General features: G+C 51.1%; 3 protein-coding genes and 2 pseudogenes across 5 annotated transcripts; 2 read left to right on the top strand and 3 right to left on the bottom strand.

Moving 5' to 3' along the window:
- Window positions 1-38,186: 38,186 nt before the first annotated feature.
- On the bottom strand, window positions 38,187-38,729 carry LOC308511630 (ferritin heavy chain-like; the record flags this gene model as incomplete). Its single annotated transcript, XM_081081615.1, has 1 exon — window positions 38,187-38,729. The coding sequence occupies one exon, from the start codon at window positions 38,727-38,729 to the stop codon at window positions 38,187-38,189; it is 543 nt and encodes a 180-aa protein (XP_080937741.1).
- A 5,837-nt stretch (window positions 38,730-44,566) lies between these two features.
- On the top strand, window positions 44,567-46,701 carry LOC308511629 (tryptophan--tRNA ligase, cytoplasmic-like; annotated as a pseudogene). Its single transcript has 2 exons — window positions 44,567-44,602; window positions 45,460-46,701. The product of its transcript is annotated as a tryptophan--tRNA ligase, cytoplasmic-like (transcript).
- Window positions 46,702-48,843: 2,142 nt separating this feature from the next.
- LOC308511628 (protein FAM47E-like) lies at window positions 48,844-50,421 on the bottom strand (the record flags this gene model as incomplete). The annotated part of the gene is made up of 2 exons (XM_081081614.1): window positions 48,844-49,634; window positions 49,770-50,421. The coding sequence occupies 2 exons, from the start codon at window positions 50,419-50,421 to the stop codon at window positions 48,844-48,846; spliced, it is 1,443 nt and encodes a 480-aa protein (XP_080937740.1).
- Window positions 50,422-59,025: 8,604 nt separating this feature from the next.
- Window positions 59,026-59,574, bottom strand: LOC308511627 (ferritin heavy chain-like; the record flags this gene model as incomplete). Its single annotated transcript, XM_081081613.1, has 1 exon — window positions 59,026-59,574. One exon carries the CDS (start codon window positions 59,572-59,574, stop codon window positions 59,026-59,028), a length of 549 nt encoding a protein of 182 aa, XP_080937739.1.
- A 2,825-nt stretch (window positions 59,575-62,399) lies between these two features.
- LOC308511626 (tryptophan--tRNA ligase, cytoplasmic-like) lies at window positions 62,400-64,051 on the top strand (annotated as a pseudogene). Its single transcript has 2 exons — window positions 62,400-62,406; window positions 62,650-64,051. The product of its transcript is annotated as a tryptophan--tRNA ligase, cytoplasmic-like (transcript).
- Window positions 64,052-71,437: the final 7,386 nt, after the last annotated feature.

The raw sequence follows: 71,437 nt of genomic DNA, 5'->3' as shown, positions 1-71,437 counted from the left end.
TCCTGTGGAACCCCTCCTGCCTCCATCTATGGTCCTATGGAATCCCTCCTTCATCCACCAGGGTTCTATGGAATTCCTCCTCTCTCCTTCATCATGGTTCTACGGATCACTTCTCCCACCTCCATCTGGGTCCGATGGAATCCCTCCTCACTCTATCAGAGCCCGATGGAATCCCTCCTCGCTCCATCAGCGTCCTGTGGAACCCCTCTTGCCTCCATCTATGGTCCTATGGAATCCCTCCTTCATCCATCAGGGTCCTATGGAATCCCTCTACACTCCTCCATCAGGGTCCTATGGAATCCCACTACCCCTCCATCAGGGTCCTATGGAATCCCTCCGTCCTCCAATAGGGTCCTATGGAATCCCTCCTCTCTCCTCCATCACATTCCTTTGGAATCCCTCAACCCTCCATCAGGGTTCTGTGGAACCCCTCCTGCCTCCATCTATGGTCCTATGGAATCCCTCCTTCATCCACCAGGGTTCTATGGAATTCCTCCTCTCTCCTTCATCATGGTCCTACGGAATCACTTCTCCCACCTCCATCTGGGTCCGGTGGAATCCCTCCTCCCTCTATCAGAGCCCCATGGAATCCCAATTCCCTCCATCAGGGTCCTGTGGAATCCATTCTCCCTCCATCATGGTCCTATGGAATCCCTCTTCCCTCCTCCATCAGGGTCCTATGGAATCCCTCTTTCCTCCAATAGGATCCTATGGAATCCCTTCTCCCACGTCCATCTGAGTCCGATGGAATCCCTCTTTCATACAATAGGGTCCTATGGAATCCCTAGTCTCTCCTCCATCAGGGTCCTATGGAATCCCCCCTACCCGCTCCATCAGGGTCGTATGGAATCCCTCCTTCATTCAATAGGGTCCTATGGAATTACTCCTCCCTCCATCAGGGTCCTATGGAATCCCCCTACCCCCTCCATCAGGGTCCTATGGAATCCCTCCGTCCTCCAATAGGGTCCTATGGAATCCCTCCTCTCTCCTCCATCAGGGTCTTTGGAATCCCTCCACCCTCCATCAGGGTCCTGTGGAAACCCTCCTGCCTCCATCTATGGTCCCATAAAATCCCTCCTTCATCCACCAGGTTTCTATGGAATTCCTCCTCCTTCCTCCATCATGGTCCTATGGAATCCCTACTCCCACCTCCATCTGGGTCCGATGGAATCCCACCTCCCTCTATCAGGGTCCTGTGGAATCCAATCTCCCTCCATCAGGGTCCTATGGAATCCCTCTTCCCTCTCCATCAGGGTCCTATGGAATCCCTTCTTCCTCCAATAGGGTCCTATGGAATCCCTCCTTCCGACAATAGGGTCCTATGGAATCCCTCCTCTCTCCTCCATCAGGGTCCTATGGAATCCTCCCTACCCCCTCCACCAAGGTCTTATGGAATTCCTCCTCCTTCCATCCACGGTCCTATGGAATCCCTTCTCCCACCTCCATCAGGGTCCTATGGAATCCCCCTCCCCCCTCCATCAGGGTCCTATGGAATCCCTCCTTCATCCAATCGGGTCCTATGGAATCCATCGTCTCTCCTGCATCAGGGTCCTATGGAATCCCGCCTACGCCCTCCATCAGGGTCCTTTGGAATCCCTCCGTCCTCCAATAGGGTCCTATGGATTCCCTCCTCTCTCCTCCATCAGGGTCCTGTGGAATCCCTTCTCCCACCTCCATGTGGGTCCGATGGAATCCCTCCTCCGTCTATCAGGGCCGGATGGAATCCCACCTACCTCCATCAGGGTCCTGTGGAATCCTTTCTCCCTCCATCAGGGCCCTATGTAATCCCTCTTCCCTCCTCCATCAGGGTTCTATGGAATCCCTCCTTCCTCCAATAGGGTCCTATGGAATCCCTCCTTCCTCCAATAGGATCCTATGGAATCCCTCCTCCCTCCTCCATCAGGGTCCTATGGAATCCCTCCTCGCTCCATCAGGGTCCTGTGGAACCCCTCCTGCCTCCATCTATGGTCCTATGGAATCCCTCCTTCATCCATCAGGGTTCTATGGAATTCCTACTCCCTCCTCCATCATGGTCTTATGGAATCCCTTCTCCCACCTCCATCTGAGTCCGATGGAATCCCTCCTCCCTCTATCAGGGCCCGATGGAATCCCTCCTCCCTCCATCAGGGAACTATGGAATCCCTCATCTCTCCTCCAACAGGATCTTATGGAATCCCTCCTCACTCCATCCATTGGGTCCTATAGAATCACTCCTCCTTCACTCCAGGGTCCTATGGAATTCCTCCTCTCTCCATCTAGGGTCCTATGGAATTCCTCCTCCTTCCATCCAGGGTCCTGTGGTATCCCTCATCCTCCATTAGGGTCCCATGATATTCCTCCTTCCTCCATCCATGGTCCCATGGAATCGCTGATTCCTCATCTATCAAGAGTCCTATGGAATCCTTCCTCACTCCCTCCAGAATCCTAACAAATCCCTCCTCCCTCCCTCCACTGTATCCTATGGAATCCTTTTTCTGTCTCTCCATCTGGGTCCTTTGGACTCCATCCTACCTCCTCCATCCAGGGTCCTATGGAATCCCTCCTCCCTGCATCAGGGTCCTATGGAATCCCTCCTACCTCCATCAGGGTCCAATGGAATCACTCCTCCCTCCTCCATCAGGATGCTATGAAATCCCTCCTCTCTCCATCAGGGTCCTGTGGAACCCCTCCTGCCTCCATCTATGGTCCTATGGAATCCCTCCTTCATCCATCATGGTTCTATGGAATTCCTCCTCCCTCCTCCATCATGGTCCTATGGAATCCCTACTCCCACCTCAATCTGGGTCCGTTGGAATCCCTCCTCCCTCTATCAGGACTCGATGGAATCCCTTCTCCCTCCATCAGGGTCATGTGGAATCCCTCTTCCCTCCTCCATCAGGGTCCTATGGAATCCCTCCTTCATCCGTCAGGGTCTTGTGGAATCACTCCTCCATCCATCAGGGTTCTATGGAATTCCTCCTTCCTCCTTCATCACGGTCCTATGGAATCCCTTCCCCCACCTCCATCAGGGTCCTATGGAATCCCCCTCCCCCCGTCCATCAGGGTCCTATGGAATCCCTCGTCTCTCCTCCGTCACGGTCCTATGGAATACCCCCTACCTCCTCCATCAGGGTCCTATGGAATCCCTGCGTCCTCCAATAGGGTCCTATGGAATCACTCCTTTCTTCTGCATCAGGGTCCTTTGGAATCCCTCCTCCCTCCATCAGGGTCCTGTGGAACACCTCCTGCCTCCATCTATGGTCCTATGGAATCCCTTCTCCCACCTCCATCAGGGTCCTATGGAATCCCCCTCCCCCCTCCATCAGGGTCCTATGGAATCCCTCCTTCATCCAATAGGGTCCTATGGAATCCCTCGTCTCTCCTCCGTCACGGTCCTATGGAATACCCCCTACCTCCTCCATCAGGGTCCTATGGAATCCCTCCGTCCTCCAATAGGTTCCTATGGAATCCCTCCTCTGTTCCCCATCAGGGTCCTTTGGAATCACTCCTCCTTCTATCAGGGCCCGATGGAATCCCACCTCCCTCCATCAGGGTCCTGTGGAATCCCTTCTCCCTCCATCAGGGTCCTATGGAATCCCTCTTCCCTCCTCCTTCAGGGTTCTATGGAATCCCTCCTTCCTCCAATAGGGTCCTATGGAATCCCTCCTTCCTCCAATAGGGTCCTATGGAATCCCTCCTCTCTCCTCCATCAGGGTCCTATGGAATCCCTCCTCCCTCCATCAGGGTCCTGTGGAACCCCTCCTGCCTCCATCTATGGTCCAATGGAATCCCTCCTTCATCCATCAGAGTTCTATGGAATTCCTCCTCCCTCCACCATCATGGTCCTATGGAATCCCTTCTCCCACCTCCATCTGAGTCCGATGGAATCCCTCCTCCCTCCATCAGGGTCCTGTGGAATACCTCGTCCCTCAATTCAGGGTCCTATGGAATCCCATCTTTCCTCCTCCATCAGGATCCTATGGAATCCCTCCTTCATCCATCAGGGTACTGTGGAATCCCTCCGCCATCCATCTGGGCCCGATGGAATCCCTTCTCCCTCCATCAGGGTCCTATGGAATCCCTCTTCCCTCCTCCATCAGGGTCCTATGGAATCCCTCTTTCCTCCAATAGGGTCCAATGGAATCCCTTCTCCCACCTCCATCGGAGTCCGATGGAATCCCTCCTTCATACAATAGGGTCCTATGGAATCCCCCTACCCCCTCCATCAGGGTCCTATGGAATCCCTCCGTCCTCCAATAGGGTCCTATGGAATCCCTCCTCTCTCCTCCATCAGGGTCCTTTGGAATCCCTCCACCCTCCATCAGGGTCCTGTGGAAACCCTCCTGCCTCCATCTATGGTCCTATAAAATCCCTCCTTCATCCACCAGGGATCTATGGAATTCCTCCTCCTTCCTCCAAAATGGTCCTATGGAATCCCTTCTCCCACCTCCATCTGGGTCCGAAGGAATCCCACCTCCCTCTATCAGGGTCCTGTGGAATCCAATCTCCCTCCATCAGGGTCCTATGGAATCCCTCTTCCCTCCTCCATCAGGGTCCTATCGAAACCCTTCTTCCTCCAATAGGGTCCTATGGAATCCCTACTTCCGACAATATGGTCCTATGGAATCCCTCCTCTCTCCTCCATCAGGGTCCTATGGAATCCCTCCTCGCTCCATCAGGGTCCTGTGGAACCCCTCCTGCCTACATCTATGGTCCTATGGAATCCCTCCTTAATCCATCAGGGTTCGATGGAATTCCTCCTCCCTCCTCCATCATGGTCCCATGGAATCCCTTCTCCCACCTCCATTTGAGTCCGATGGAATCCCTCCCTCATCCAATAAGGTCCTATGGAATCCCTAGTCTCTCCTACATCAGGGTCCTATGGAATCTTCCCTACCCCCTCCACCAAGGTCTTATGGAATTCCTCCTCCTTCCATCCACGGTCCTATGGAATCCCTTCTCCCACCTCCATCAGGGTCCTATGGAATCCCCCTCCCCCCTCCATCAGGGTCCTATGGAATCCCTTCTTCATCCAATCGGGTCCTATGGAATCCATCGTCTCTCCTCCATCAGGGTCCTATGGAATCTCCCCTACGCCCTCCATCAGGGTCCTATGGAATCCCTCCGTCCTCCAATAGGGTCCTATGGATTCCCTCCTCTCTCCTCCATCAGGGTCCTGTGGAATCCCTTCTCCCACCTCCATGGGGGTCCGATGGAATCCCTCCTCCCTCTATCAGGGCCGGATGGAATCCCACCTACCTCCATCAGGGTCCTGTGGAATCCTTTCTCCCTCCATCAGGGCCCTATGTAATCCCTCTTCCCTCCTCCATCAGGGTTCTATGGAATCCCTCCTTCCTCCAATAGGGTCCTATGGAATCCCTCCTTCCTCCAATAGGGTCCTATGGAATCCCTCCTCTCTCCTCCATCAGGGTCCTATGGAATCCCTCCTCGCTCCATCAGGGTCCTGTGGAACCCCTCCTGCCTCCATCTATGGTCCTATGGAATCCCTCCTTCATCCATCAGGGTTCTATGGAATTCCCCCCTCCCTCCTCCATCATGGTCTTATGGAATCCCTTCTCCCACCTCCATCTGAGTCCGATGGAATCCCTCCTCCCTCTATCAGGGCCCGATGGAATCCCTCTTCCCTCCATCAGGTAACTATGGAATCCCTCATCTCTCCTCCAACAGGATCTTATGGAATCCCTCCTCACTCCATCCATTGGGTCCTATAGAATCACTCCTCCTTCACTCCAGGGTCCTATGGAATTCCTCCTCTCTCCATCTAGGGTCCTATGGAATTCCTCCTCCTTCCATCCAGGATCCTGTGGTATTTCTCATCCTCCATTAGGGTCCCATGATATTCCTCCTTCCTCCATCCATGGTCCCATGGAATCGCTGATTCCTCATCTATCAAGAGTCCTATGGAATCCTTCCTCACTCCGTCCAGAATCCTAACAAATCCCTCCTCCCTCCCTCCACTGTATCCTATGGAATCCTTTTTCTGTCTCTCCATCTGGGTCCTTTGGACTCCATCCTACCTCCTCCATCCAGGGTCCTATGGAATCCCTCCTCCCTGCATCAGGGTCGTATGGAATCCCTCCTACCTCCATCAGGGTCCAATGGAATCACTCCTCCCTCCTCCATCAGGATGCTATGGAATCCCTCCTCGCTCCATCAGGGTCCTGTGGAACCCCTCCTGCCTCCATCTATGGTTCTATGGAATCCCTCCTTCATCCATCATTGTTCTATGGAATTCCTCCTCCCTCCTCCATCATGGTCCTATGGAATCCCTTCTCCCACCTCAATCTGGGTGCGATGGAATCCCTCCCCCCTCTATCAGGACCCGATGGAATCCCTTCTCCCTCCATCAGGGTCCTGTGGAATCCCTCTTCCTTCCTCCATCAGGGTCCTATGGAATCCCTCCTTCATCCTTCAGGGTCCTGTGGAATCCCTCTTCCATCCATCAGGGTTCTATGGAATTCCTCCTTCCTCCTTCATCACGGTCCTATGGAATCCCTTCTCCCACCTCCATCAGGGTCCTATGGAATCCCCCTCCCCCCTCCATCAGGGTCCTATGGAATCCCTCCTTCTTCCAATAGGGTCCTGTGGAATCCCTTGTCTCTCCTCCATCACGGTCCTATGGAATACCCCCTACCTCCTCCATCAGGGTCCTATGGAATCCCTCCGTCCTCCAATAGGTTCCTATGGAATCCCTCCTCTCTTCTCCATCAGGGTCCTTTGGAATCCCTCCTCCCTCCATCAGGGTCCTGTGGAACCCCTCCTGCCTCCATCTATGGTCCTATCGAATCCCTTCTCCCACCTCCATCAGGGTCCTATGGAATCCCTCTCCCACCTCCATCAGGGTCCTATGGAATCCCTCCTTCATCCAATAGGGTCCTATGGAATCCCTCGTCTCTCCTCCATCACGGTCCTATGGAATACCCCCTACCTCCTCCATCAGGGTCTTATGGAATCCCTCCGTCCTCCAATAGGGTCCTATGGAATCCCTCCTCTGTTCCCCATCAGGGTCCTTTGGAATCACTCCTCCCTCTATCAGGGCCCGATGGAATCCCACCTCCCTCCATCAGGGTCCTGTGGAATCCCTTCTCCCTCCATCAGGGTCCTATGGAATCCCTCTTCCCTCCTCCTTCAGGGTTCTATGGAATCCCTCCTTCCTCCATCAGGGTCCTATGGAATCCTCCCTACCCCCTCCACCAAGGTCTTATGGAATTCCTCCTCCTTCCATCCACGGTCCTATGGAATCCCTTCTCCCACCTCCATCAGGGTCCTATGGAATCCCCCTCCCCCCTCCATCAGGGTCCTATGGAATCCCTCCTTCATCCAATCGGGTCCTATGGAATCCATCGTCTCTCCTGCATCAGGGTCCTATGGAATCCCGCCTACGCCCTCCATCAGGGTCCTTTGGAATCCCTCCGTCCTCCAATAGGGTCCTATGGATTCCCTCCTCGCTCCTCCATCAGGGTCCTGTGGAATCCCTTCTCCCACCTCCATGTGGGTCCGATGGAATCCCTCCTCCGTCTATCAGGGCCGGATGGAATCCCACCTACCTCCATCAGGGTCCTGTGGAATCCTTTCTCCCTCCATCAGGGCCCTATGTAATCCCTCTTCCCTCCTCCATCAGGGTTCTATGGAATCCCTCCTTCCTCCAATAGGGTCCTATGGAATCCCTCCTTCCTCCAATAGGATCCTATGGAATCCCTCCTCCCTCCTCCATCAGGGTCCGATGGAATCCCTCCTCGCTCCATCAGGGTCCTGTGGAACCCCTCCTGCCTCCATCTATGGTCCTATGGAATCCCTCCTTCATCCATCAGGGTTCTATGGAATTCCTACTCCCTCCTCCATCATGGTCTTATGGAATCCCTTCTCCCACCTCCATCTGAGTCCGATGGAATCCCTCCTCCCTCTATCAGGGCCCGATGGAATCCCTCCTCCCTCCATCAGGGAACTATGGAATCCCTCATCTCTCCTCCAACAGGATCTTATGGAATCCCTCCTCACTCCATCCATTGGGTCCTATAGAATCACTCCTCCTTCACTCCAGGGTCCTATGGAATTCCTCCTCTCTCCATCTAGGGTCCTATGGAATTCCTCCTCCTTCCATCCAGGGTCCTGTGGTATCCCTCATCCTCCATTAGGGTCCCATGATATTCCTCCTTCCTCCATCCATGGTCCCATGGAATCGCTGATTCCTCATCTATCAAGAGTCCTATGGAATCCTTCCTCACTCCCTCCAGAATCCTAACAAATCCCTCCTCCCTCCCTCCACTGTATCCTATGGAATCCTTTTTCTGTCTCTCCATCTGGGTCCTTTGGACTCCATCCTACCTCCTCCATCCAGGGTCCTATGGAATCCCTCCTCCCTGCATCAGGGTCGTATGGAATCCCTCCTACCTCCATCAGGGTCCAATGGAATCACTCCTCCCTCCTCCATCAGGATGCTATGGAATCCCTCCTCGCTCCATCAGGGTCCTGTGGAACCCCTCCTGCCTCCATCTATGGTTCTATGGAATCCCTCCTTCATCCATCATTGTTCTATGGAATTCCTCCTCCCTCCTCCATCATGGTCCTATGGAATCCCTTCTCCCACCTCAATCTGGGTGCGATGGAATCCCTCCCCCCTCTATCAGGACCCGATGGAATCCCTTCTCCCTCCATCAGGGTCCTGTGGAATCCCTCTTCCTTCCTCCATCAGGGTCCTATGGAATCCCTCCTTCATCCTTCAGGGTCCTGTGGAATCCCTCTTCCATCCATCAGGGTTCTATGGAATTCCTCCTTCCTCCTTCATCACGGTCCTATGGAATCCCTTCTCCCACCTCCATCAGGGTCCTATGGAATCCCCCTCCCCCCTCCATCAGGGTCCTATGGAATCCCTCCTTCTTCCAATAGGGTCCTGTGGAATCCCTTGTCTCTCCTCCATCACGGTCCTATGGAATACCCCCTACCTCCTCCATCAGGGTCCTATGGAATCCCTCCGTCCTCCAATAGGTTCCTATGGAATCCCTCCTCTCTTCTCCATCAGGGTCCTTTGGAATCCCTCCTCCCTCCATCAGGGTCCTGTGGAACCCCTCCTGCCTCCATCTATGGTCCTATCGAATCCCTTCTCCCACCTCCATCAGGGTCCTATGGAATCCCTCTCCCACCTCCATCAGGGTCCTATGGAATCCCTCCTTCATCCAATAGGGTCCTATGGAATCCCTCGTCTCTCCTCTATCACGGTCCTATGGAATACCCCCTACCTCCTCCATCAGGGTCTTATGGAATCCCTCCGTCCTCCAATAGGGTCCTATGGAATCCCTCCTCTGTTCCCCATCAGGGTCCTTTGGAATCACTCCTCCCTCTATCAGGGCCCGATGGAATCCCACCTCCCTCCATCAGGGTCCTGTGGAATCCCTTCTCCCTCCATCAGGGTCCTATGGAATCCCTCTTCCCTCCTCCTTCAGGGTTCTATGGAATCCCTCCTTCCTCCATCAGGGTCCTATGGAATCCTCCCTACCCCCTCCACCAAGGTCTTATGGAATTCCTCCTCCTTCCATCCACGGTCCTATGGAATCCCTTCTCCCACCTCCATCAGGGTCCTATGGAATCCCCCTCCCCCCTCCATCAGGGTCCTATGGAATCCCTCCTTCATCCAATCGGGTCCTATGGAATCCATCGTCTCTCCTGCATCAGGGTCCTATGGAATCCCGCCTACGCCCTCCATCAGGGTCCTTTGGAATCCCTCCGTCCTCCAATAGGGTCCTATGGATTCCCTCCTCTCTCCTCCATCAGGGTCCTGTGGAATCCCTTCTCCCACCTCCATGTGGGTCCGATGGAATCCCTCCTCCGTCTATCAGGGCCGGATGGAATCCCACCTACCTCCATCAGGGTCCTGTGGAATCCTTTCTCCCTCCATCAGGGCCCTATGTAATCCCTCTTCCCTCCTCCATCAGGGTTCTATGGAATCCCTCCTTCCTCCAATAGGGTCCTATGGAATCCCTCCTTCCTCCAATAGGATCCTATGTAATCCCTCCTCCCTCCTCCATCAGGGTCCTATGGAATCCCTCCTCGCTCCATCAGGGTCCTGTGGAACCCCTCCTGCCTCCATCTATGGTCCTATGGAATCCCTCCTTCATCCATCAGGGTTCTATGGAATTCCTACTCCCTCCTCCATCATGGTCTTATGGAATCCCTTCTCCCACCTCCATCTGAGTCCGATGGAATCCCTCCTCCCTCTATCAGGGCCCGATGGAATCCCTCCTCCCTCCATCAGGGAACTATGGAATCCCTCATCTCTCCTCCAACAGGATCTTATGGAATCCCTCCTCACTCCATCCATTGGGTCCTATAGAATCACTCCTCCTTCACTCCAGGGTCCTATGGAATTCCTCCTCTCTCCATCTAGGGTCCTATGGAATTCCTCCTCCTTCCATCCAGGGTCCTGTGGTATCCCTCATCCTCCATTAGGGTCCCATGATATTCCTCCTTCCCCCATCCATGGTCCCATGGAATCGCTGATTCCTCATCTATCAAGAGTCCTATGGAATCCTTCCTCACTCCCTCCAGAATCCTAACAAATCCCTCCTCCCTCCCTCCACTGTATCCTATGGAATCCTTTTTCTGTCTCTCCATCTGGGTCCTTTGGACTCCATCCTACCTCCTCCATCCAGGGTCCTATGGAATCCCTCCTCCCTGCATCAGGGTCCTATGGAATCCCTCCTACCTCCATCAGGGTCCAATGGAATCACTCCTCCCTCCTCCATCAGGATGCTATGAAATCCCTCCTCTCTCCATCAGGGTCCTGTGGAACCCCTCCTGCCTCCATCTATGGTCCTATGGAATCCCTCCTTCATCCATCATGGTTCTATGGAATTCCTCCTCCCTCCTCCATCATGGTCCTATGGAATCCCTACTCCCACCTCAATCTGGGTCCGTTGGAATCCCTCCTCCCTCTATCAGGACCCGATGGAATCCCTTCTCCCTCCATCAGGGTCATGTGGAATCCCTCTTCCCTCCTCCATCAGGGTCCTATGGAATCCCTCCTTCATCCGTCAGGGTCTTGTGGAATCACTCCTCCATCCATCAGGGTTCTATGGAATTCCTCCTTCCTCCTTCATCACGGTCCTATGGAATCCCTTCCCCCACCTCCATCAGGGTCCTATGGAATCCCCCTCCCCCCGTCCATCAGGGTCCTATGGAATCCCTCGTCTCTCCTCCGTCACGGTCCTATGGAATACCCCCTACCTCCTCCATCAGGGTCCTATGGAATCCCTGCGTCCTCCAATAGGGTCCTATGGAATCACTCCTTTCTTCTGCATCAGGGTCCTTTGGAATCCCTCCTCCCTCCATCAGGGTCCTGTGGAACCCCTCCTGCCTCCATCTATGGTCCTATGGAATCCCTTCTCCCACCTCCATCAGGGTCCTATGGAATCCCCCTCCCCCCTCCATCAGGGTCCTATGGAATCCCTCCTTCATCCAATAGGGTCCTATGGAATCCCTCGTCTCTCCTCCGTCACGGTCCTATGGAATACCCCCTACCTCCTCCATCAGGGTCCTATGGAATCCCTCCGTCCTCCAATAGGTTCCTATGGAATCCCTCCTCTGTTCCCCATCAGGGTCCTTTGGAATCACTCCTCCTTCTATCAGGGCCCGATGGAATCCCACCTCCCTCCATCAGGGTCCTGTGGAATCCCTTCTCCCTCCATCAGGGTCCTATGGAATCCCTCTTCCCTCCTCCTTCAGGGTTCTATGGAATCCCTCCTTCCTCCAATAGGGTCCTATGGAATCCCTCCTTCCTCCAATAGGGTCCTATGGAATCCCTCCTCTCTCCTCCATCAGGGTCCTATGGAATCCCTCCTCCCTCCATCAGGGTCCTGTGGAACCCCTCCTGCCTCCATCTATGGTCCAATGGAATCCCTCCTTCCTCCATCAGAGTTCTATGGAATTCCTCCTCCCTCCACCATCATGGTCCTATGGAATCCCTTCTCCCACCTCCATCTGAGTCCGATGGAATCCCTCCTCCCTCCATCAGGGTCCTGTGGAATACCTCGTCCCTCAATTCAGGGTCCTATGGAATCCCATCTTTCCTCCTCCATCAGGATCCTATGGAATCCCTCCTTCATCCATCAGGGTACTGTGGAATCCCTCCGCCATCCATCTGGGCCCGATGGAATCCCTTCTCCCTCCATCAGGGTCCTATGGAATCCCTCTTCCCTCCTCCATCAGGGTCCTATGGAATCCCTCTTTCCTCCAATATGGTCCAATGGAATCCCTTCTCCCACCTCCATCGGAGTCCGATGGAATCCCTCCTTCATACAATAGGGTCCTATGGAATCCCCCTACCCCCTCCATCAGGGTCCTATGGAATCCCTCCGTCCTCCAATAGGGTCCTATGGAATCCCTCCTCTCTCCTCCATCAGGGTCCTTTGGAATCCCTCCACCCTCCATCAGGGTCCTGTGGAAACCCTCCTGCCTCCATCTATGGTCCTATAAAATCCCTCCTTCATCCACCAGGGATCTATGGAATTCCTCCTCCTTCCTCCATCATGGTCCTATGGAATCCCTTCTCCCACCTCCATCTGGGTCCGAAGGAATCCCACCTCCCTCTATCAGGGTCCTGTGGAATCCAATCTCCCTCCATCAGGGTCCTATGGAATCCCTCTTCCCTCCTCCATCAGGGTCCTATCGAAACCCTTCTTCCTCCAATAGGGTCCTATGGAATCCCTACTTCCGACAATATGGTCCTATGGAATCCCTCCTCTCTCCTCCATCAGGGTCCTATGGAATCCCTCCTCGCTCCATCAGGGTCCTGTGGAACCCCTCCTGCCTACATCTATGGTCCTATGGAATCCCTCCTTAATCCATCAGGGTTCGATGGAATTCCTCCTCCCTCCTCCATCATGGTCCCATGGAATCCCTTCTCCCACCTCCATTTGAGTCCGATGGAATCTCTCCCTCATCCAATAAGGTCCTATGGAATCCCTAGTCTCTCCTACATCAGGGTCCTATGGAATCCTCCCTACCCCCTCCACCAAGGTCTTATGGAATTCCTCCTCCTTCCATCCACGGTCCTATGGAATCCCTTCTCCCACCTCCATCAGGGTCCTATGGAATCCCCCTCCCCCCTCCATCAGGGTCCTATGGAATCCCTTCTTCATCCAATCGGGTCCTATGGAATCCATCGTCTCTCCTCCATCAGGGTCCTATGGAATCTCCCCTACGCCCTCCATCAGGGTCCTATGGAATCCCTCCGTCCTCCAATAGGGTCCTATGGATTCCCTCCTCTCTCCTCCATCAGGGTCCTGTGGAATCCCTTCTCCCACCTCCATGGGGGTCCGATGGAATCCCTCCTCCCTCTATCAGGGCCGGATGGAATCCCACCTACCTCCATCAGGGTCCTGTGGAATCCTTTCTCCCTCCATCAGGGCCCTATGTAATCCCTCTTCCCTCCTCCATCAGGGTTCTATGGAATCCCTCCTTCCTCCAATAGGGTCCTATGGAATCCCTCCTTCCTCCAATAGGGTCCTATGGAATCCCTCCTCTCTACTCCATCAGGGTCCTATGGAATCCCTCCTCGCTCCATCAGAGTCCTGTGGAACCCCTCCTGCCTCCATCTATGGTCCTATGGAATCCCTCCTTCATCCATCAGGGTTCTATGGAATTCCTCCTCCCTCCTCCATCATGGTCTTATGGAATCCCTTCTCCCACCTCCATCTGAGTCCGATGGAATCCCTCCTCCCTCTATCAGGGCCCGATGGAATCCCTCTTCCCTCCATCAGGTAACTATGGAATCCCTCATCTCTCCTCCAACAGGATCTTATGGAATCCCTCCTCACTCCATCCATTGGGTCCTATAGAATCACTCCTCCTTCACTCCAGGGTCCTATGGAATTCCTCCTCTCTCCATCTAGGGTCCTATGGAATTCCTCCTCCTTCCATCCAGGATCCTGTGGTATTTCTCATCCTCCATTAGGGTCCCATGATATTCCTCCTTCCTCCATCCATGGTCCCATGGAATCGCTGATTCCTCATCTATCAAGAGTCCTATGGAATCCTTCCTCACTCCGTCCAGAATCCTAACAAATCCCTCCTCCCTCCCTCCACTGTATCCTATGGAATCCTTTTTCTGTCTCTCCATCTGGGTCCTTTGGACTCCATCCTACCTCCTCCATCCAGGGTCCTATGGAATCCCTCCTCCCTGCATCAGGGTCGTATGGAATCCCTCCTACCTCCATCAGGGTCCAATGGAATCACTCCTCCCTCCTCCATCAGGATGCTATGGAATCCCTCCTCGCTCCATCAGGGTCCTGTGGAACCCCTCCTGCCTCCATCTATGGTTCTATGGAATCCCTCCTTCATCCATCATTGTTCTATGGAATTCCTCCTCCCTCCTCCATCATGGTCCTATGGAATCCCTTCTCCCACCTCAATCTGGGTGCGATGGAATCCCTCCCCCCTCTATCAGGACCCGATGGAATCCCTTCTCCCTCCATCAGGGTCCTGTGGAATCCCTCTTCCTTCCTCCATCAGGGTCCTATGGAATCCCTCCTTCATCCTTCAGGGTCCTGTGGAATCCCTCTTCCATCCATCAGGGTTCTATGGAATTCCTCCTTCCTCCTTCATCACGGTCCTATGGAATCCCTTCTCCCACCTCCATCAGGGTCCTATGGAATCCCCCTCCCCCCTCCATCAGGGTCCTATGGAATCCCTCCTTCTTCCAATAGGGTCCTGTGGAATCCCTTGTCTCTCCTCCATCACGGTCCTATGGAATACCACCTACCTCCTCCATCAGGGTCCTATGGAATCCCTCCGTCCTCCAATAGGTTCCTATGGAATCCCTCCTCTCTTCTCCATCAGGGTCCTTTGGAATCCCTCCTCCCTCCATCAGGGTCCTGTGGAACCCCTCCTGCCTCCATCTATGGTCCTATCGAATCCCTTCTCCCACCTCCATCAGGGTCCTATGGAATCCCTCTCCCACCTCCATCAGGGTCCTATGGAATCCCTCCTTCATCCAATAGGGTCCTATGGAATCCCTCGTCTCTCCTCCATCACGGTCCTATGGAATACCCCCTACCTCCTCCATCAGGGTCTTATGGAATCCCTCCGTCCTCCAATAGGGTCCTATGGAATCCCTCCTCTGTTCCCCATCAGGGTCCTTTGGAATCACTCCTCCCTCTATCAGGGCCCGATGGAATCCCACCTCCCTCCATCAGGGTCCTGTGGAATCCCTTCTCCCTCCATCAGGGTCCTATGGAATCCCTCTTCCCTCCTCCTTCAGGGTTCTATGGAATCCCTCCTTCCTCCAATAGGGTCCTATGGAATCCCTCCTTCCTCCAATAGGGTCCTATGGAATCCCTCCTCTCTCTACCATCAGGGTCCTATGGAATCCCTCCTCCCTCCATCAGGGTCCTGTGGAACCCCTCCTGCCTCCATCTATGGTCCAATGGAAACCCTCCTTCATCCATCAGAGTTCTATGGAATTCCTCGTCCCTCCTCCATCATGGTCCTATGGAATCCCTTCTCCCACCTCCATCTGAGTCCGATGGAATCCCTCCTCCCTCTATCAGGGCCCGATGGAATCCCTCCTCCCTCCATCAGGGTCCTGTGGAATACCTCCTCCCTCAATTCAGGGTCCTATGGAATCCCATCTTTCCTCCTCCATCAGGATCCTATGTAATCCCTCCTTCATCCATCAGGGTACTGTGGAATCCCTCCGCCATCCATCTGGGCCCGATAAATCCCTTCCCCCTCCATCAGGGTCCTATGGAATCCCTCATTCCTCCTCCACCAGGGACCTATGGAACCCCTCCTTCATCCATCTGGGTCCTGTGGAATCCCTCCTCCATCCATCAGGGTCCAATGGAATCCCTCCTCCCTGCATCAGGTTCCTATGGAATCCCTCCTCCCTCCATCAGGGTCCTATGGATTCCCTCCTCCCACCAACAGGATCTTATGGAATCCCTCCTCACTCCATCCATTGGGTCCTATAGAACCACTCCTCCTTCACTCCAGGGTCCTATGGAATTCCTCTCTCTCCATTTGTGTCCAATGAATTCCTCCTCCTTCCATCCAGGGTCCTGTGGTATCCCTCTTCCCTCCATCAGGGTCCCATGATATTCCTCCTTCCTCAATCCATGGTCCCATGGAATCGCTCCTTCCTCATCTATCAAGAGTCCTATGGAATCCTTCCTCACTCCGTCCAGGATCCTAACAAATCCCTCCTCCCTCCCTCCACCGTATCCTATCGCATCCTTTTTCTGTCTCTCCATCTGGGTCCTTTGGACTCCATCCTATCTCCTCCATCCAGGGTCCTATGGAATCCCTCCTCCCTCTATAAGGCCCGATGGAATCCCACCTCCCTCCATCAGGGTCCTGTAGAATCCTTTCTCCCTCCATCAGGGTCCTATGGAATCCCTTCTCCCACCTCCATCTGAGTCCGATGGAAACCCTCCTTCATCCAATAGGGTCCTATGGAATCCGTCGTCTCTCTTCCATCAGGGACCTATGGAATCCCCCCAACCCCCTCCATCAGGGTCCTATGGAATCCCTCCTTCATTCAATAGGGTCCTATGGAATTACTCCTCCCTCCATCAGGGTCCTATGGAATCCCCCTACGCCCTCCATCAGGGTCCTATGGAATCCCTCCGTCCTCCAATAGGGTCCTATGGAATCCCTCCTCTCTCCTCCATCAGGGTCCTTTGTAATCCCTCCACCCTCCATCAGGGTCCTGTGGAACCCCTCCTGCCACCATCTATGGTACTATGGAATTCCTCCTTAATCCACCAGGGTTCTATGGAATTCCTCCTCTCTCCTTCATCATGGTCCTACGGAATCACTTCTCCCACCTCCATCTGGGTCCGATGGAATCCCTCCTCCCTCTATCAGAGCCCGATGGAATCCCACCTCCCTCCATCAGGGTCCTGTGGAATCCATTCTCCTCCATCAGGATCCTATTGAATCCCTCTTTCCTCCTCCATCAGGGTCCTATGGAATCCCTTCTTCCTCCAATAGGGTCCTATGGAATCCCTCCTTCCTCCAATAGGGTCCTCTGGAATCCCTCCTCTCTCCTCCATCAGGGTCCTATGGAATCCCTCCTCGCTCCATCAGGGTCCTGTGGAACCCCTCCTGCCTCCATCTATGGTCCTATGGAATCCATCCTTCATCCATCAGGGTTCGATGGAATTCCTCCTCCCTCCTCCATCATGGTCCTATTGAGTCCCTTCTCCCACCTCCATATGAGTCCGATGGAATCACTCCTTCATCCAATAGGGTCCTATGGAATCCCTAGTCTCTCCGCCATCAGGGTCCTATGGAATCCTCCATACCCCCTCCACCAGGGTCCTATGGAATTCCTCCTCCTTCCATCCACGGTCCTATGGAATCCCTTCTCCCACCTCCATCAGGGTCCTATGGAATCCCCTCCCCCCTCCATCAAGGTCCTTTGGAATCCCTCCATCATTCAATAGGGTCCTATGGAATCCCTCCTCCATCCATCAGGGTCCTGTGGAATACCTACTCCCTCCATTCAGGGTCCTATGGAATCCCTCTTCCCTCCTTCATCAGGGTCCTATGGAATCCCTCCTTCATCCATCAGGGTCCTGTGGAATCCCTCCTCCATCCATCAGGGTTCTATGGAATCCCTCGTTCCTCCTTCATCATGGTCCTATGCAATCCCTCCTCCATCCATCAGGTCCTGTGGAATCCCTCCTCCTTCCCTCCATCAGGGTCCTATGGTGTCCCCCCTCCCTCCATCCAGGGTACTATGGAATCCCCACTCCCCCCTCCATCAGGGTCCTATGGAATCCCTCCTTCCTCTAATAGGGTCCTATGAAATGCCTCCTCTCTCCTCCATCACGGTCCGATGGAATCCCTCCTCCCTCCATCAGGGTCCTATAGAATCCCCCCTACCCCTTCCCTCAGGGTCCTATGGAATCCCTTCTTCCTCCAATAGGGTCCTATGGAATCCCTCCTCTCTCTATCAGGGTCGTATGGATTCGCTTCTCCCCCCATAAGTGTCTTATGCAATCCCTCTTCCCTCCTACATCAGGGCCCTATGGAATCACACTGCCCTCCTCCACCAGGGCCCTATGGAATCCCTCCTCCTCCCTCCATCAGGATCCTATGGAATCCCTCCTCCTTCCATCAGGGCCCTATGGAATCCCTCCTCCTTCCTCCATCAGGATCCTTTGGAATCCCTCCTCCCTCCTCCATGACGGTCCCATGGAATCCCTCCTCCTTACATCCAGCGTCCTATGGGATCCCACCTCCCTACCTCCTATGGAATCACTCCTCCCTCCATCAGGGACCTATGGAATCCCTCATCTCTCCTCCAAAAGGATCTTATGGAATCCCTACTCACTCCATCCATTGGGTCCTATAGAACCCATCCTCCTTCACTCCAGGTTCCTATGAAATTCCGCCTCCTTTCATCCAGGGTCCTGTGGTATCCCTCCTCCCTCCATCAGTGTCCCATGATATTCCTCCTTCCTCCATCCATGGTCCCATGGAATCGCTCCTTCCTCATCTATCAAGAGTCCTATGGAATCCTTCCTCACTCCGTCCAGGATCCTAACAAATCCCTCCTCCCTCCCTCCACTGTATCCTATGGAATCCTTTTTCTGTCTCTCGATCTGGGTCCTTTTTACTCCATCCTACCCCCTCCTCGCAGGGTCTTATGGAATCCCTCCTCCCTGAATCAGGGTCCTGTGGAATCCCTCCTCCTTCAGTCCATTGGGGTCCTTGGAGTCCCTGCTCCCTCAATCCAGGGACCTATGGAATTCCTCCTCCATCCATCAGGGTTCTATGGAATTCCTCCTTCTTCCTTCATCACGGTCCTATGGAATCCCTTCTCCCACCTCCATCAGGGTCCTATGGAATCCCCCCGCTCCCCTCCATCAGGGCCCTATGGAATCCCTTCTTCATTCAATAGGGTCCTATGGAATCCCCCTACCCCCTTTATCAGGGTCCTATGGAATCACTCCTTCATTCAATAGGTTCCTATGGAATTACTCCTCCATCCATCAGGGTCCTATGGAATACCCCTACCCCCTCCATAAGGGTCCTATGGAATCCTTCCGTCCTTCAATAGGGTCCTATGGAATCCCTCCTCTCTCCTCCATCAGGGTCCTTTGGAATCCCTCCAAACTCCATCAGGGTCCTATGGAACCCCTCCTGCCTCCATCTATGGTCCTATGGAATCCCTCCTTCATCCACCAGGGTTCTATGGAATTCCTCCTCTCTCCTTCATCATGGTCCTACGGAATCACTTCTACCACCTCCATCTGGGTCCGATGGAATCCCTCCTCCCTCTATCAGAGCCCGTTGGAATCCCACCTCCCTCCATCAGCGTCCTGTGGAATCCATTCTCCCTCTATCAGGGTCCTATGGAATCCCTCTTCCCTCCGCCATCAGGGTCCTATGGAATCCGTTCTTCCTCCAATAGGGTACTATGGAATCCCGTCTTCCTCCAATCGGGTCCTATGGAATCCTTCCTCTCTCCTCCATCAGGGTCCTATGGAATCCCTCCTCGCTCCATCAGGGTCCTGTGGATCCCTCCTGCCTCCATCTATGGTCCTATGGAATCCCTCCTTTATTCATCAGTGTTGATGGAATTCCTCCTCCCTCCTCCATCATGGTCCTATGGAATCCCTTCTCCCACCTCCATATGAGTCCGATGGAATCCATCCTTCTTCCAATAGGGTCCTATGGAATCCCTAGTCTCTCCTCCATCAGGGTCCTATGCAATCCTAACTAGCCCATCCACCAGGGTCCTATGGAATTCTTCCTCCTTCCATCCAGGGTCCTATGGAATCCCTTCTTCCACCTCCATCAGGGTCCTATGGAATCCCCCTCCCCCCTCCGTCAGGGTCCTATAGAATCCCTCCTTCCTCCAATCGGGTCCTATGGAATCCAACGTCTCTCCTCCATCAGGGTCCTATGGAATCCCTCCTCGCTCCATCAGGGTCCTGTGGAACCCCTCCTGCCTCCATCTATGGTCCTATGGAATCCCTCCTTTATTCATCAGTGTTGATGGAATTCCTCCTCCCTCCTCCATCATGGTCCTATGGAATCCCTTCTCCCACCTCCATATGAGTCCGATGGAATCCCTCCTTCATCCAATAGGGTCCTATGGAATCCCTAGTCTCTCCTATATCAGGGTCCTATGGAATCCTTCCTACCCCCACCACCAGGGTCCTATGGAATTTCTCCTCCTTCCATCCACGGTCCTATGGAATCCCTTCTCCCACCTCCATCAGGGTCCTATGGAATCCCCCTCCTCCCTCCATCAGGGTCCTATGAAATCCCTCCTTCATCCAATCGGGTCCAGTGGAATCCATCGTCTCACCTCCATCAGGGTCCTATGGAATCCCCCCTACGCCCTCCATTAGGGTCCTATGGAATCCCTCCGTCCTCCAATAGGGTCCTATGGAATCCCTTCTCTCTCCTCCATCAGGGTCCTTTGGAATCCCTCCACCCTCCATCAGGGTCCTGTGGAATCCCTTCTCCCACCTCCATGTGGGTCCGATGGTATCCCTCCTCCCTCTATCAGGGCCCGATGGAATCCCACCTACGTCCATCAGGGTCCTGTGGAATCCTTTCTCCCTCCGTCAGGGTCCTATGTAATCCCTCTTCCCTCCTCCATCAGGGTTGTATGGAATCCCTCCTTCCTCCAATAGGGTCCTATGGAATCCCTCCTTCCTCCAATAGGGTCCCATGGAATCCCTCCTCTCTCCTCCATCAGGGTCCTATGGAATCCCTCCTCGCTCCATCAGGGTCCTGTGGAACCCCTCCTGCCTCCATCTATGGTCCTATAGAATCCCTCCTTCATCCATCAGGGGTCTATGGAATTCCTCCTCCCCCCGCCATCATGGTCTTATGGAATCCCTTCTCCCACCTCCATCAGAGTCCGATGGAATCCCTCCTCCCTCTATCAGGGCCCGATGGAATCCCTCCTCCCTCCATCAGGGTCCTGTGGAATCCCTCTTTCCTCCTCTATCAGGGTCCTATGGAACCCCTCCTTCATCCACCAGGGTCCTGTGGAATCCCTCCTCCATCCATCAGGGTCCACTGGAATCCCTCCTCCCTCCATCAGGGTCCTATGGAATCCCTCCTCCCTCCATCAGGGTCCTATGGAATCCCTCCTCCCTCCATCAGGGACCTATGGAATCCCTCCTCTCTCCTCCAACAGGATATTATGGAATCCCTCCACACTCCATCCATTGGGTCCTATAGAACCACTCCTCCTTCACTCCAGGTTCCTATGGAATTCCTCCTCTCTCCATCTAGGGTCCTATGGAATTCCTTCTCCTTCCTACCAGGGTCCTGTGGTATCCCTCCTCCCTCCATTAGGGTCCCATGATATTCCTCCATCCTCCATCCATATTCCCTTGGAATCGCTCCTTCGTCTTCTATCAAGAGTCCTATGGAATCCTTCCTCACTCCGTCCAGGATCCTAACAAATCCCTCCTCCCTCCCACCACTGTATCCTATGGAATCCTTTTTCTGTCTCTCCATCTGGGTCCTTTGGACTCCATCCTACCTCCTCCATCCAGGGTCCTATGGAATCCCTCCTCCCTGCATCAGGGTCCTATGGAATCGCTCCTTCCTCCATCAGGGTCCAATGGAATCACTCCTCCCTCTTCCATCAGGATGCTATGGAATCCCTCCTCGCTCCATCAAGGTCCTGTGGAACCCCTCCTGCCTCCATCTATGGTCCTATGGAATCCCTCCTTCATCCATCAGGGTTCTATGGAATTCCTCCTCCCTCCTCCATCTGGGTCCGTTGGAATCCCTTCTCCCACCTCCATCTGGGTCCGATGGAATCCCTCCTCCCTCTATCAGGGCTCGATGGAATCCCTTCTCCCTCCATCAGGATCATATGGAATCCCTCTTCCCTCCTCCATCAGGGTCCTATGGAATCCCTCCTTCATCCTTCAGGGTCCTGTGGAATCCCTCCTCCATCTATCAGGGTTTTATGGAATTCCTCCTTCCTCCTTCATCACGGTCCTATGGAATCCTTTCTCCCACCTCCATCAGGGTCCTATGGAATCCCCCTCCCCCCTCCATCAGGGTTCTATGGAATCCCTCCTTCATCCAATAGGGTCCTATGGAATCCCTCATCTCTCCTCCATCACGGTCCTTTGGAATACCCGCTACCCCCTCCATCAGGGTTCTATGGAATCCCTCCATCCTCCAATAGGGTCCTATGGTATCCCTCCTCTCTTCTCCATCAGGGTCCTTTGGAATCCCTCCTCCCTCCATCAGGGTCCTGTGGAACCCCTCATGCCTCCATCTATGGTCCTATGGAATCCCTCCTTCATCCATCAGGGTTCTATGGAATTCCTCCTCCCTCCTCCATCATGGTCCTTTGTAATCCCTTCTCCCACCTCCATCTGGGTACGATGGAATCCCACCTCCCTCCATCAGGGTTCTGTGGAATCCCTTCTCCCTCCATCAGGGTCTTATGGAATCCCTCTTCCCTCCTCCATCAGGGTCCTATGGAATCCCTCCGTCCTCCAATAGGGTCCTATGGAATCCCTCCTTCCTCCAATAGGGTCCTATGTAATCCCTCCTCTCTCCTCCATCAGGGTCCTATGGAATCCCTCCTCGATCCATCAGGGTCCTCTGGAACCCCTCCTGCCTCCATCTATGGTCCAATGGAATCCCTCCTTCATCCATCAGGGTTCAATGGAATTCCTCCTCCCTCCTCCATCATAGTCCTATGGAATCCCTTCTCCCACTTCCATCTGAGTCCGATGGAATCCCTCCTCCCTCAATCAGGGCCCGATGGAATCCCTCCTCCCTCCATCAGGGTCCTGTGGAATACCTCCTCCCTCCATTCAGGGTTTTATGGAATCCCCTCTTTCCTCCTCCATCAGGATCCTGTGGAATCCCTCCTTCATCCATCAGGGTCCTGTGGAATCCCTCCGCCATCCATCTGGGCCCGATGGAATCCCTCTTTCCTCCTCCATCAGGGACCTATGGAATCCCTCTTTGCTCCTCCATAAGGGACCTATGGAACCCCTCCTTCATCAATTAGGGTCCTGTGGAATCCCTCCTCCATCCGTCAGGGTCCAATGGAATCCCTCCTCTCTCCATCCAAGGTCCTATGGAATCACTCCTCCCTCCATCAGGGACCTATGGAATCCCTCATCTCTCCTCCAAACAGATCTTATGGAATCCCTCCTCACTCCATCCATTGGGTCCTATAGAACCACTCCTCCTTCACTCCAGGGTCCTATGGAATTCCTCCTCTCTCCATTTAGGTCCTATGGAATTCGTCCTCCTTCCATCCAGGGTCCTGTGGTATCCCTCCTCCCTCCATCAGGGTCCCTTGATATTCCTCCTTCCTCCATCCATGGTCCCATGGAATCGCTCCTTCCTCATCTATCAAGAGTCCTATGGAATCCTTCCTCACTTCTTCCAGGATCCTAAGAAATCCCTCCTGCCTCCCTTCACTGTATCCTATGGAATCCTTTTTCTGTCTCTCCATCTGGGTCCTTTGGACTCCATCCTACCTCCTCCATCCAGGGTCCTATGGAATCCCTCCTCCCTCTATCAGGGCCCGATGGAATCCCACCTCCCTCCATCAGGGTCCTGTGGAATCATTTCACCCTCCATCAGGGTCCAATGGAATCCCTCTTCCCTCCTCCATCAGGGTACTATGGAATCCCTCCTTCCTCCTATAGGGTCCTATGGAATCCCTTCTCCCACCTCCATCTGAGTCCGATGGAATCCCTCCTTCATCCAATAGGGTCCTATGGAATCCCTCGTATCTCCTCCATCAGGGTCTTATGGAATCACCCCTTCCCCCTCCATCAGGGTCCTATGGAATTCCTCCTTCCTCCTTCATCACGGTCCTATGGAATCCCTTCTCCCACCTCCATCAGGATCCTATGGTATCCCCCTCCCCCTCCATCAGGGTCCTAAGGAATCCCTCCTTCATCCAATAGGGTCTTATGGAATCCCTCGTCTCTCCTCCAACAGGGTCCTATGGAATCCCCCCTACCCCCTCCCTCAGAGTCCTATGGAATACCTCCGTCCTCCAATAGAGTCCTATGGAATCCCTCCTCTCTCCTCCTTCAGGGTCCTTTGGAATCCCTCCTACCTCCATCAGGGTCCTGTGGAACCCCTTCTGCCTCTATCTATGGTACTATGGAATCCATTCTTCATCCATCAGGGTTCTATGGAATTCCTCCTCCCTCCTCCATCATGGTCCTATGGAATCCCTTCTCCCACCTCCATCTGGGTCCGATGGAATCCCTCCTCCCTCTATCAGGGCCAGATGGAATCCCACCTCCCTCCATCAGGGTCCTATGGAATCCCTCATCGCTCCATCAGGGTCCTGTGGAACCCCTCCTGCCTCCATCTATGGTCCAATGGAATCCCTCCTTCATCCATCAGGGTTCTATGGAATTCCTCCTCCCTCCTCCATCATGGTCCTATGGAATCCCTTCTCCCACCTCCATCTGATTCTGATGGAATCCCTCCTCCCTCCTTAGGGCCCGATGGAATCCCCCCTCCCTCCATCAGTGTCCTGTGGAATACCTCCTCCCTCCATTCAGTGTCTTATGGAATCCCCTCTTTCCTCCTCGATCATTATCCTATGGAATCACTCCTTCATCCATCAGGGTCCTGTGGAATCCCTCCGCCATCCATCTGGGACCGATGGACTCCCTTCTCCCTCCATCAGGGTCCTATGGAATCCCTCTTTCCTCCTCCATCAGTGTCCTACGGAACCCCTCCTTCATCCATCAGGGTCCTGTGGCATCCCTCCTCCATTAATCAGGGTCCAATGGAATCCCTCCTCCCTCCATCAGGGTCCTATGGAATCCCTTCTCCCTCCATCAGGGTCCTATGGAATCCCTCCTCCCTCCATCAGGGTCCTATGGAATCCCTCATCTCTCCTCCAACAGGATCTTATGGAATCCCTCCTCACTCCATCCATTGGGTCCTATAGAACCACTCCTCCTTCACTCCAGGGTCCTTTGTAATTCCTCCTCTCTCCATCTAGGGTCCTATGGAATTCCTCCTCCTTCCATCCAGGGTCCTGTGGTATCCCTCCTCCCTCCATCATGGTCCCTTGATATTCCTCCTTCCTCCATCCATGGTCCCATGGAATCGCTCTTTCCTCATCTATCAAGAGTCCTATGGAATCCTTCCTCACTCCGTCCAGGATCCTAACAAATCCCTCATCCCTCCCTCCACTGTATCCTATGGAATCCTATTTCTGTCTCTCCATCTGGGACCTTTGGACTCCATCCTACCCCCTCCTTCCAGTGTCCTATGGAATCCCTCCTCCCTGCATCAGTGTCCTATGGAATCCCTCCTCCCTCCATCAGGGTCCTATGGAATCACTCCTCCCTCCTCCATCAGGATCCTATGGAATACCTCCTCGCTCCACCAGGGTCCTGTGGAACCCCTCCTGCCTCCATCTATGGTCCTAGGGAATCCCTCCTTCATCCATCATGGTCCTATGGAATCCCTTCTCCCACCTCCATCTGGGTCCGATGGAATCCCTCCTCCCTCTATCAGGGCCCGATGGAATCCCTTCTCCTTCCATCAGGGTCCTATGGAATCCCTCTTCCCTCCTCCATCAGGGTTCTATGGAATCCCTCCTTCATCCATCAAGGTCCTGTGGAATCCCTCCTCCATCCATCAGGGTTCTATGGAATTCCTCCTTCCTCCTTCATCATGGTCCTATGGAATCCCTTCTCCCACCTCCATCAGGGTCCTACGGAATCCCTCCTTCATTCAATAGGGTCCTATGGAATTACTCCTCCCTCCATCAGGGTCGTATGGAATCCCCCCTACCCCCTCAATCAGGTTCCTATGGAATCCCTCCGACCTCCAATAGGGTCCTATGGAATCCCTCCTCCCTCCATCAGGGTCCTGTGGAAACCCTCCTGCCTACATCTATGGTCCTATGCAATCCCTCCTTCATCCATCAGGGTTCTATGGAATTCCTCCTCCCTCCTCCATCATGGTCCTATGGAATCCCTTCTTCCAGAACCATCTGGGTCCGATGGAATCCCTCCTCCCTCTATCAGGGCCCGGTGGATTCCCACCTTCCTCCATCAGGGTCCTGTGGAATCCCTTCTCCCTCCATCAGGGTCCTATGGAATCCCTCTTCCCTCCTCCATCAGGGTCCTATGGAATCCCTCCTCGCTCCTTTAGGGTCCTGTTGAATCCCTCCTGCCTCCCTCTGTGGTCCTATTGAATCCCTCCTCCATCCATCAGGGTTCTAAGGAATTCCTCCTATCTCCTTCATCACGGTCCTATGGAATCCATTCTCCCACCTCCATCAGGGTCCTATGGAATCCCCCTCCCCCCTCAATCAGGGTCGTATGGAATCCCTACGTACTCCAGTAGGGTCCTATGGAATCCCTCCTCTCTCCTCCATCAGTGTCTTTAGGAATCCCTCCTCCCTCCATCAGGGTCCTGTGGAAACCCTTCTGCCTCCATCTATGGTCCTATGGAATCCCTCCTCTCTCCTCCATCAGGGTCCTATGGAAACCCTCCTCTCTCCTCCATCAGGGTCCTATGGAATCCCTCCTCGCTCCATCCGGGTCCTGTGGAACCCCTCATGCCTCCATCTATGGTCCTATGGAATCCCTCCTTTATCCATCAGGGTTCTATGGAATTCCTCCTCCCTCCTCCATCATTGTTTTATGGAATCCCTTCTCCCAACTCCAACTGAGTCCGATGGAATCACTTCTCCCTCTATGAGGTCACGATGGAATCCCTCCTCCCTACATCAGGGTCCTGTGGAATACCTTCTTCCTCCATTCAGGGTCCTGTGGAATACCCTCTTTCCTCCTCCATCAGGGTCCTATGGAAACCCTCATCTCTCCTCCATCAGGGTCCTATGGAATCCCTCTTTCCTCCTCCATCAGTGTCCTATGGAACCCCTCCTTCATCCATCAGGGTCCTGTAGAATCCCTCCTCCATCCATCAGGGTCCAATGGAATCCCTCCTCCCTCCATCAGAGTCCTATGGAATCCCTCCTCCCTCCATCAGGGTTCTATGGAAACCCTCCTCCCTCCATCAGGGACCTATGGAATCACTCATCTCTCCTCCAACAGGATCTTATGGAATATCTCCTCGCTCCATCCATTGGGTCCTTAGAACCACTCCTCCTTCACTCCAGGTTCCTCTGGAATTCCTCCTCTCTCCATCTAGGGTCCTAAGGAATTCCTCCTCCTTCCATCCAGGGTCCTGTGGTGTCCCTCCTCCCTCCATCAGGGTCCCATGATATTCCTCCTTCCTCCATCCATGGTCCCATGGAATCGCTCCTTCCTCATCTATCAAGAGTCCTATGGAATCCTTCCTCACTCTGTCCAGGATCCTAACAAATCCCTCCTCCCTCCCTCCACTGTATCCTATGGAATCCTATTTCTGTCTCTCCATCTGGGTCCTTTGTACTCCATCCTACCTCCTCCATCCAGGGTCCTATGGAATCCCTCCTCCCTGCATCAGGGTCCTATGGAATCCCTCCTCCCTCCATCAGGGTCCTATGGATTCACTCCTCCCTCCTCCATCAGGATCCTATGGAATCCATTCTCCATCCATCAGGTTCCTGTGGAATCCCCCTCCACCCTCCTTCAGGGTCCTATGGAATCCCTCCTTCATCCAATAGGGTCCTATGGAATCCCTCCTCTCACCTCCATCAGTGTCCTATGGAATCCCCCCTACCCCCTCCATCAGGGTCCTATGGAATCCCTCCGTCCTCCACTAGGGTCCTATGCAATACCTCCTCTCTCCTCCATCAGGGTCCTATGGAATCCTTCCTCGATCCATCGGGGTCCTGTGGAACCCCTCCTGCCTCCATCTATGGTCCAATGGAATCCCTCCTTCATCCATCAGGGTTCAATGGAATTCCTCCTCCCTCCTCCATCATGGTCCTATGGAATCCGTTCTCCCACCTCCATCTGAGTCCGATGGAATCCCTCCTCCCTCTATCAGGGCCCGATGGAATCCCTCCTCCCTCCATCAGGGTCCTGTGGAATCCCCTCTGTCCTCCTCCATCAGGATCCTATGGAATGCCTCCTTCATCCATCAGGGTCCTGTGGAATCCCTCCGCCATCCATCTGGGCCCGATGGAATCCCTTCTCCCTCCATCAGGGTCCTATGGAATCCCTCTTTCCTCCTCCATCAGTGTCCTATGGAACCCCTCCTTCATCCATCAGGGTCCTGTGGAATCCCTCCTCCATCCATCAGGGTCCAATGGAATCCCTCCTCCCTCCATCAGAGTCCTATGGAATCCCTCCTCCCTCCATCAGGGTTCTATGGAATCCCTCCTCCCTCCATCAGGGACCTATGGAATCACTCATCTCTCTTCGAACAGGATCTTATGGAATATCTCCTCACTCCATCCATTGGGTCCTATAGAACCACTCCTCCTTCACTCCAGGGTCCTATGGAATTCCTCCTCTCTCCATCTAGGGTCCAATGGAATTCCTCCTCCTTCCATCCAGGGTCCTGTGGTATCCCTCCTCCCTCCATCAGGGTCCCATGATATTTCTCCTTCCTCCATCCACGGTCGCATGGAATCGCGCCTTCCTCATCTATCAAGAGTCCTATGGAATCCTTCCTCACTCCGTCCAGGATCCTAACAAATCCCTACTCCCTCCCTCCACTGTATCCTATGGAATCCTTTTTCTGTCTCTCCATCTGGGTCCTTTGGACTCCATCCCACCTCCTACATCCAGGGTCCTATGGAATCCCTCCTCCCTGCATCAGGGTCCTATGGAATCCCTCCTTCCTCCATCAGGGTCCTATGGAATCACTCCTCCCTCCTCCATCAGGGTCCTATGGAATCCCTCCTCCATCCATCAGGGTCCTGTGGAATCACTCCTCCCTCCTCCATCAGGATCCTATGGAATCCATTCTCCATCCATCAGGTTCCTGTGGAATCCCCCTCCACCCTCCATCAGGGTCCTATGGAATCCCTCCTTCATCGAATAGGGTCCTATGGAATCCCTCCTCTCACCTCCATCAGTGTCCTATGGAATCCCCCCTACCCCCTTCATCAGGGTCCTATGGAATCCCTCCGACCTCCACTAGGGTCCTATGCAATACCTCCTCTCTCCTCCATCAGGGTCCTATGGAATCCTTCCTCGATCCATCGGGGTCCTGTGGAACCCCTCCTGCCTCCATCTATGGTCCAATGGAATCCCTCCTTCATCCATTAGGGTTCAATGGAATTCCTCCTCCCTCCTCCATCATGGTCCTATGGAATCCGTTCTCCCAACTCCATCTGAGTCCGATGGAATCCCTCCTCCCTCTATCAGGGCCCGATGGAATCCCTCCTCCCTCCATCAGGGTCCTGTGGAATCCCCTCTGTCCTCCTCCATCAGGATCCTATGGAATGCCTCCTTCATCCATCAGGGTCCTTTGGAATCCCTCCGCCATCCATCTGGGCCCGATGGAATCCCTTCTCCCTCCATCAGGGTCCTATGGAATCCCTCTTTCCTCCTCCATCAGTGTCCTATGGAACCCCTCCTTCATCCATCAGGGTCCTGTGGAATCCCTCCTCCATCCATCAGGGTCCAATGGAATCCCTCCTCCCTCCATCAGAGTCCTATGGAATCCCTCCTCCCTCCATCAGGGTTCTATGGAAACCCTCCTCCCTCCATCAGGGACCTATGGAATCACTCATCTCTCCTCCAACAGGATCTTATGGAATATCTCCTCGCTCCATCCATTGGGTCCTTAGAACCACTCCTCCTTCACTCCAGGTTCCTCTGGAATTCCTCCTCTCTCCATCTAGGGTCCTAAGGAATTCCTCCTCCTTCCATCCAGGGTCCTGTGGTGTCCCTCCTCCCTCCATCAGGGTCCCATGATATTCCTCCTTCCTCCATCCATGGTCCCATGGAATCGCTCCTTCCTCATCTATCAAGAGTCCTATGGAATCCTTCCTCACTCTGTCCAGGATCCTAACAAATCCCTCCTCCCTCCCTCCACTGTATCCTATGGAATCCTATTTCTGTCTCTCCATCTGGGTCCTTTGTACTCCATCCTACCTCCTCCATCCAGGGTCCTATGGAATCCCTCCTCCCTGCATCAGGGTCCTATGGAATCCCTCCTCCCTCCATCAGGGTCCTATGGATTCACTCCTCCCTCCTCCATCAGGATCCTATGGAATCCATTCTCCATCCATCAGGTTCCTGTGGAATCCCCCTCCACCCTCCATCAGGGTCCTATGGAATCCCTCCTTCATCCAATAGGGTCCTATGGAATCCCTCCTCTCACCTCCATCAGTGTCCTATGGAATCCCCCCTACCCCCTCCATCAGGGTCCTATGGAATCCCTCCGTCCTCCACTAGGGTCCTATGCAATACCTCCTCTCTCCTCCATCAGGGTCCTATGGAATCCTTCCTCGATCCATCGGGGTCCTGTGGAACCCCTCCTGCCTCCATCTATGGTCCAATGGAATCCCTCCTTCATCCATCAGGGTTCAATGGAATTCCTCCTCCCTCCTCCATCATGGTCCTATGGAATCCGTTCTCCCACCTCCATCTGAGTCCGATGGAATCCCTCCTCCCTCTATCAGGGCCCGATGGAATCCCTCCTCCCTCCATCTGGGTCCTGTGGAATCCCCTCTGTCCTCCTCCATCAGGATCCTATGGAATGCCTCCTTCATCCATCAGGGTCCTGTGGAATCCCTCCGCCATCCATCTGGGCCCGATGGAATCCCTTCTCCCTCCATCAGGGTCCTATGGAATCCCTCTTTCCTCCTCCATCAGTGTCCTATGGAACCCCTCCTTCATCCATCAGGGTCCTGTGGAATCCCTCCTCCATCCATCAGGGTCCAATGGAATCCCTCCTCCCTCCATCAGAGTCCTATGGAATCCCTCCTCCCTCCATCAGGGTTCTATGGAATCCCTCCTCCCTCCATCAGGGACCTATGGAATCACTCATCTCTCTTCGAACAGGATCTTATGGAATATCTCCTCACTCCATCCATTGGGTCCTATAGAACCACTCCTCCTTCACTCCAGGGTCCTATGGAATTCCTCCTCTCTCCATCTAGGGTCCAATGGAATTCCTCCTCCTTCCATCCAGGGTCCTGTGGTATCCCTCCTCCCTCCATCAGGGTCCCATGATATTTCTCCTTCCTCCATCCATGGTCGCATGGAATCGCGCCTTCCTCATCTATCAAGAGTCCTATGGAATCCTTCCTCACTCCGTCCAGGATCCTAACAAATCCCTACTCCCTCCCTCCACTGTATCCTATGGAATCCTTTTTCTGTCTCTCCATCTGGGTCCTTTGGACTCCATCCCACCTCCTCCATCCAGGGTCCTATGGAATCCCTCCTCCCTGCATCAGGGTCCTATGGAATCCCTCCTTCCTCCATCAGGGTCCTATGGAATCACTCCTCCCTCCTCCATCAGGGTCCTATGGAATCCCTCCTCCATCCATCAGGGTCCTGTGGAATCACTCCTCCCTCCTCCATCAGGATCCTATGGAATCCATTCTCCATCCATCAGGTTCCTGTGGAATCCCCCTCCACCCTCCATCAGGGTCCTATGGAATCCCTCCTTCATCCAATAGGGTCCTATGGAATCCCTCCTCTCACCTCCATCAGTGTCCTATGGAATCCCCCCTACCCCCTTCATCAGGGTCCTATGGAATCCCTCCGACCTCCACTAGGGTCCTATGCAATACCTCCTCTCTCCTCCATCAGGGTCCTATGGAATCCTTCCTCGATCCATCGGGGTCCTGTGGAACCCCTCCTGCCTCCATCTATGGTCCAATGGAATCCCTCCTTCATCCATTAGGGTTCAATGGAATTCCTCCTCCCTCCTCCATCATGGTCCTATGGAATCCGTTCTCCCACCTCCATCTGAGTCCGATGGAATCCCTCCTCCCTCTATCAGGGCCCGATGGAATCCCTCCTCCCTCCATCAGGGTCCTGTGGAATCCCCTCTGTCCTCCTCCATCAGGATCCTATGGAATGCCTCCTTCATCCATCAGGGTCCTGTGGAATCCCTCCGCCATCCATCTGGGCCCGATGGAATCCCTTCTCCCTCCATCAGGGTCCTATGGAATCCCTCTTTCCTCCTCCATCAGTGTCCTATGGAACCCCTCCTTCATCCATCAGGGTCCTGTGGAATCCCTCCTCCATCCATCAGGGTCCAATGGAATCCCTCCTCCCTCCATCAGAGTCCTATGGAATCCCTCCTCCCTCCATCAGGGTTCTATGGAATCCCTCCTCCCTCCATCAGGGACCTATGGAATCACTCATCTCTCTTCGAACAGGATCTTATGGAATATCTCCTCACTCCATCCATTGGGTCCTATAGAACCACTACTCCTTCACTCCAGGGTCCTATGGAATTCCTCCTCTCTCCATCTAGGGTCCAATGGAATTCCTCCTCCTTCCATCCAGGGTCCTGTGGTATCCCTCCTCCCTCCATCAGGGTCCCATGATATTTCTCCTTCCTCCATCCATGGTCCCATGGAATCGCGCCTTCCTCATCTATCAAGAGTCCTATGGAATCCTTCCTCACTCTGTCCAGGATCCTAACAAATCCCTACTCCCTCCCTCCACTGTATCCTATGGAATCCTTTTTCTGTCTCTCCATCTGGGTCCTTTGGACTCCATCCCACCTCCTCCATCCAGGGTCCTATGGAATCCCTCCTCCCTGCATCAGGGTCCTATGGAATCCCTCCTTCCTCCATCAGGGTCCTATGGAATCACTCCTCCCTCCTCCATCAGGGTCCTATGGAATCCCTCCTCCATCCATCAGGTCCTGTGGAACCCCTCCTGCCTCCATATATGGTCCTATGAAATCCCTCCTTCATCCATCAGGGTTCTATGGAATTCCTCCTCCCTCCTCCATCATGGTGCTATGGAATCACTTCTCCCACCTCCATCTGGGTCCGATGGAATCCCTCCTCCCTCTATCAGGGCCCGATGGAATCCCTTCTCCCTCCATCAGGGTCCTGGGGAATCACTTCTCCCTCCATCAGGGTCCTATGGAATCCCTCTTCCCTCCTCCATCAGGGTCCTGTGGAATCTCTCCTCCATCCATCAGCGTTCTATGGAATTCCTCCTTCCTCCTTCATCACGGTCCTATGGAATCCCTTCTCCCACCTCCATCAGGGTCCTATGGAATCCCCCTCCCCCCTCCATCAGGGTCCTATGGAATCACCCTCCCCCCTCCATCAGGGTCGTATGGAATCCCTACGTCCTCCAGTAGGGTCCTATGGAATCCCTCCTCTCTCCTCCATCAGGGTCTTTAGGAATCCCTCCTCCCTCCATCAGGGTCCTGTGGAAAGCCTACTGCCTCCATCTATGGTCCTATGGAATCCCTCCTCTCTCCTCCATCAGGGTCCTATGGAAACCCTCCTCTCTCCTCCATCAGGGTCCTATGGAATCCCTCCTCGCTCCATCCGGGTCCTGTGGAACCCCTCATGCCTCCATCTATGGTCCTATGGAATCCCTCCTTTATCTATCACGGTTCTATGGAATTCCTCCTCCCTCCTCCATCATTGTTTTATGGAATCCCTTCTCCCAACTCCAACTGAGTCCGATGGAATCACTTCTCCCTCTATCAGGTCACGATGGAATCCCTCCTCCCTACATCAGGGTCCTGTGGAATACCTTCTTCCTCCATTCAGGGTCCTGTGGAATCCCCTCTTTCCTCCTCCATCAGGGTCCTATGGAAACCCTCCTCTCTCCTCCATCAGGGTCCTATGGAATCCCTCCTCGCTCCATCCGGGTCCTGTGGAACCCCTCATGCCTCCATCTATGGTCCTATGGAATCCCTCCTTTATCCATCAGGGTTCTATGGAATTCCTCATCCCTCCTCCATCATGGTCCTATGGAATCCCTACTCCCACCTCCATCTGAGTCCGATGGAATCCCTCCTCCGTCTATCAGGGCCCGATGGAATCCCTCCTCCCTCCATCAGGGTCCTGTGGAATCCCCTCTGTCCTCCTCCATCAGGATCCTATGGAATGCCTCCTTCATCCATCAGGGTCCTGTGGAATCCCTCCGCCATCCATCTGGGCCCGATGGAATCCCTTCTCCCTCCATCAGGGTCCTATGGAATCCCTCTTTCCTCCTCCATCAGTGTCCTATGGAACCCATCCTTCATCCATCAGGGTCCTGTAGAATCCCTCCTCCATCCATCAGGGTCCAATGGAATCCCTCCTCCCTCCATCAGAGTCCTATGGAATCCCTCGTCCCTCCATCAGGGTTCTATGGAAACCCTCCTCCCTGCATCAGGGACCTATGGAATCACTCATCTCTCCTCCAACAGGATCTTATGGAATATCTCCTCGCTCCATCCATTGGGTCCTATAGAAGCACTCCTCCTTCACTCCAGGGTCCTATGGAATTCCTCCTCTCTCCATCTAGGGTCCAATGGAATTCCTCCTCCTTCCATCCAGGGTCCTGTGGTATCCCTCCTCCCTCCATCAGGGTCCCATGATATTTCTCCTTCCTCCATCCATGGTCCCATGGAATCGCTCCTTCCTCATCTATCAAGAGTCCTATGGAATCCTTCCTCACTCTGTCCAGGATCCTAACAAATCCCTCCTCCCTCCCTCCACTGTATCCTATGGAATCCTTTTTCTGTCTCTCCATCTGGGTCCTTTGGACTCCATCCCACCTCCTCCATCCAGGGTCCTATGGAATCCCTCCTCCCTGCATCAGGGTCCTATGGAATCCCTCCTTCCTCCATCAGGGTCCTATGGAATCACTCCTCCCTCCTCCATCAGGGTCCTATGGAATCCCTCCTCCATCCATCAGGGTCCTGTGGAACCCCTCCTGCCTCCATCTATGGTCCTATGAATTCCCTCCTTCATCCATCAGGGTTCTATGGAATTCCTCCTCCCTCCTCCATCATGGTGCTATGGAATCACTTCTCCCACCTCCATCTGGGTCCGATGGAATCCCTCCTCCCTCTATCAGGGCCCGATGGAATCCCTTCTCCCTCCATCAGGGTCCTGGGGAATCACTTCTCCCTCCATCAGGGTCCTATGGAATCCCTCTTCCCTCCTCCATCAGGGTCCTTTGGAATCGCTCCTTCATCCGTCAGGGTCCTGTGGAATCCCTCCTCCATCCATCAGCGTTCTATGGAATTCCTCCTTCCTCCTTCATCACGGTCCTATGGAATCCCTTCTCCCACCAGCATCAGGGTCCTATGGAATCCCTCCTCCCTGCATCAGGGTCCGATGGAGTCCCTCCTCTCTCCAGCCAGGGTCCTATGGAATCCCCCCTCCCCACTCCATCAGGGTCCTATGGAATCCCTCCTTCATTCAATAGGGTTCTATGGAATTCCTCCTTCCTCCTTCATCACGGTCCTATGGAATCCCTTCTCCCACCTCCATCAGGGTCCTATGGAATCAAGCTCCCCCCTCCATCAGGGCCCTATGGAATCCCTCCTTCATTCAATAGGGTCCTATGGAATCCCTCATCTCTCCTCCATCAGGGTCCTATGGAATCCCTCCTTCATTCAATAGGGTCCTATGGAATTACTCCTCCCTCCATCAGGGTCCTATGGAATCCCCCCTACCCCCTCCACTAGGGTCCTATGGAATCCCTCCTCTCTCCTCCATCAGGGTCCTATGGAATCCATCCTCGCTCCATCAGGGTCCTTTGGAACCACTCCTGCCTCCATCTATGGTCCTATGGAATCCCTCCTTCATCCATCAGTGTTCTATGGAATTCCTCCTCCCTCCTCCATCATGGTCCTCTGGAATTCCTTCTCCCACCTCCATCTGATTCCGATGGAATCCCTCCTCCCTCTCTCAGGGCCCGATGGAATCCCTCCTCCCTCCATCAGGTTCCTGTGGAATCCCTCCTCCATCCATCAGGGTTCTATGGAATTCCTCCTTCCTCCTTCATCACGGTCCTATGGAATCCCTTCTCCCACCTCCATCAGGGTCCTATGGAATCCCCCTCCCCCCTCCATCAGGGTCCTATTGAATCCCTCCTTCATCCAATAGGATCCTATGGAATCCCTCCTCTCTCCTCCATCAGGGTCCTTTGGAATCCCTCCTCCCTCCATCAGGGTCCTGTGGAACCCCTCCTGCCTCCATCTATGGTCCTATGAAATCCCTCCTCCCTCCATCAGATCGTATGGAATCTCTCCGCCTAACTCCATACAGGCTTCCTATGAAATTCCTCCTCCCTCCTCCATCCAGGTTTCTCTGGAATTCCTCCCCCTCCATCAGGGTCCTATGGAAATCCTCCTCCCTCCTCCATCAGTGTACTATGGAATTCCTCCTCCCTCGATTAGGCTCCTATGGAATCCCACCTCCCTCTTGTCATCAGGGTCCTATGGAATTTCTCCTCCCTCCATCCTAGGTTTTATGGAATCCCTCCTCCCTCCATCACAGTCCTATGGAATCCCTCCTCCCTCCCTAAGAGTCCTATTGGAATCCCTCCTCCCTCCTCCTCTATCCAGGGTCCTATGGAATCCTTCCTCCCTCCATCCAGGATCTTATCGAATCCCTCCTCCCTCCTTCCAACTGGATCATACGGAATACTTTCTCCCTTGCTCCATCTGGGTCCTATGGACTCCCTCTCCCTCCTCCATCCAAGGTCCTATGGAATCCCTCCTCCCTCCATCAGGGTCGTATGGAATCCCTCCTCCCAACTCCATCCAGGCTTCCTATAAAATTCCTCCTCCCTCCTCCATCCAGGGTTCTCTGGAATTCCTCCCCCTCCATCAGGGTCCTACGGAAATCCTCCTTCCTCCTTCAGCAGGATCCTAAGGAATTTCTCCTCTCTCCATCCAAGGTCCGATGGAATCCCTCCTCCCTCCATCAGGGACTTATGGAATCCCTCCTCCCTCCGTCAGGGTCCTATGGAATCCCTCCTTCCTCCAATAGGGTCCTATGGAATCCCTCCTTCCTCCAATAGGGTCCTATGGAATCCCTCCTCTCTCCTCCATCAGGGTCCTATGGAATCCCTCCTCCCCCCATCAGGGTCCTGTGGAACCCCTCCTGCCTCCATCTATGGTCTTATGAAATCCCTCCTTCATCCATCAGGGTTCTATGGAATTCCTCCTCCCTCCTCCATCATGGTCCTATGGAATCCCGTTTCCCACCTCCATCTGGGTCCGACGGAATCCCTCCTCCCTCTATCAGGGCCCGATGGAATCCCTCCTCCCTCCATCAGGGTCCTGTGGAATACCTCCTCCCTCCAATCAGGGTCCTATGGAATCCACTCTTTCCTCCTCCATCAGGATCCTATGGAATCCCTCCTTCATCCATCAGGGTCCTGTGGAACCCCTCCGCCATCCATCTGGGCCCGATGGAATCCCTTCTCCCTCCATCAGGGTCCTATGGAATCTCTCTTTCCTCCTCCATCAGGGTCCTATGGAATCCCGCCTCCCTCCATCAGGGTCCTATGGAATCCCGCCTCCTCTATCCAGGGTCCTATGGAATCCTTCCTCCCTCCATCCAGGATCTTATCGAATCCCTCCTCCCTCCTTCCAACTGGATCATACGGAATACTTTCTCCCTTGCTCCATCTGGGTCCTATGGACTTCCTCTCCCTCCTCCATCCAAGGTCCTATGGAATCCCTCCTCCCTCCATCAGGGTCGTATGGAATCCCTCCTCCCAACTCCATCCAGGCTTCCTATAAAATTCCTCCTCCCTCCTCCATCCAGGGTTCTCTGAAATTCCTCCCCCTCCATCAGGGTCCTATGGAATCCCCTCTTTCCTCCTCCATCTGGATCTTATGGAATCCCTCCTTCATCCATCAGGGTCCTGTGGAATCCCTCCGCCATCCATCTGGGCCCGATGGAATCCCTTCTCCCTCCATCAGGGTCCTATGGAATCCCTCTTTCCTCCTCCATCAGGGTCCTATGGAATCCCTCCTCCCTCCATCAGGGTCCTATGGAATCCCTCCTCCCTCCATCAGGGTCCTATGGAATCCCTCCTCCCTCCATAAGGGTCCTATGGAATCACTCCTCCCTCCTCCATCCAGGGTCTCGAGCTGCACCTAATTGAGTCCTTGGTGGAGACTCCTGGATACTTGTTTTAAAACTGAAATGTGAGGGATTTCATCACAGGAATCAGAGAAAGACCTTTATTTATTTAAGAACCAATGACTTTATTTGAAGAGACAGTGAACCTTGAACCCAGAACTGAAGTGCCCGTTTTTCATGGACTATATGGCCAATGGCATCCGGGCACGGGGCAGGGAGGCCCCCACGGCTCTCTGGAAGGCAGTCCTGGTCAGTGCTACTCTCCGTCGCTCAGGATGAGCTTGTGGAGCAGGTCCTCCTCCAGGCAGGACTCGGGGGCCTGCATCTGGCGCAGCTGGCTGATGTGGTCGCCCAGCTCCTGGAGTAAGGCCGCCTGTGGGTGCAGGCAGTGGCTCTCCAGAAACTCGCACAGGTGGGCGTCCTCCCGGTGGGTGGCCAGGCGGTGCAGGTGCCGCAGGCCCTGGTCCACTCTCTTCGCCAGGAGCAGGGCCAGCCCCAGGGCCATCAGGCTGCTGTCCCACTCGTGCTGCTGCGGCCAGGGGACGTCCTCCAGCAGGACTCGGCCCCCGTGCTGGCTCTGCAGCCACAGCCACCGCTCTGCCTGCTCCCTTGTCTTGAGGGCCCACTTCCGGAAGTACTGGGAGCCCTGCTGCCAGGCCCAGTTGTGCCTCTGGAAGTAGGTGGGGATGGAGGTGTACACGGAGGCCGCGTAGAGCTCCAGGCTGATCTGGTGGTTGATGGCGGCCTCGCAGTCTGGATGGTAGCGCTGGCGCTCAGAGGAGGGCGGAGGAGTGGCCATGTCTGCAGGCGCAGGAGCGGGTCGGAGGCTGAGGCTGAGTGGAGGAGGCCGGCGGGTCACAGGTGTAGGCGGCTGGGGTCTCCGTAGGTCCTGGGTGAGGGCAGGGCACCAGAGTCAGGCGTCTGCAGCGACAAGACACGTGGAAGGCTGCGGGCCGCTGGTGGTGGCGGTTGGCTCTGAGGGGACCCGAAGCAGTGACCGTTACTCAGGGGTCTGGGGAGGGGCGGGGGGCCCCTCACAGGGGGGCCTGAGGGGGCCCCGAGGAGGCGGGCAGGGCCGACCTTCTCCGGAATCCATGCCCATCTCATGCTGGGCCCCTGGCCTTCATGGCATTTTAAAGTGTGACCCGTGAGGACAAGTGCGACCGCTGTCAGGACGTCAACCGCACTTGGTTTCTCGGAGCAGCTTGGGTGAATGTGGTCCCGATGTGGTTGTGTCCTTAACCGCCGCCCAGCCCTTTTGGGGAATCCTTATTTCCTCAGCATGAATCCCAAAGCTTCATCAGAATGATGTCAGCGTCTGCACCCACAGTACCCACAGCCTGTCCCCGGTCCTCGGCCTGGTGACGCCAGCGACCTCCACTTCCTCCTGTTCACCATCAAGGCCCCCCTCTCTGCGGGCAGAGCCCGGCCTCCACAGCCTCACTGACTCTCCGCCTCCCATCTTCCCTCCTGTGAACTGGCCTTCCCGCCCTTTACTCTGTCTCCTCTCCATCTCTCAGCACAGCCCTGAAACACATTCCGACCGCCCTGTCTGCCCCCAAGGGGGACAGTTCCCATGGTCTCAACGCAGACATCCTAAAGATTCCATCAAAATGCTATTAGAACTGGTAAATGAATTTAGTCAAGTTACAGGATAAAAAATTAGTGTTCAGAAATCCATAGCATGGTTATGTACCAATAATGAAACATCAGAAAAGAAATTAAGAAAACATCCCATTTACAATTGCATCAAAAATACCTACCAGTAAATTTAACCAAAGAGGTAAAAACGTCTGAACTCTGAAAATAATAAGACACTGAAGAACGCAATTGAAGAGGAAGCAAATAAATAAAAGCATATACTGTTTCTTATGGATAGGAACAATTAATGTAAAAAATGTCCATAGTACCAAAAGGATTATATAGATTCAACACAATCAATATCAACATACCAGTGCCATTTACCATAGAACTGGAACAAATAATCCAAAAATTTTGACCCCAAATAGCCACAGCAATCTTGAGAAAGAAGAACAAAGTTGGAGGTATCATGCTACCATTGATAGAACTATTCTACAAGCCCCTAGTAATCAAAACAAAATGGTAATGGCAAAAGATGTATAGCTCAATGAAACGGAATAACCCAGAAACAAACTCACACCTATACGGGCCATTAATCTATGGCAAAGGGGGGAAGAACATTCAATGGGATAAGCACAGTCTAGTCCAGTGATGGCGAACCTTTTGAGCTCGGCATGTCAGCATTTTGAAAAACCCTAACTTAACTCTGGTGCCCTGTCACACATAGAAATTTTTTGATATTTGCAACTATGGTAAAACAAAGATTTATATTTTTGATATTTATTTTATATATTTAAATGCCATTTAATAAAGAAAAATCAACTAAAAAATGAGTTCACGTGTCATAGGTTCACCATCACTCTAGTCAATAAATGGTGCTGGGAAAACTGGACAAATATATGCAAAAAAGATACTAGACCATTTTCTTACACTATATATCAGAATAAACTCAAAACTGATTAAAGAGTTAACTATAAGATGCAAAACCAGAAAACTCCTAGAAGAAAGATAGTCAGTAAACTTTTTGACATTGTTCTTAATTATATATATACTAGAGGCCCGGTGCACGAAATTCGTTCACTGGGGGATGGGGTTCCCTCAGCCAAGCCTGCCCCTCAGTCCAGGAGCCCTCAGTAGATGTCCTACTGATGGCCACAATCTGGCAGCAGAGGCTCGGTGCAGGGGTCCTCTTTGTGTGTGTGTGTGTGTGTGTGTGTGTATGTGTGTGTGTGTGTGTGTGTGTGTGTGTGTGTGTGTCTGTCTGTCTGCTGTGGGCCTGCCCCCAGCCACACCTGGGAGGTGCCCCTCTCTGTTGATCTCTCAGGCTCCTGGCCTCCACTGCATGTTGTACTCTCCCTTGAGCTGTGGCCAGGGTGAGGCGCCCTTTCCTGCTGTGGGATTGCCAGAGCAACCTAGGGACAGGTGCACACAGGGCATGGCTGCAGGCCGCCCTTCCCTGCTCTGGGATCACCACAGTGATCCCAAGCGCAGGCGCACAGGGAGGCTGGCTGCAGGCCCCCCTTTCCTGCTCCTTGATCGCCGCTGCAATCCCAGGGGCAGGCACACAGGGGGGCTGGCTAGAGGCCGCTCTTTCCTGCTCAGGAATCGCAGTGGTGACCCAGGTGCTGGCGCACACATGGCTGGCTGCAGGCCACCTGTTGTAACGTACCCCGCGAATCACAGAAGGGCACCTCAAGAAGTCGAATTAAAGAGTCACATTTATTGCAATCCGGGACTATGAGGGGCCATTCCCAAATCTCATAGCCCTAAGATGGTGGCAAAACCAGACTTATATAGGCAAAATCACAAAGGTATTGATTACATCCCAGGGTTTGGAATGTGGCACCTGGCTCCCAAAAAAGCAGATTACAGAAGCAGAATTAAGCATGTTAATTACAGTGTCGGGTCTCGGGGTCACTGAATTGACAGGTAAACATTGTCTAGAACCCTTGGGTCTCCTGACCACTAAGTTGTCAGGACAGTTTAGAGTAATTGTGCTGTCCTGGTCTCTGGACCACTGAGTCAGCTGGAACGCACCACCTGTGGCCACTAAAACAATTTAGGGTAATTGTGCTGTCCTGTTTCCCAGGTACAGAAGAATGTGCTCTCTAAGACCAGTATGATAACAATCAATGGAATAGTCATTCAATCGATAAGGCATTCAATCGAATGGGATGACTTATACAATTTAGAAAATCAAAGTAACCTGTCCATTGTTAAACAAAGCAAATAGGTACCATACTTCACACCCTTTCCTGCTCCATGATCTCTGGGGCAATCCCATGGGCAGGCGCACAGGGGGGGCTGGCTAGAGGCCCCCCTTTCCTGCTCCATGATCGCTGCGGCGATCCCACAGGCAGGCGCACAGGGGGGCTGTCTAGAGACAGCCCTTTCCTGCTCCATGATCCCTGCAGTGACTCAGGGGCAGGTGCACAGGGGGGCTGGCTAGAGGCCGCTCTTTCCTGCTCAGGGATCTCAGTGGTGACCCAGGTGCAGGCGCACACAGGGCTGGCTGCAGGCCGCCCTTTCCTGCTCTGTGATCGCCATGGCGACCCAGGGGCAGGCGCACATGGGGGCTGGCTAGTGACCACTCTTCCCTGCTCCCTGATCACTGCAGTGACCCAGGGGCAGGCGCACAGGGGGACTAGCTGCAGGCCCCCCTTTCCTGCTATGGGATCTCTGGTTCCTCATCCCTGGCAGGGGCGGCCAGGGAAGAGGCAGGCACCGGCCTCTTCGGTGCCCTGCTCTGGCTTCTCTGATCACCGGCAGGGGGGCAGGCAAAGATGGCCGGTTCTCCCATTCAGGGCCAGGGGCCATGCCTCCCGGCTCTTGCCTGCTGCCTGTATTTCCAATCACCGTCCTTTCCCTATGGCCTCCCATCATTGCTCCTCTGTATGCAAATTAACTGCCATCTTTGTGGGCAGTTAATTTGCATATCACCCTGTTTAGCCAATGGGAAGTGTAGCGGATGTACGCTAATTACCATGTTTCTCTTTTATTAGATAGGACTAGAGTCCCAGTGCATGAATTCATGCATGGGTGGGGTCCAGAAGCCTCCCCCAATCAGGCTAATTGGGGCTGGGCCAGCCCAGGGGAGGGAACGTGAGAGGTTGATTGGTCAGCACCACCCCTGATCAGGCCGATTGGCCAGCCACAGTGCATGTCATAGTGACTGGTCATGTTGGTTACTTGGTTTTTTTATCCTACCTAATAATAGACAAACATGGTAATTAACCGTACCTCCAACACACTTCCGATTGGCTAATCAGGGTGATATGCAAATTAGCTGCCAACCAAGATGGCGGTCGGGAGCCAGGCAGCTGAAGCGAACAGGAGGCTTGCTTGCTTCAGTGATGGAGGAAGCCAAGGTTCCCGGCCTGCCACTGCTGGCCTCTGAGCTGCACTCTAAGAAGCAATGCTGCAATTATAGAAGCTAAATAAACACCATGCTTTCAACCAGCCGGCCAAGCTGGATTTGCAACAGTGTTCCAATTATAGAAGCCAAACAAACCAGATACCTGAGTTCAGCAGCCGAGGTCTCAGAGCTGGAGCCGAGCCTCAGAGCTAAAGCTGGCTCTCAGCTGCAGTGACAGCCATAGAAGGAAAATAAATCCCAGAATAAAAAAAAAGAAAGAAAGAAAAAAAGGAGAGGTTGGGAGCTTTAGTCACCAGACAGCCTGAAAACGGCCCTCAGCCACTCACCCAGACTGGCCAGGCACCCCAGGGGGGACACCCACCCTGTAGGTGGTGTGACTAACTGAAAATAGCCACCATCCCCTCATCCAGGCTGGCCAGGCACCCAAGCAGGACCCCCCACCCTGATCCGGGACACCCTTCAGGGCAAAAGAAATGGCTCCCACCCATGCACCAGGCCTCTATAGTATATAGTGAAAGGGTAATATGCCTCCCAGCAACGGGATTAGTGGAGCCGAGAGGCCTTCCAAACCCGGGTATCAGCAGAGCCATAAAGCCTCCCGAACTCGAGAACAGCTGAGCCGTGAGGCCTCCCGAACCTGGGATCAGCGGAGCTGTGAGGCCTCCTAGCACCTGGATCAGCTGAGCAGCGAGACCTCACTGCCCTGGTGACAAGCAGAGCCGCAAGGCCTCCCAGGACTTTGATCAGTGGAGCCACGAGGCCTCCTGGCCCCTGAAGCAGTGTGAGAGGGGGCAACGCCCAAACCCCCAGATCGCCCTGCGGCTCTGTGTGTGACAGGGGGCGGGGCCACAACTCCCTATCCTCTCTGCTCTGTTCATGACAGGGGATGGCGCCCTAACCCCCTGATCGGCCCTGCTCTGTGCCTGATAGCGGGAAGCTCCCCAACCCCCTGATCTGCTCTGTTCTGTGTGTGACAGGGGGTGGTGCCCCAACTCCCCTATTGGCCCTGCTCTGTGCGTGAGAGGGGGCAGCGCCCCAACCCCCTTATCGGCCCTGCTCTGTGCATGAGAGGGGGTGAATCCGCAACCTCCCCATTGACCCTGCCTTGATTGTGACTAGTGTGGCACCTCCACCACCCAATCGGCCCTACCCTGATCGTGACTGAGGGTGGCGCCCCAACTCCCCAATCAGCCCTACTCTGAGCCCGACCAGGGGCTGCACCTAGGGATTGGGCCTGCCCTCTGCCAACCGGGAGCGGGCCTAAGCCAGCAGGTCATTATCTCCGAAGGGGTCCCAGACTGTGAGAGGGCACAAGTGGAGCTGAGGGACACGCCCCCCCGCCAGTGCACCAATTTTTGTGCACCAAGCCTCTAGTCTATACTAATAAAAGAGAAACATGGAAATTGGCATCACTCTGCTATGCCCACCAGCCAATCAGGATGAGTATGCAAATTAACCCAACAAAGATGGCGGTTAATTTGCATAAGCCAGTGGGAGAAAGATCAATATCATATGATCTCAGTCATATGTGAAAAATAACTAAGAACATAAAGTGATGAAAAAATAGACCTAGAGTCAAAGAGACATGGAGCACACTGGCAACCCTCATAGGGAAAGAAGGAGAGGGTGGAGGGAGGAAGAATTCAACCACTGAACTCATGTGCGTATATGCATAACCCATGGACACAGACAATGGGATGGTGAAGGATTTGGGGGTAAGGTGCTGGGAGAGGTCACTAGGGTAAAAAAAGGGACATGTATAATACTTTCAGCAATAAAAAGAAAAGTAAAATGCCAGCTCTAACCGGTTTGGCTCAGTGGACTGAGCATTGGCCTGTAGATTGAAGGGTCCCATGTTTGATTCTGGTCAAGGGCACATGCCCAGGTTATGGGCTCAATCCCTAGTAGGGGGTGTGCAGGAGGCACATGATCAATAATTCTCATCATTGAAGTTTTCATCTCACTCCATCTCCTTTCCTCTCTGAAATGAATAAAAATATTTTTTTTTAAAAAGTCAAAGCTGTCTTTGGAAATTCAGGTCCCTGTGACCCCAGAACTGATCTTTCACAACATTGCCTTAGTGCACAATACCCACAGGGCACTTGGAGTCTGCCTTTCTTCCCATGAGGACAAATGAAAACTCAGTTCTCATACTGAGACTAAGGATGTTAGATGGGGAGTGAGTGTGGAGGTTAAATGGAGGCCAGCTTGCAGTGTGGGGTGGCTAATGACCAGCTAATGATGCAATGACTGGCTAATAGTTTGAATTTAGAGTGGGTTTCCTTGGTCTCTACACCTACCCTCCCCCAAATACACACACTCACAACCAAAACCTGATTGGACTTTCTCATGAGGAATTGGTCAAGAGGCTCAAGTGTTTGTGAGAAACTGGTTGATTTCTAAGAAATTCTTACTGCAAATAGCTGCAGGGTGGGGTGAACAAGAAGAAAAGAGAAGAAAGGGGCTTAACAAAGGAAACAGTAAGAGGGGGAAGACTATAAAAGAAGAGCCCAGCTGCACAGAGATCTCAGCTACTCCACAGGCCACCTCTTCAGTGTCCCCCGCAGCCCAGGATGAAATTGATTCTGCAGGGAAGAGGCTGTTATTGCTAAAAATGAGCTACAACGTGGCCACGGGGGAGAGCTACAAGGCCACTGCCTTCCAGAGAACCTTGCACCTGGGTTAGTGGTCCGGGTGCCATGGAAGCTGAAATGGATTTTGTGGACCCCTGAAATGAACAGAAGAACAGTGCAAAAGGCAGTGACTATGACAAGCTCATTGTCTGTTTGGAAGCAGTAACATTGACCAAGAGCTGATAAACAGAATAGAGAGAGTCACGGGCCAGAGACTGCACTGTTTCCTGCACAGATGCACCTTCTTCTCAAACAGAGACATGAACCAAGCCCTCGATGCCTATGAAAACAAGAAGCTGTTTCGCTGGTAAATGGGCAGGGGCCCCTCTTCCAAAGCCATGCATGTAGGCCACCACATCCCGTTCATTTTCACAAAGTGGCTGCAGGACATGTTGAATGTGCTCTTGCTCATCCGGATGGCAGATGAGTAGAAGTACCTGTGGAAGTCCTGACCCTGGACCAGGCCTATGGCTACTCCATGGAAAATGCCAAGGACATCATCACCTGTGGCTTTGACATCAACAAGCCCATCTTCTCTGACCTCGACTACATGGGGGTGAGCACAGACTTCTACAAGAATATGGTGAAGATCAGAAGCACGTGACCTTCAACCAAGTGAAAGGCATTTTTTGGCTTTGCAGACAGTGATTGCAAGGGGAAGATCAGCTTTCCTGCCATCCAGGCTGCTCCCTTCTTCAGTAACTCATTCCCACAGAACTTCGGGAGCGAGATGGACGTCCAGGGCCTCAGCCCCTGTGCCATCAACCAGGATCCTTACTTCAGGATGACAAGAGATGTCACACCCAGGATCTTCTATCCTAAACCACCCTGCTGCACTCGACCTTCTTCCCCTCCCTGCAGGGGACTCTGACCCAAAGGAGTGCCAGTGACCCCAACTGGCCCACTTCCTCACAGACACAGCCAAGCAGATCAAGACCAAGGTCAACAAGTATGTGTTTTATGGAGGGAGACACATCATGGAGGAGCACAGGCAGTTTGGGGGAAATGGCCACCTGGACGTGTCCTTCATGTACATGACCTTCTTCCTCGAGGATGAGGACAAGCTGGAGCAAATCAGGAAGGATTACAGCAGTGGAGCCATGCTCACCTGGGAGCTCAAGAAGGAGCTCATGCAGGTCCTGCAGCCCCTCCTGGCAGAGCACCAGTCCAGGTGCAAGTAGGCTATGGAAGAGATATTCAAAGAATTCTTGACACACACCCCCACCCCTGCCCAGAGCTGTCCTATGACTTTCAATAATGCCCATTTTATATCTGCACAGAAGGAACCATAATTTATCCAGAGGCTCTGCCACGTGGCTTCCGGTTCCTGGTGTCTGTAACTCTGTGTGTCTGTCAGTACTGTTTCTCCCCATGTCATCCTTTCCAAAGACACCCTGTGAGCTGCCTGCTCTGCCCCTAGGAGGACTTCCATTGGACAACATCCCACTCTACATAGACCCTTGAAGCCTGATGGTTATACAACCTTTTGGTCTAGGTGTTCATTTCAGGAAGTTTAATGGGCACAGGCCTATTTCAGCCCATCCCCCCAAAATCAAACAGAAATGCTAGCTGTGCTTTTGACTGAGAGATCTCCCAGCTTGAAAGCTGCTTTTCACACTGAGTATTAGCCCCAGGTGGCCCCTTTTATTAAGTTGAGTCTGTGGGAGAAACTTTCCAGCTCACTTCCTGAAATCCATACCTCATGTGTTCTCCTGGAACCTCTGCCCTTCCCTGAGCCTCCCCACGCTGCTTCCAGGGACTGGCCCTAAGCAGACACTGTGCCCCCACCCTGTGGCAGCTGAGGGGAATGTGTGTTCTTTGTGGAAACCTTTGTCCTGACACTTGATTGGCTCGGAGGACTGCAAAGAGCAGTGCCTTGCTGGTGTCCTGGGCTGTAGAGAACAAACAGCAGCCCTAGGCACCAAAGAAAACATTCAGTCTTGTGCCCTGTGTAGTCTGGGAAAGCAGAAGAATATCCCAGGAAATCCCTTCATGGAGGTGAAGGGTCGACTCCTTAGCACAATACCCTAAATAAATTAATTTTGGTCCCATGGGTGGTGGGTTTAGGGATAGAATATATATGTGACATACAATCCATGTTTCCTGGCCAACCTACCTTTGTGGACATCCCATTGAATTAATTAGCCATTTCAGTGGAAAGAAAGTTAGTCTGTCTTTATCATGTTCAGGCTGCTTTACCTCACATTTAACACCCACATTTTTGGAGTCATGGGAAATCTCTGTATGACAAGTGATCACATGGAGAGATATTACAAGAAACAGAGACTATCATAAATATGATGATATGCCTCAGGGATTTTTGACCCTAAGAATATTAAAAGTCATAGGAGGATTTGAAAAGTGTTCAGAAAGGTCTAACTAAATAGTTAATTTTATAAAAATATTTTACTTTATTCTATTCCATAGATGAGCATGTATTATCTTCTGTTCAGCTAAAGAGTGGAATAATTGATTTAATATATGTATGAATATATTTTCCTTCTAGATCAGGGGGACAGTAAATTTTACTGTAAAAAATCAGATAGCAAATATTTTAGGCTTGCAGGCCATATGATCTCTGTGATAATTCCTAAATTCTCATGTCGTAGTGCAAAGGTAGCCATGGACAATTAAAAAAAAAATGCATAAAATTACTTCGGCTACGGGTTACAAGTTGTGCTTAACAAAATAATTGTCGTAATGCATTATAAATTGAGTATTATCGGAGCGATAGTTCTTTCATTATGCACGATTATCTTGGAATTCATCCCAAGTTGTAGCTGGCATAATTTTTAATATACTTTTACTGATTTTCAGAGAGGGAGAGGAAGAGAGAGAAACATCAATGATGACACAGAAACATTAATCGGCTGCTTCCAGCATGTACCCCCCGCCCCAACACACACACTGGGGATCGAGCCAGCAACACGGGCATGTGCCCTGAGCAGGAATCAAACTATGACCTCCTGATACATAGGTCTACACTCAACCACTGAGCCACATAGGCTGGGCAACAAGATCCTTTTTAAGTAATTCATTTATTTATGGTCATTTTTAATGAATAATTGAAATGAAAATATAATACTCCTAACACAATCAAAACCAAGAGGAGTATATATAAATATTTACTTCATAGTTGGTAAAATACATAACACATTGAAGCAGAAGCTAATTCAGAAAGTTTTATTAGAAATAGGTGTTAAAAATTTACAGATATTGTGGAATCAAATTGTCCATACACAGTGAGGCACTCATGGTGAATTCTGACTTATGTTAAAATGAGAGAGACACACTAGCCAAGTGAGCAGTAAATAGAAAAATTTCTAATCCTCTTCGACCCCTGAATCCTCCTCTTTGGGTTTGGAGAGGAGTTTCATTACTCGGTGTATAGGAGTCTTCACAGACTCATAGTTCCATCCCTTCCTCATAAACATCTTCTCAATCACACCTGGCATCCTGTAGCCCTTGCTTACAATGAAATCTTTGAAGGCAATTGGTCCATAAAGTTCATCAATAATGTCTGGTTCAAGATGCCTTCCATCGGTCAAATGTTCCTTGTCAGGGACGACTTTAGGGTCGGGAAAGGGCTGGTCATTGACCAGCTTTTTCCAGGATTTGGGGTCCAGGTACCATGCTCCATACCTTATCTTCTCCCGTTTGGGTTTATAAGGGTCTTGTTGTTTGCGGAGTTTCCTTTCCCAGTTACCTTCCTGCAGGGAGAATTTTCTCTGCTGTATGTCATCTAGCTGTTTGCAGGGCCTTATATTCAAAGGAAGCTGGCTTATTTTCTTTATTTTGACTGTATTATGGGTGAGTGGGACCTCTAACTCAACTTGAAACTGTTTCATGAGGTCCTCTTCATCAATGCCTATGTCTCCAAAATTATCATCGATCCATCTGCAGAATTCACGAATTCTTCTTCTTGATTTTTGGAGCCCAGGATCTTTGGGGATATCCGTTGTGCATGCTGCATTTGTCTCTTCCTCAGGAAACAAACTGAATAAATATGACTGGAGACTCTCCTTGGCCGTTTCCACGTAGGCTTGGTCTTCAGGTTCCAGGTTGTCCTCCTCGGGAGGTTCCAGGTTGAGCTTCCAGGCAGATTTGGGGTGGACTGCCTGGGGAGGCTCCAGGTTCACTGCCTGGGGAGGCTCCAGGTTCACTGCCTGGGGAGGCTCCAGGTTGACCTCCTCAGGATGTTCTTCACACAGGTGTGTGGGGGTCTTCTTTCTTTCCTTGGTGCCCTCACAATACGCCCACGTGTCCTCCAGCTCCCTGTCAGGATCTAGCACTTTCAGGACCTTGAGCAGGAGGTCTGGAGGGAGAGCTTCCTCCAGATTCGGGCAGTTAACCAAGGAATGCTGGGTCAGGCTGGCTTCAATGTTCTCTACAAAGGCCTTCCGTGCTCGCTGGGCTGGCGAGAGCTTGGAACACAGGTCCGCTCCCGTGGGCGGCTGCCTGTGAATCTTTTTGGGCGGAGGGCGGGGAATTCTATGAGCAATCATGGGGAGAAAGCCTTCCCGAGGGCCACGAGTGATCACATCTTCAGCAGATGGACAGCCCGTTCTGAAGTCGTCCAGTCCCTCCTTCACAAATACCCACCGCCGGCTGTCCATGGAGGTGGGGCACTTCCCAAGCTTGTTGTTCTGCCTGGAGAGATAGCGGGAAGGCAACCTGTCCCTGTCCTTGAACCAGGGCTTACATTCCATGCCCAGGGGCACGGGCTTCAGCGGTCCTGGCCCTAGCAGCCACTTCTTGCTGGGCTCCGGCTTCTTGTCCAGCTTCGGCCCTGACTGCCACGGCTTGATCAGCCCTGACTCTATGAGCGCCTTCTTCCTCAGGTCCGACTTTAACAGCCACCCCTTGTGGGGCTCAGGTAAGGGCCACTTCTGGCACGCCATGGCGCCCTTGGCCCAGGGCGCCCAGTGGCTTCAGGGGTTTGTTGTCCCAGCGGCCCCGTTGCTAGGAGACCATTGCCTGGTGCTGACTCATTCTTATTCTTTCCCGAGGTGGGTCAGCACGTGCCCCTGCACAGCCTGCATTGTCCAGGGATGGCCGGCAAGGTTGCATTCTTGCTTGTGGTACAGAACTGTTCCCGTGTATGGGCACTCCTCCACAGGTCAGCTCCCCATTCATCTTTTGATGGACTTTTGGACTGATTCCAGTTTGAAGCTGTTTGGAAATCAAGGGGTCACGAATATTTCACGTGTTCACATCTTCATACAAGTACTTTCATTTCTCCTGGATAAATTATAGGTAACAATTGAAAGGCGGGAGCTTCTGAGAACCATGTTTTTTCTATGTACTCACAGCCGTCAGGTTTTGATATCTGCCCAAATATGGGTGAAGTGAGTGAGGCATTGGGTATACAACTTAAGATGGCACCCCAAATCCCCCTCAGAAATCAAGATCAATTATCTTTTAAGGTAACATTTCAACATAATCAGAAAAACAGTGCCATAGTAAAGCCTGAGGACAAAGGATAGGTCAGTGCCCTACTACGGATCCTGTCTTTATTTAAAACCCATGTGTTGTTCACCATCCATTTTCTTTTTACAAATAATATTTGCCCTTTTTAGATACTGTTGTGTTTCTTGGAAACAGCTTGATTCTTTGGGATCCTTTTTAAGATTTGATTTAAATAACCAGAGCAGTTCCCTGTGATAGTACATGGCTAAATACTGTTAGACCATGTGGTATGGTTAATTAACTGTTCCTCACTACTGAAGCAAGACCCTTCCATGTAAATTATTCAATGCCTGTGCATCTAGAGATCTTCTAGTCTGGCTGACAGTAAAGGTCACTATTGCAGGCCCTGTGTGAGTATCAGTTATCAAGAATCCTTTCCAGTGGTTTCTTTCCTGGCTTCTAATAATGTATTCACACACGAGCTGATCAGTAATCCCCTGAATCATTCTTGTGGGGTGCAAGATTCTAGAGTTCCGTCTCTTTCTCTCATTTTGCTCTCTGGTTGTCTGCCTTGAGATCTCTACCCACCTTGTTCTCTGTGGTGTCTTAGCTCCATCTCCTTTACATAGCGTGACCTCTCTGAGCTGTGGCCTAGAAACAGAAGGAATGTGGAGCCATCATAGGAGTCACCTCATTTATTTCCTATCTGTGAGGCATCTGTCCCTGCTTCCTGATGTCCAGTGTCTTTCATAATTTTATCTTATTTTCTTTCATTATTTTTTCACGTGCTCCAGGGCATAAATCTGATACCTGTTACTCTACTTTGGCCAGAAGAGAAAATATGATCAACTTTTTTTGTTTCGTCTCCATCAATTTGTGAGTCTGCCTTTGCAAAGGTCTACCACGGCTTCCGGGCTATCATGGGGAGAAAGCCCGCCCGAGGGCCATGAGTGTTCACATCTTCAGGAGATGGACAGCCCTTTGTGAAGTCGGGCTGTCCATCTCCTGGTACCGTAAATTCTTGCTATTCTCCATGATTAGAAATTGTAGATCACACCCACATTATTGAAACAAATGCCTCTTTTAAAATCCATACCAACCTATTTTACTTTTTTCCCTAATTCTCAGGATAACCATCTACTTCAACTTCCAAAAAATAAATAATAAACTCCTTAGCACATAACATTAGGTGTTTTACAATTTCAATGCAGCATGGATTTTTCTTGGTCATAGCCAATGATACACTAATACACAAATTACAGATTAGATGTAATTCTTCAACCATGGCAGCAACTTGAATCTTGTCCTCAAATACATTTTTGATTCATTTAGTTATTCAGCACACATTGGTTCAGTTCTCCTTTTGTATGAGGCAGTGTGTCCAATATTCAAACTCTTGCAATTAAAGATACAAACACTATATTTTCCCTATAATCAATTTCCCATCAATTTTTGCCATCTGATTATTTTAAAGATTTTCTTCAGACATCACCTTTGAAGTACATTCTTTCTGAGTAAGTGTTAAGTGAAGCAGGCTGAAATTGCAAATCAATGAAATAGAATTAAATATATTAATACAGCTAAGATGACTTAAGATGGTTGGTATAAATTAAAATATGAAGCTAAGGAATAGAAAATCAGTGACCACGATTCAGTGGGAACTCAATCTATTCTAGAAATCATTGCTTGTAAATTAGTATTATTATTAATATCATTATTAATATTAATATTATTGTTTCCTGGAGTATGAAGCACAGGGAGAATATCTCCGTTTAAGGATACGAACGAAGTGACATTTTCATAGGAAAAATGACAAGTAGCCTGAAGGTAATGCCCAGTATATTCAAAGCCCTTTAAAAGTTCACTATTGTCCCTATTTGTCATATGACATATACTTTTTCCAAAGAGGAATGATAGATGTGCAACAGAAATTACATTTATCCCTTATTGAAATTATCAAGTGAATCCTAGCTGTTTTGGACCATTGGGTAGAAGTGATGGCGAACCTATGACACGCATGTCAGAGGTGACACGCGAACTCATTTTTTTGGTTGATTTTTGTTGTTGTTGTTAAATGGCAGTTAATTATATAAAATAAATATCAAAAATATAAATCTTTGTTTTAGTATGGTTGCAAATGTAAAAAAAATTCTATATGTTACACCGCACCAGAGTTAAGTTAGAGTTTTTCAAAATGCTGACACGCCAAGCTCAGAAGATTCGCCAAGAGCCTCACCCTGGGGACTGAAGTGTCCCAGGTAACATTTTGTTGAAGGTCACGTGCCCAGGTGGTGGGGGCAAGAAGGCTCAATCCCCGGTAGGGGCCTACAAGAGGCAACTGATCAATGATTCTCTCTCATCACTAATGTTTCTATCCCTCTTTCCCTCTCCCTATCTCTCTAAAAACTTGTGCACTTGGGGGTGAGGGTGAGGGGTGGGGCTAGACCCCTCAACCTGACCTGCACCCTCTGTCATGTTCCGGGACCCCGGCCACTCCTGGCCTAGGCACAGGCCTACAGGCTTGGGAGGCCTGGCTCCCGAGGCCCCATTTTGTCAAGAGAACAAAGTCAGCGTATGTTACAGCCCTCACAGAACCTAGTACACTGCATCTGTGCATACAACTGCCTCGTTCATGTGTCTGCTTCGCCCTACTGGATTACTAACATCTTGAGGACATAGCTCTGTCTTATCCTGCTTCATCTTCAGTGCCTGGCCTGCTGCTATGGACCTGAGAGGGTTTGTTGAGTGCGTGAATAATGAATGAGTGAATGAGTGAATGAATGAGCAAGTAAGTGAATGAACAAGCAGCTAAGGGGCGGGAACTTCTGCCGCATTGCCATGGCAACATGGCAGAAGTTCCAGCCTCACACACGGCTCCCTAAAGCCCACCCTGGAAAGTTCCCCCCTGTTCCCAGTGGCCTGGGACCCCTCTCCTGGCTGCATACTGAATTACTAACATCTTGAGGACATAGCTCTGTCTTATACTACTTCAACTTCTGTGCCTGGCCTGGTGCCATGGACCTGAGAGGGTTTGGTGAGTGAGTGAATGAGTGAGTGAATGGGTGAATGAATGAGCAAGTGAATGAATGAGCAAGTAAGTGAATGAGAAAGCAGCTACCTGTTGGGATAGTTGCACTCTGCTTTGGGCTGCCTGACGCAAACCCCAGGAAGTTCCCGCCCTGCTCCCAGCGGCCCCACTCCCCTCTGCCAGCTGCATAGTTTGCGTAGGGCTAAGGCAGCCCAGGTGTGCGTTTTGGCAGATACATGCATTAACACCTGGCAGCCTCCGATCCCCATGGGAGGGCCGTTTGTGGGCGTGGCCATTGGCAGAGCAGTGCATGAGCAACTGTCAGCCAGGGATCCCTGTGGGAGGGCCATTTGTGGGCGTGGCTGCTGGCTGATTGCTGTGGTCCTGCTGCCAGCCCTGGGTCTGTTCTCATAAGGGCCACCTGCTGCCCCGGTCGCAAATAGCAGGCCTGGATGGCAGCAAGGCAGGCAGGATGGCGCTGCCCCTCCCTGCCTGCCATATGCAAATTAGCCACCATCTTTGTTGGCAGTTAACCGCCATCTTGGTTGGCAGTTAATTTGCATATCTCCTTGATTAGCCATGTCGGAGGTACAGTTAATTACCATGTTTGTCTACTATTAGATAGGAGATATATATATACATATATATAAAATTAGCCAATGAAACATAATGAATGAGCATCAGGAGTTCCAAATAATGTTTCTAGAGCTCTCTTCACTCTTAAATACAAGAGGTTACATTACTGTATGAACATCAGCATCTTCCAAGTATTCATCCTACTCTGGCTATGGCAGTTAACATTAGGAAATATGGCTATTGCAAAAGAGCCTGCTGTAGTTGTTTACCATCTACCAAGGCAAATATTTCTGAAGAGTGATTATTGATGTAGAGTACTTACCTTTCTAAATTGTCCCCTTTTTTTGCTTCTTAAATAGACAGCGTGTGAAGATTGTGTCTTACAGGTAGTTGTTACCATGACTTTGATCACTTACAATAAGCACATTTAAGATAATTCTGATACCTTGTAATGTGGCAACATTTTTCAACATCAGAATATTCCACTGACTTCCCCTTTTAGTTTTCATTTTTTTAAAAATCAAAATGACATTGTTTCTGGATCTATTTTTTCATGGATTTATTTTGTTCATTAGATTCCACATATGAGTGAGATCATGTGATACTTACCTTTCTCTGACTGGCTTATTTCATTTAGCATAATACTCTCCAGGTCAATCCATGCTGTTGCAAATATTTCTATCTTGCAAGTGCTTGATCTGTCCTCTAATTGTTTTCTTCTATAGTAGATATTTCATTTTAATTTTATAAATCTATTTTCTTCCCTTAAAATTCTGAGAATTGGAATTTGAATTTTTAGTAAAATTATCTTTTATTTCAATATTTTATCTGAGTTTCCCCCACAATGACATAGTTTTGTGTGTTTATTGTGATCCTCTATTTTACCCTCCTCATGCATCTGGCAAACCTTTTCCATTTTTATGTATGAATAAAGGACTTACTTGATTCACCTCGGTAAGTAGCATGGATCTGATCTAGAATTGTGATGTCCATTTCACTACTAGGGTTTTGTTCAAAATGGGAGAGTGGAGTGTGTTAGTTATTCAGTTTCTTTCTCATTTGGGGATACATGGCATAGAGCTTATAGGTAGAACAGGAACACTTTCTGATGCCAAAATAAACACAATATTTCTCACATCAGAACAGTAGTTTTTTTTTTTGCTTGCAGGAAAATGTGTCCTATTGTTTCCCTTCTCTGCAGGTCTGTAATTGTCTTTAATTCATTCACTGTCTTGGAGTGTAGTTAGGGAGATTAAAAGGCGCAGATGCCAAAGATCTTTACTGTCCTATGTAAGGAGGGATGGGGTAGGGTTAGAGCTGAGCAAGTTAAAACAGATCTGCTCTTCACAGAGCAGCTATTTACTCTCACAATTGACCAAGGATCATCTGCAGTGTTGCAATTTCATTTACTCTGTTCTTAGAGTAAGGGGTCTCCATCTTGCTACCCAGATGTTAACAAATGTTAATATCTGCATATTTTAGTAAACCAAAAACTGTAGGTTAAATACAAGAATACTTTCTTTTAATCCATGCCCAATCCCATTCTATTCACCCTTTTACCAGAGGTAAGCACAGCTGTGATTTTAAGGATATATTTTATACATTTAGCATGAACATTCACCCACATTCTAAGGGTCGAAGACCATCCACCTATCTGCACCCTCATATGCATTGTTAATAAGGTGTAGGTTAATTTTGTGTTTTCCCAGGTGCCACGGAATACCTCCTCCTCCACCCAGGTTCACATGAAATAACTTCTCCTCCATGCTGGGTCCCACGGAATACCTCCTACTCCATGCAGGATTCTATGGAATGCCTATTCCCACCTCCATAAGGGTCATATAGAATCCCTCCTCCCTCCATCAAGATCCTATGGAATCCCTCCTCCCTCCATCCAGGGTCCTATGGAATCCCTCCTCCCTCAATCCAGGAAACTATGGAATTCCTCCTCCCTCCCTCCCTACATCAGAATCCTATGGAATACCCATCTCTCTTTTCATCCAGGATCCTGTGGAATCCCTCCTCCCTCCATCAGGGTCTCATGGTATCCGTCCTCCCACCATCCCGGATCCTAAGGAATCCGTCCTCCCACCCTGAAACATGGTCCTAGGATATCCCTCCTCTCGGAAACCAAGGTCCTATGGAATCCCTCCTCCCTCTATCCAGGATCCTATGGAATCGCTCCTCTCTCCCTCCAAAAGAATCCTAGGGATCCTTTCTCACTCCCTCCATCTGGGTCCTTGGAAATCCCTCCTAACTCCTACATCGTGGGTCCTCTGGAATCCCTCCACCCTCCATCAGGGTCCTATGGAATCCCTCCTTACTCCTCCAGCAGGATCCTAAGGAATTCCTCCTCTCTCCATCTAGGGTCCTATGGAATCCTTCCTCCCTCCATCAGGGACCTGTGGAATCCTTCCTCTCTCCTCCATAAGGATATTATGGAATCCCTCCTCACTCCATCCATCTGGGTCCTATGGAATCCCTCCTCCCTCCATCAGGGTCCCATGGTATTCCTCCTCCCTCCTTCCATGGTCCTATGGAATCCCTCCTTCTTCCCTACATCAAGGTTCTATGGAATCCCTCCTCCCTCCTCCAACAGGGCCGTATGGAAACCTATCTTCCTACTCCATCAGGATCCTATGGAATCCCTCCTCCCTCCCTCCTTCAGGGTCCTATGGAATCCCTGCTCCCTCCTCCAACAGGGCCGTATGGAAGCCCTTCTTCCTACTCCATCAGGATCCTATGGAATCTCTACACCCTCCTTCCATAAGGATCCTATGGATTCCTTCCTCCCTCCATCAGCATCCTATTGAATCCCTCCTCCCTCCTCCATCTGGGCCCTATGGAATACCTCCTCCCTCCTCCATCAAGATCCTAAGGACTTCCTCCTACTTCCATCAGGGTCCTATGGAAACCCTCCTTCCTCCATCCAGGGTCCTATGGAATTCCTCTTCCTTCCTCAATCACGGTCCTATGAAATCCCTTCTCCCACCTCCATCTGGTTCCAATAGAATCCTCCCTCCTTCCATCAGGCTACTATGGAATTCCTCCTCCCTCCTCAATCAGGCTACTATGGAATTCCTCCTCCCTCGATTAGGGTCCTATGGAATCCCACCTCCCTCCTGTCATCAGGGTCCTATGGAATCCCTCCTCCCTCCATCCAGGGTTGTATGCAATCCCTCCTCCCTCCATCACAGTCCTATGGAATCCATCCTCCTTCCATCAGAGTCATATGGAATCCCTCCTCCCTCCTCCTTCAGGATACTATGGAATCCCTCCTCCCTCTATCCAGGGTCCTATGGAATCCTTCCTCCCACCATCCAGGATCTTATCGAATCCCTCCTCCCTCCTTCCAACTGGATCATACGGAATACTTTCTCTCTTGCTCCATCTGGGTCCTATGGACTCCCTCTCCCTCCTCCATCCAAGGTCCTATGGAATCCCTACTCCCTCATTCATCAGGATCCGAAGGAATTCCTATTCTCTCTGGCCAGGGTCCTATGGAATCCCTCCGCCCTCCATCAGGGTCGTATGGATTCCCTCCTCCCCCCATAAGTGTCTTATGCAATCCCTCTTCCCTCCTACATCAGGGCCCTATGGAATCCCTCGTCCCTCCTCCATCAGGGCCCTATGGAATCCCTCCTACCTCCTTCCATCAGGATCCTATGGAATCCCTCCTCCTCCCTCCATCAGGATCCTATGGAATTCCTCCTCCTTCCATCAGGGCCCTATGGAATCCTTCCTCCTTCCTCCATCAGGATCCTTTGGAATCCCTCCTCCCTCCTCCATGACGGTCCCATGGAATCCCTCCTCCTTACATCCAGCGTCCTATGGGATCCCACCTCCCTATCTCCTATGGAATATCTCCCTCCCTTCATCGGTGCCCTATGGTATCCCTCCTCCCTCCATCAGGGTCATATGGAATCCCTCCTCCCAACTCCATCCAGGCTTCCTATGAAATTCCTCTTCCCTCCTCCATCTATGGTTTTCTGGAATTCCTCCCCCTCCATCAGGGTCCTATGGAAATCCTCCTTCCTCCTCCAGCAGGATCCTAAGGAATTTCTCCTCTCTCCATCCAAGGTCCAATGGAATCCCTCCTTCCTCCAATAGGGTCCTATGGAATCCCTCCTTCCTCCAATAGGGTCCTATGGAATCCCTCCTCTCTCCTCCATCAGGGTCCTATGGAATCCCTCCTCCCTCCATAAGGGTCCTATGGAATCACTCCTCCCTTCTCCATCCAGGGTTCCGAGCTGCACCTAATTGAGTCCTTGGTGGAGACTCCTGGATACATGTTTTAAAACTGAAATGTGAGGGATTTCCTCACAGGAATCAGAGAAAGACCTTTATTTATTTAAGAACCAATGACTTTATTTGAAGAGACAGTGAACCTTGAACACAGAACTGAAGTGCCCGTTTTGCACGGGCAATGTGGCCATGGGCATCCGGGCACGGGGCAGGGAGGCCCCCTCGGCTCTCGGGAAGGCAGTCCCGGTCAGTGCTCCTCTCCGTCGCCCAGGGTGAGCTTGTGGAGCAGGTCCTCCTCCAGGCCAGACTCGGGGGCCTGCATCTGGCGCAGCTGGCTGATGTGGCCGCCCAGCTCCTGGAGGAAGGCCGCCTGTGGGTGCAGGCAGTGGCTCTCCAGGAACTCGCACAGGAGGGCGTCCTCCCGGTGGGTGGCCCGGCGGTGCAGGTGCCGCAGGCCCTGGTCCACTCTCTTCGCCAGGAGCAGGGCCAGCCCCAGGGCCATCAGGCTGCTGTCCCACTCGTGCTGCTGCGGCCAGGGCACGTCCTCCAGCAGGACTCGGCCCCCGTGCTGGCTCTGCAGCCACAGCCACCGCTCTGCCTGCTCCCTTGTCTTGAGGGCCCACTTCTGGAAGTACTGGGAGCCCTGCTGCCAGGCCCAGTTGTGCCTCTGGAAGTAGCTGGGGATGGAGGTGTACACGGAGGCCGCGTAGAGCTCCAGGCTGATCTGGTGGTTGATGGCGGCCTCGCAGTCTGGATGGTAGCGCTGGCGCTCAGAGGAGGGCGGAGGAGTGGCCATGTCTGCAGGCGCAGGAGCGGGTCGGAGGCTGAGGCTGAGTGGAGGAGGCCGGCGGGTCACAGGTGTAGGCGGCTGGGGTCTCCGTAGGTCCTGGGTGAGGGCAGGGCACCAGAGACAGGTGTCTGCAGCGACAAGACACGTGGAAGGCTGCCGGCCGCTGGTGGTGGCGGTTGGCTCTGAGGGGACCCGAAGCAGTGACCGTTACTCAGGGGTCTGGGGAGGGGCGGGGGGCCCCTCACAGGGGGGCCTGAGGGGGCCCCGAGGAGGCGGGCAGGGCCGACCTTCTCCGGAATTCATGCCCATCTCATGCTGGGCCCCTGGCCTTCATGGCATTTTAAAGTGTGACCCGTGAGGAGAAGTGCGACCGCTGTCAGGACGTCAACTGCACTTGGTTTCTCGGAGCAGCTTGGGTGAATGTGGTCCCGATGTGGTTGTGTCCTTAACCGCCGCCCAGCCCTTTTGGGGAATCCTTGTTGCCTCAGCATGAATCCCAAAGCTTCATCAGAATGACGTCAGCGTCCGCTCCCACAGTTCCCACAGCCTGACCCCGTCCTCGGCCTTGTGACACAAGCGACCTCCACTTCCTCCTGTTCACCATCAAGGCCCCCCTCTCTGCGGGCAGAGCCCGGCCTCCACAGCCTCCCTGACTCTCCGCCTCCCATCTTCCCGCCTGTGAACTTGCCTTCCCGCCCTTTACTCTGTCTCCTCTCCATCTCTCAGCACAGACCTGAAACACATTCCTTTCCTCTGCAATATGGACAGTTTCAATGATCTCAAAACTGACATCCTAAAGATTCCATCAAAATACTATTAGAACTGGTAATTTAATTTAGTTAATTTACAGGATAAAAAATTAGTATTCAGAAATCCATAGCATTTTTATGTACCAATAATGAAACATCAGAAAAGAAATTAAGAAAACATCCCATATACAATTGCATCAAAAATACATACCAGTAAATTTAACCAAAGAGGTAAAACGTCTGAACTCTGAAAATAATAAGACACTGAAGAATGCAATTGAAGAGGAAGCAAATAAATGAAAGCATATACTGTTTCTTATGGATAGGAACAATTAATGTAAAAAATGTCCATAGTACCAAAAGGAATATATAGATTCAACACAATCAATATCAACATACCAATGCCCTTTACCATAGAACTGGAACAAATAATCCAAAAATTTTGACCCCAAATAGCCACAGCAATCTTGAGAAAGAAGAGCAAAGTTGGAGGTATCATGCTACCATTGATAGAACTATTCTACAAGCCCCTAGTAATCAAAACAAAATGGTAATGGCAAAAGATGTCTAGCTCAATGAAACGGAATAACCCAGAAACAAACTCACACCTTTACGGGCCATTAATCTATGGCAAAGGGGGGAAGAACATACAATGGGATAAGCACAGTCTAGTCCAGTGATGGCGAACCTTTTGAGCTCGGCATGTCAGCATTTTGAAAAACCCTAACTTAACTCTGGTGCCCTGTCACACATAGAAATTTTTTGATATTTGCAACCATAGTAAAACAAAGATTTATATTTTTGATATTCATTTTATACATTTAAATGCCATTTGACAAAGAAAAATCAACTAAAAAATGAGTTTGCATGTCACCTCTGACACGCGTGTCATTGGTTTGCCATCACTCTAGTCAATAAATGGTGCTGGAAAAAACGGACAAATACATGCAAAAATGATACTAGACCATTTTCTTACTCAATATATCAGAATAAACTCAAAACTGATTAAAGAGTTAAATATAAGATGCAAAACCATAAAACTCCTAGAAGAAAGATAGGCAGTAAACTTTTTGACATTGTTCTTAATTATATATAACACTAGAATCACAGTACATGATTTCATGCATGGGTGGGGTCCAGCCAGCCTGCCCCATTTGCTAATTGGGGCTAGGCCAGCCCATGGGATGGAACATGAGAGGTTGACTGGTCAGCACCACCCCTGATCAGGCCGGTTGGCCAGCCACAGTTAATGTCATAGCGACTGGTCATTTTGGTCACTTGGTTTTTATATCTATACTAATAAAAGAGAAACATGCAAACTGGTGTCACTCTGCTATGCCCACCAGCCAATCAGGATGAGTATGCAAATTAATCAAACAAAGATGGTGGTTAATTTGCATAAGCCAGTGGGAGAAAGATCAATATCATATGATCTCAGTCATATGTGAAAAATAACTAAGAACATAAAGTGATGAAAAAATAGACCTAGAGACATGGAACACACTGGCAACCCTCAGAGGGAAAGCACGAGAGGGTGGAGGGAGGAAGAATTCAACCACTGAACTCATGTGCATATATGCATAGCCCATGGACACAGACAATGGGGTGGTGAAGGTTTTGGGGGTAAGGTGCTGGGAGAGGTCACTAGGGGTAAAAAAAGGGACATGTATAATACTTTCAGCAATAAAAAGAAAAGTAAAAAGCCAGCTCTAACCGGTTTGACTCAGTGGACTGAGAATTGGCCTGTAGATTGAAGGGTCCCAAGTTTGATTCTGGTCAAGAGCATATTCCCAGGTTATGGGCTCAATCCCAAGTAGGGGGTGTGCAGGAGGCACATGATCAATAATTCTCATCATTGAAGTTTTCATCTCACTCCATCTCCTTTCCTCTCTGAAATAAATAAATATATATTTTTTTAAAAAGTCAAAGGTGTCTTTGGAAATTCAGGTCCCTGTGACCCCAGAACTGATCTTTCACAACATTGCCTTAGTGTACAATACCAGCAAGGCACTTACAGTCTGCCTTTCTTCCCATCAGGAGCACATGTAAACCCACGTCTGATACTGAGGCTGAAGAGGTGAGATGGGAAGTGAGTGAGTAGGTTAAATGGAGGCCAGCTTGCAGTGTGGGGTGGCTAATGACCAGCTAATGATGCAATGACCGGCTAATAGTTTGAATTTAGAGTGGGTTTCATTGGTCTCTGCACCCACCCTCCCCCAAACCACACACTCACAACCAAAACCTGATTGGACTGTCTCATGAGGAATTAGTCAAGAGGCTCAAGTGTTTGTGAGAAACTGGTTGATTTCTAAGAAATTCTTACTGCAAATAGCTGCAGGGTGGAGTAAACAGGAAGAAAAGGGAAGAAAGGGGCTTAAAAAAGGAAAAAGTAAGAGGGGGAAGACTACAAAAGAAGAGCCCAACTGCACAGAGATCTCAGTTACTCCACTGGCCACCTCTTCAGTTCCCCCCACAGCCCAGGATGAAATTGATTCTGCAGTGAAGAGGCTGTTATTGCTAAAAATGAGCTACAAAGTGACAACCAGGGAGAACTACAAGGCGGACTGCCTTCCAGAGAACCTTGTACCTGGGTTAGTGGTCCAGGTGCCACGGAAGCTGAAGTGGTTTTTGTGGACCCCCGAACTGTACAGAGGAACAGTGCAAAAGGCAGTGACTATGACAAGCTCATTGTTCTGTTTGGAAGCAGTGACACTGACCAAGAGCTGATAAACAGAATAGAGAGAGCCAGGGGCCAGAGACCGCACCGCTTCCTGCACAGATGCACCTTCTTCTCACACAGAGACATGAACCAAGTCCTCGATGCCTATGAAAACAAGAAGCTGTTTCACATGTATATGGGCAGGGGCCCCTCTTCCGAAGCCATGCATGTAGGCCACCACATCCCGTTCATTTTCACAAAGTGGCTGCAGGACATGTTGAATGTGCTCTTGCTCATCCAGATGGCAGATGACTAGAAGTACCTGTGGAAGATCTGACCCTGGACCAGGCCTATGGCTACTCCATGGAAAACACCAAGGACATCATCACCTGTGGCTTTGACATCAACAACCCCATCTTCTCTGACCTCGACTACATGGGGGTGAGCACAGACTTCTAAAAGAACATGGTGAAGATCAGAAATATGTGACCTTCATCCAAGTGAAAGGCATTTTTGGCTTTGCAGACAGTGACTGCAAGGCGAAGATCAGCTTTCCTGCCATCCATGCTTCTCCCTCCTTTAGGAACTCATTCCCACAGATCTTTGGGGGCCAAGATGGATGTCCAGGAACTCATCCCCTGTGCCATCAACCAGGATCCTTACTTCAGGATGACAAGAGATGTCACACCCAGGATCTTCTATCCTAAACCATCCTGCTACACTCGACCTTCTTTCCCTCCCTGCAGGGGACTCAGACCCAAATGAGTGCCAGTGACCCCAACTCCCCCATCTTCTTCACAGACACAGCCAAGCAGATCAATCCTAGGTCAACAAGCATGCTTTTTGGAGGGAGAGTCACCATCGAGGACCACAGGCAGTTTTAGGGAAACTGCCACGTGAACATGTCCTTCATGTACATGACCTTCTTCCTCGAGGATGAAGACAAGCTGGAGCAGATCACCTGTAGGTCCTGCAGCACCTCCTTGCAGAGCATCAGGCCAGGTGCAAGGAGGCCAGGGAGGAGATAGTCAAAGTGTTCTTGACCACCGGGAAGCTGTCCTACGACTTTAAATAGCGCCCATTTTATATCTGCACAAAAGAACCATAATTTACCCAGAGGTTCTGTCACATGGATTCCCATTCCTGGTGTCTATAACCCCTTGTGTCTGTCAGTCCATTTTCTCCAGTGTCATCCTTTCCCAAGAAACCTTTTGAGCTGCCTGCTCTGCCCCTAGGAGGACTCCATTGGAAAACATCCCACCCCACATAGACCCTTAAACCTGATGGTTAGACAGCCTGAAGTCTAGGTGTTCATTTCAGGAAGTTTAATGGGCACAGGCATATTTCAGCCCATGCCCCCAAAACAAACAGAAATGCTAGCTGTGCTTTTGACTGAGAGATCTCCCAGCTTGAAAGCTGCTTTTCACACTGAGTATTGGCCCCAGGTCGCCGCTTTCATTAAGTTGAATCTGTGGGAGAAACTTTCCAGCTCACTTCCTGAAATCCAGACCTCATGTGTTCTCCTGGAATCTCTGCCCTTCCCTGAGCCTCCCCATGCTGCTTCCAGGGACTGGCCCTGAGCACAGGTACTGTGCCCCCACCATGTGGCAGTTGAGGGGAATCTGTTTCCTTTGAAGAAACATTTGTCCTGACACTTGATTGTATCAGAAGACTGTAAGAAGCAGTGCCCTGTTGGTGTCTTGGGCTGTAGAGAGCAAGCAGTAGCCCCAGGCACCAAGGGAAACATTCAGTCTTGTACCCTGTGTAGTCTGGGAAAGTAAAAAATATTCCGGGAAAGCCTCCATGGAGGTTTAGGGTCCACTCCTCAGCACTATACCCTAAGTAAATTTCATTTGGTCCCATGGGGGGTGGGTGTAGGGGTGGAATATATATATATGACATCCAAAGCATGTTTCTTGGCCAACCCACCTTGTGGACATCCCATTGAATTAATTAGCCATTTCAGTGGGAAGAAAGTTAGTGTGTCTTTATCATGTTCAGGCTTCCCTACCTCACATTTAACACCCACATTTTTGGAGTCATGGGAATCTCTGCATGACAAGTCATTATGAAGTGAGACATGACAAGAATCAGGGACTATAAGATATGATGGTTTGCCTCAGGAATTTTTGACCCTAAGAATATTGAAATTAATAGGCAGATTTGAAAAGGGTTTAAAAAGGTCTAACTAAATAGTTATTTTTTTTAAAAAAAATATTTCACTTTATTCTATTCCATAGATGAGCATGTATTATCTTCTGTTCAGCTAAAGAGTGGCATCATTGATTTAATATATGTCTGAATATATTTTTCTTCTAGATTAGGTGGACGGTAAATTTTACTGTAAAAATTCAGATAGGAAATATTTTATGTTTGCAGGCTCTGTGATCTCTGTGAGAATTCCTAAATTCTCATGTTGTAGTGCTAAGGTAGTCATAATCAATTCACAAACAATACATAAAGTTACTTTAACTACAGGTTACAAGTTGTGCTTAACAAAATAATTGTCAAAATGCATTATAAATTGAATATTACTGGAGCGATACAGTTCTTTCATTCTGCACAATTATTTTGAGATTCATCCCATGCAGTAGCTGGCATAATTTTTTATAAATATACTAGAGGCTGGTACAAGAAATTCGTGCACAGGTACAGTCCCTAGGCCTGGCCTGTGATCAGGGCCATCTCCCTCAGCTGCCCGCAGCCAGCCCCATAACCCGCCACCACCCACCCTAGTAACCCATTTGCCACCGGGTGATTGGAGCCTGCCAGTCAGGGGGAAGAACTAAGAGGTCAGCCATTCTGTCTGCTAGCCTGCCCCACACCTGCCATGGTGGCCCTCTGTGTGTGGGGTGACTGGTGGGGTGGGGGCCTAGGCCTAGCGCTACCCGCATCCCCCGCCACCCACCCCTGGTTCCCCTTTCACCATTGGGAGATTGTAGCCTGCCGGCCGGGGAAAGGAACTGAGAGGTGGTCAGTGCACCTCATAGTGACTGGCCGAGCAGTCATTCTGGTTGTTCCACCGTTAGCGTCAATATGCATATTACCCTTCCTATCTAAAAAAAGATAAACATGATAATTGGCGTACAACTGCTACCCTTCCCATTGGCTAATCAGGGCAATATGCAAATTAACTGTCAGCCAAGATGGCGGCCGGCAGCCAGGCAGCTTGAAACTAACATGAGGCTTGCTTGCTTCAGTGACTGAGGACTCCAACATTCCCCGCCTGCCACTGCAGGCCTCTGAGCTGCAAGCAACTATGTAACAAACATAGAAGCTAAACAAAACCCCAGAAACCTGCCAGGCTTCAGCCAGCAGAATTGCAACATTGTTAGCAAAGGCCAGAAACCTACTTTCAGCAGCAGAGGCCTAAGAGCTGGAGCCAAGCCTCAAAGCTAAAGCTGGCCCAGAATAAAAAAATAAAAAATAAAAAAAGGAGCAGTTGGGAGCTTCAGTCACCCCAGCCTGAAAACAGCCCTCAGCTCCTCACCCAGACTGGCCAGGCACCCCAGTGGGGACCCCCACCCTGAAGGGTGTGTGACCAGCTGCAAACAGCCATCATCCCCTCACCCAGGCTGGCCAGGCACCCCAGTGGGGACCCCCACCCTGATCCAGGACACCCTTCAGTGAAAACCAGCTGGCACCCACCCATGCACCAGGCCTCTACCCTATATACTAAAAGGATAATATGCCTCCCAGCACCGGGATCAGCGGAGCCCCGAGGCCTCCCGGCACCTGAATCTGCGTGACAGGGGGCAGTGCCCAAACCTCCTGATCGCCCTGCGGCTCTGTGTGTGATAGGGTGCGGCGCCCCAACCCCCTGATCGGCCCTGCTCTGTGTGTGACAGGATGCGGCGCCCCAAACCTCCCCCCCCCATGGGCCCTGCTCTGTGTGTGACAGGGTAGAGCCATTACCTCCCCATCGGCCCTGACCTGAGTGTGAGAGTGGCGGCACCCCAACCCCCTGATCAGCCCTGCTCTGTGGGTGATAGAGGGCTGCACCCCAACCCCCTGATTGGCCCTGCTCTGTGCGTGACAGGGTACAGAGCCCCAACCCCCCTCATGCACCCTGCTCTGTGAGTGACAGGGGGCAACGCCCCAACCCCTGATTGGCCCTGCTCTGTGCGTGACAGGGGGTGGCGCCACAACCTCCCCATCGACCCTGCGTTGAGTGTGACAGGGGATGGTGCCCCAACCCCCCTATCGGCCCTACCCTGAGCATGACTGTTTAACAGGCTGTACTAATATCTTTCCCTTTTAATTAAAAGGATCAGGATGAAATGGGAAAACATGTCCATTCTAGATTTAGATAGTTTGCTTAATAACTTTGCTCATACTCTAGATCATGGATGGGGAACCTTTTTGCTGACAAGGGCCATTTGGATATTTATAACATCATTTAGGGGTCATACAAAATTATCAACCTAAAAATTAGCCTACTATATTTGGTCAAATGTTTAATTAACACTCCCCTATTGCCTTATAAAGCCCGTGGGCCAGACGTTCCTAGATTCTGCCATTATTTCAAATAACCTGGACATTGGAAAAAATGTTACAAATTAAAGAACTTCAGGCACCACTGTCAGCCTTCGAATCATCCTTCTCAAGATCCTAATTCTCAGTGATGGGACTCAAAGGAAATACAGGGGCTTTTCCCAATTACACATCTTTACTGGCTTGGAGAAATTTTTCTTCAAATTGGAAATTAATCTCTCTCTGTTCTTATTGACACTAAAGCAATAATCTCAGTGCTCAACCCCATTGCTATAAAGCAGCCCTAGACTTGAAGTAATAAAGTGGTTCTAAGAGTGAGTATTTCAAACAGACCTCAACAAGTTTCTGTCTCTGAACCTATCTCTTTTTTATTAGGCACTTTAAAGAATTCACACCCTTTTCTCTTTAGTTCTTCCACCTCTATTCATTTATTAGGTCAAGATATCCTTGAGAAATATCATGTCGAATTTCTTTCTCCCCAAAGGGAAAATAATCCTAGCATTTGACAATAACTATAAATAAACTATCAGGTCCTTCAGCATATTTTATGTGTCCCATTTCTGATGTCACTATAATTGAATCTGGAAGCATAATTCAGAGTGCATCTCTTAAGATTGAAATAGAGCTGTCAAAACCCCTTCCCAGAATTAATCAATATCCCATATATAAAGAGGACCTTTAAGGTACAAAGCCAATAATAGAAGATTATGTAACTCAGAGCTTTATTCCCAAAGCTCCATGTAACACTAGCATTTTACCTGTGGGAAAAAATCAAAGGACTAAGGAAGGGGTTTGCCAAGAACCTATGAGCAATAAACAAACATTATTATCCCGTGACACCCCGTTGTTTAAAACCCTCATATGTTACTAAGATTTATCTCAACAGGAAGTAAATTCCTTATGTAATTGATTTATGCAGTATATTTTTTAATTTTAATTGAATTTATTGAGCTGACATTGGTTAATAAAATTATATAGGTTTCAGGTGTACAATTCTACAATACATCATCTGTATATTGTACTGTGTGTTTACTACCCAAGTGAAGACTTCTTCCATCATCATTTGTATTTAACATTTGAGTTGGTGAAGCTAGCCAATACCTTTTTGGCCCTCACTTGGAAGGAAAGCAATTTACCTAGGGTTTTCCTAAAAGCGCTTTTTATTTCTCACAAATCCTAAAGGCTGATTTCTTTAAATTTTTTTTATTGATTGATTAAGGTATTACATATGTGTCCTTATCCCCCCATTGCCTCTCACCCCCCACTCATGCCCTCACCCCCTGGTGTCTGTGTCCATTGGTTAGGCTTATATGCATGCATACAAGTCCTTTGGTTGATCTCTCTCCCTTACCCGCACCCTCCCCTACCTTCCTTCTGAGGTTTGATGGTCTGATCAATGATTATCTATCTCTGGATCTGTTTTTGTTCATCAGTTTATGCTGTTCATTATATTCCACAAATGAGTGAGATCATGTGATATGTATCTTTCTCTGACTGGCTTATTTCACTTAGCATAAAGGCTGATTTTAAAGATATTACTTTATTTAAAAGTTGTACCTTGTTGAAATATGTGAATGATTTACTTCTTTGCTCTTCCACTGAGGTCTCTTCACAGGAAAAAAAGGATCCACCTGTTTGAACTTCTGCCCTTAAAGAGACATAAAATCTCATTTCAAATGTGATTATAAAGGGTGTCCCAAAATGCACGCAAGAAGTAATTTTGATAGAAAACACAGGTTTATAATTAAAAATTATAAATTTTTTTTATTGATTCATAAGTATACAGTATAGGGTTATGTATGGAATAGCATATCGGATAAACGGCCTCCACAGCTTTGCTGGCACATACACACTCTTTTGTTGAAATTTTCCATGACTGTTTGCATAAATGTGGCTGAATTTTGTTGATACAGCGCTCAATTTCCTCCTTCAAGGCATGGGTGGTCATGGGCTTGTTGGCATAAACCTTAGACTTCAAAAACCCCAAAGAAAAAAGTCCAACGGCATTAAATCGCAGATCTGGGCAGCCAATTCTGATCACCAAAACGGGAAATTACACTACCAGGAAATGACTCATGCAGTAATTGAATTGTTTCTCGGGCTGTATGGCATATGGCACCGTTTTGTTGAAACCACATGTCGTCCACATCCATATCTTGCAATTTAGGAACAAAAAACTGGATTATCATGTCGCGATAGTGAGCACCATTAACTGTTACTGCCTGAGCACCCGCATTTTTGAAGAAGAATGGTCTGATGATGCCTCCAACCCAAAATCTGCACCAAACAGTGACACATTGTGGATGCATTTGTTTCTCAACAATCACTCATGGATTTTCTGAACCCCAAATTCAATAATTTTCTTGATTAACGAAGCCATCAAGATGAAAATGAGCCTCATCGAAATTCAGCCACATTTATGCAAAACAGTCATGGAAATTTTTAACAAAAGAGTGCATATGTGCCAGCAAAGCCGTGGAGGCCATTTACCCAATATGCTATTCGATACATAACCCTATACTGGATACTTTATGAATCAATACAAAATTTACAACTTTTAATTATAAACCTGTGTTTTCTATCAAAATTACTTCTTGCATAAATTTTGGGACACCCTTTTATATACACTAGTATATATATATATACTAGAGGCCTGGTGCACAAAAATTTGTGCACTCGGGGGGAAGGGGGTGGGTCCCTCAGCCCGGCCTGTGCCCTCTCGCAGTCTGGGACTCCTCGGGAGATAATGACCTGCTGGCTTAGGCCTGCTCCCGGGTGGCAGAGGGCAGGCCCAATCCCGAGGTGCAGCCCCTGGTTGGGCTCAGAGCAGGGCTGATTGGGGAGTTGGGGCACCGCCCCCTGTCACACACAAGGCAGGGTCGATGGGCAGGTTGCGGTGCCACCCCCTGTCACACACAGAGCAGGGCCCATCAGGGGGTTGGGGCACTACCCCCTGTCACTCACAGAGCAGGGCTGATCAGGGGGTTGGGGAGCTCCCCCCTGTCACGCACAGAGCAGGGCCCATCAGGGAGTTGGTGAGCTCCCCCCGTCACTCAGAGAGTAGGGCCGATAGGGGAGTTGGGGCACCACCCCCGTCACACACAGAGCAGGGCGGATCAGGGGCTTGGGGCGCTGCACCCTGTCACACTCAGCGCAGGGCCGATGGGGAGGTTATGTCTCTACCCCGTCACACACAGAGCAGGGCCCGTGGGGGGCGGTTGGGGCATCGCCCTCTATCACCCACAGAGCAGGGCCGATCAGGGTGTTGGGTCGCCACCACTGTCACACTCAGGGAAGGGCCCGTGGGGGGGAGGGGTTGGGGTGCCACACCCTGTCACACACAGAGCCGCAGGGCAATCAGGGGGTTGGGGAGCTCCCCCCTATCAGGCACAGAGCAGGGCTGATCAGGGGGTTGGGGCGCCTTCCCCTGTCACGAACAGAGCAGGGTGGATAAGGAGGCTGTGGCCCTGCCCCCTGTCACACACAGAGCCGAAGGGCGATCAGGGGGTTTGGGCGCTGCCCCATGTCACGCTGATCCCGGTGCCGGGAGGTCTCGTGGCTCCACTGATCCCGGTGCTGGGAGGCATATTACCCTTTTACTATATAGGATAGAGGCCTGGTTCATGGGTGGGGGCCGGCTGGTTTTCCCTGAAGGGTGTCCTGGATCAGGTTGAGGGTCCCCACTGGGGTGCCTGGCCAGTCTGGGTGAGGGGCTGAAGGCTGTTTTCAGGCTGGTGGGTGACGGAAGCTCCCAACCGCTCCTTTTTTTCTTTTTTTCTTTATTCTGGGCCAGCTTTAGCTCTGAGGCTCCAGCTCTTATGCCTCCGCTGCTGAAAGCAAGTTTCTGGCCTTTGTTTACCTTCTGTATTTGAAGCAATGTTGAAATCCTGCTGGCTGAAGCCCTGCGACTAAAGCAGGTTTCTGGGGTTTTGTTTAGCTTCTATATTTGTAACATAGTTGCTTAGAG

Source organism: Myotis nattereri (genome assembly GCF_964212035.1).
Source record: "Myotis nattereri genome assembly, chromosome: X".
Classification (NCBI taxonomy): Eukaryota; Metazoa; Chordata; class Mammalia; order Chiroptera; family Vespertilionidae; genus Myotis; species Myotis nattereri.
The sequence above is the reverse complement of the archived record's forward strand: the minus strand, read 5'-3'. Positions and strand labels throughout refer to the sequence as shown.